The 54780-nt window shown below is 41.3% G+C and overlaps 1 protein-coding gene and 2 non-coding genes across 6 annotated transcripts; 1 reads left to right on the top strand and 2 right to left on the bottom strand.

The window, feature by feature from the left end:
• Window positions 1-233: 233 nt before the first annotated feature.
• LOC128300581 (protein GDAP2 homolog) lies at window positions 234-38934 on the bottom strand. 4 transcript variants are annotated; one of them, XM_053036695.1, is made up of 13 exons: window positions 38738-38934; window positions 20847-20925; window positions 20324-20565; window positions 19481-19623; window positions 19123-19255; window positions 18903-19012; window positions 18605-18844; window positions 16055-16179; window positions 15119-15216; window positions 2377-2530; window positions 2162-2301; window positions 1820-2018; window positions 234-1746 (listed from the first exon to the last, which is right to left on the bottom strand). In XM_053036695.1, the coding sequence occupies exons 2-13, from the start codon at window positions 20919-20921 to the stop codon at window positions 1690-1692; spliced, it is 1716 nt and encodes a 571-aa protein (XP_052892655.1). In that variant the 5' UTR covers window positions 20922-20925; window positions 38738-38934; the 3' UTR covers window positions 234-1689. The 4 variants fall into 4 exon arrangements, with proteins under 4 accessions (XP_052892655.1, XP_052892656.1, XP_052892659.1 ...); XM_053036696.1 differs by lacking the exon at window positions 38738-38934 and adding an exon at window positions 24149-24459; XM_053036697.1 differs by lacking the exons at window positions 234-1746; window positions 1820-2018; window positions 2162-2301; window positions 2377-2530 and adding an exon at window positions 5361-5499.
• A 4968-nt stretch (window positions 38935-43902) lies between these two features.
• Trnae-cuc (transfer RNA glutamic acid (anticodon CUC)) lies at window positions 43903-43974 on the bottom strand. Its single transcript has one exon. It is a non-coding gene; the product is annotated as a tRNA-Glu (tRNA).
• A 295-nt stretch (window positions 43975-44269) lies between these two features.
• Trnam-cau (transfer RNA methionine (anticodon CAU)) lies at window positions 44270-44342 on the top strand. Its single transcript has one exon. It is a non-coding gene; the product is annotated as a tRNA-Met (tRNA).
• The last annotated feature ends 10438 nt before the right edge of the window (window positions 44343-54780 follow it).

Here is a 54780-nt window from a genome sequence, read left to right on the forward strand (position 1 = left end):
AGAAACCATACGAGATTAAGCCAGAGAATATGCCGCAGCATTCAAGGAGACCAAAAGAAAGTGGTCACATTATTTACGTGATGAGAAGAATTAGGAAGGTTATCAAGAACTTTCTGGATGACTCCGAGACCAAGTAAGAAACATTAGAAGAATCTAACCATTGCCATCTTTAATTGCACGTATTACATGCTAACCAACACCCATGTAGATTAAGAAAAAAACAAGAACATGCAAGCCGAAACGTTGGCCACCCTGGTCAAACAGGGAGCTTAAAGCTTTGAAAAGGCGGAAGAATACCGCTGTTAGAAACCTGCGACGACATCTATCAGTGCGCAATAAGCAATCGGCCACTCAATAGCTACGTGCTTACAGCTCCTATAACAGGCTTTTATGTGAAGCATACAGTTCAAGGACGCAGCGCAACTTGCACATCAATCCATAAGTTTTCTTGAATTTTGGCAATTCACGACGGAAACACACCACTCCTTCGTCATGCATTGAACATAACAGTGAATCGGCTTTGACGGAACATGAAATCTGTGAAGTTTTCGCATCAAGATTTCAAGAAGCCTTTTCTGAAAGAGTAACACACCCATTAATGATCGACCAAGCAGTCAAGGACAGCCAACAAGACGTTGTCGATATGAATCTCACCGTCAACAGGGATACCGTAAAAAACCGCCTCAAATAAGCTGAACACGTCCTACAACTGCGGGGCCTGACGGACACTGACCCGCAGTGCGTTAAAAAAAATGGAGTGATGTGGTGTTCCCATTATTGGTTCATCTATTCCAACGACCGTTCAGTAAAGGCGTTGTTCCACAGATTTGGAAAACATCATGGATGACCCCGATATTCAGGAAAAGGAGACAAAAGCTTTGCAATCAACTACCGGGGCATAACCTCACTATTAATTAATTTCGTTTCGATTAGCGCGATGGGCGAAGGCTTCAGTTTCTATTTAGCTTTGTATATCTGAGAGTTTGTGTACGACTCTTACTAAACCTTTGCTGCCATTTTGCTTTGGATAGTAAAACACGTTCACCGTTCAATGGTCGAACAATTAAAAGGAACACTAAACAGCGCATCAAAATACTCCTTTTGCTTCAATGCAGGTTTGTGTTCCCGATAGTAGCAAACATCTCTGCCGTCGGTTTATGTAGAGTTTTGCAGTTGTTTCTTATAAATCGATAGGTTAGAAAGGTAACCGTTAATTGCCAATTTGATTTGTTTCAATGTTGTCTTACAGAGTAACCTTTTTTTTTTGCGCGAGCACAAACACACAAACACTCACAAAACACGTAACAATGGTTTTGGAAGGGAAGCAAAGATTTCGGTTTCCTGTTCCTCCTATCATGAGTAGTTAGTTGTGATAGAAACATTATAATAGTGTCGGTTTTTTTTGTGATGATTTTCTCCCATCGCTGTCTGTTGCCTGGAGGTCGCGAGGAAGTGGGCGTCCAAATTGTTTGGGCAAAAACATGTCGCTACCTTCTCTCGGGTGGGAAACGGTGGTACCGTCGTTAAATGCGCTCGGTGTTTTGTTCGGTTCGGTACGTGTGTGGTTTTGGTTTTGTTTGTTGGTAGTGCAAAAAGGTGCAAAATGTCGTACGCTAATCGATTCATTAACAATCACGATCGGAAGGTGCATTAAGAGGAGGGTTTATATTGACGAGTCGTCGCCGGTGCTTAGGATGCTGGTGAGGATGTGTTTGCGATCGGTTGGAAGTAGTGTATGCCGTTGGTCTGGAAATAAGATACGAATAACATCATCGGTTGATAATTTTCTGAGGTATTGCACAGAACGGATGCCACTTACCGCCATATCGTACTCGGTAATGTACGCAGGAATTTCGAGCTGATCCTTTGCGATGGCCGAGTACAGATGCTCAACGCCCGGAAGCGAATGCACCTTCGTCTTGATTGCCGGTGCCATGAACGTGGTAAACCACCAGGTCATCATCTTCGTCCAGAATGTGGGATGCACAATGTAAAAGGCTTTCAAATTCTTCTTGTACCTGCACAACCGTACCGCCGCACAGAAAATAGGACACATATTAGTAGATAGCACATGTTTTCGTTAGGGGCGAGATCCTATCGATTCTTTGCTGGAAATCTAACAATCCTTCAAATAACCGGTTGGCGACCAGCCTCTACTTACTTGTAGGGCAGTATACTGTAGACGTCCTTCAGCCACTGCAGAGATGGGTAGTTGTTCGAGCTCGTCAACGTGTGGAAATAAGCGATCACGTAGTCGCCTTTCACGATCGGATCGAGCAAATATATCAGGTAGAGCAGGGCCTGTTGTGATGGAAAGAAATCATTCCAGTTAGCCAAGTGCCCAAACACAGCAACAACAACACTTTTAACACAAACCTTCTCTAGGTCGATATTGTGAGCGGGGAACCATTTGCCGCAGAAAACTACAACCGGCCGGCCGAGCCTGTCTACACCGCTCTGGTACAGACATCCGATGCCCGAAACTTCCGACAGGTCTTCCGTTTTAGCACGTCTCAACAGTCGTTCGTATCTGTGGAACAAAAATGTGCAAAAGGGGAGATAAAAAGAGACACAATTGAATGATATTTGCGAGCAGTACAAAGTAACATTTCGATGAAGCTATAGAGAAATCGAACTATTCAAGATCTTTCCAATATTTGCTACCTGTTTTTTTCTAAATGAATGGAAATTTCCTCCATTTCAAACAGCTTTAGAATAGCAACTTGGCAATTAAATTGCATTGTTAGTTGTTACATGACTGTAATCATCATTGTTTATTTGTAATCATTGCTTACAAACAACGTATGTCTCCTCGGGCAATCAATTTCCGAGCTTTAGCACTTTTTTCCATGTGGCATATGGTGTTAGCCCCCAATAAACGGTAGACTGCGTTCTCCGTTCACTCCCCCACACGGGGTGCACTTACATAAACAATCGTCGTCAAGAACAGGCGCACGCCAGACTAGAATTGATCGCCGTGGAAAGCTGTGTGTTGACACGCTTGGAATGTTCCATCCTGCGCAAGGAATCGCTCTTTGCGGCGCGCATATAAATGGTGCATTTCATCAGAACAACAAGCCTGTTTCAAGCTCAACTGTGCTCGACGTAATTTAATCAATCACGTTGACCTATTTTGCAAACTGTACGCTTCATCATCACCCGGTTGCAGTCGGCGGAGGAGTTGCATTTGAGAAAGATGAATAATGCAAAAAAAAACAGGGGACACACAACTAGAAAATCCTCCGACGAATCAGAATCCAAAAAGGGTATATCAGCAACGCTTCTGGCCGTTGGGTAATTTAATAACCGTACGTATTCGTGCAATGATAATAGTGCGAATAGTATGAAATATAAGATTGGCACTAGCAGCGCCGTTTCATTTTCTCCCAAAGGGCAACACTTGAGCGCCAACGGGGCTGGTCTTTTCAAATTCCTCACGACAGCCATTTTCCTGTTTGCAAAACTAGGTTTGTTGTTTAGTATTTCACATTTCACTTTTTAATGATTGCACCGGTGGCATTGGTTAAGATCCGCCTAACCGAGTAATGGGAAGGGGTTATGTACGCTGGAAGGGTTTTCCGACAGTCAGAGTCACACCAACGCAACAATCGCTCCCCGGTGAAGCGCGGACGTGTAGTGAAATAATTAGGAGAAACGTGACCACCGTCGCGCTGTATTGTTGATACGCAAAAGGTGAAGGTTACGGTGTGAGATGACAGCAAGAAAAAAGAACCCTTTCTTATCTCCTCCGTTCTTCTTGCTGTACGGTCTCAATTTTCATTGCATAAGACCATTCGAATGTGCGCGTTCTATACCTCTGGGGTTGGGTATCTCCAAACCAACCCCCTAGGAGGTACCAACCAGGCTGGAAACTATGGAAATGAGCGCCAAAGCTGTTCCCAGCCCCAGCTTCAGGTCCCGCGTCAGGAGGGATTCCATCTGCCAAGGAGCAACAGCACCGAGCGGCTAACTGTGGCCATGAAATAGCGATCGATCGCAAAACTTGCCCCTACTCACTACCCAGTTGCCGAACGACCTTTTCGGGGCCCGTCGACGTCCAATTGCTCCACGGCTGGGTCATCATTTAGCCCGGGCATAAGCATCCGGTCGGCACCGGACGCAAAACGGTACACGCTGGCAGTAGTAGTGACCGGATGTGTGGTTTCATGCTAAAGCTCCAATCTACCTGCCACTTCCGTTCGAACCTTGGCCCGCGTAAGGGGTGTGATGGAAGAAGAATGGTTGTGAAAAACTAGTTTCCTCGCGTATGGCTACTTTACTACCGCGTGGTACGAGGCACCACGACCGTAGTGCACAGAATGTTTGCACAATTGAATCACAATTTAAAAGTGACTGTGTGTAAGGCCCGTGATATCATTGTAAATTCAAACAAAAGTCAGTCTAATTTAGACCCAAACTCAGAAAACCTCCCCTTTTTTAGTGTAAACTTTGGCTGTCTATTTATTTAGGACTGAGGATCTTTTTAAGCACCCCTATTCGAAAAGGGGTTTTTCGAGAGCATGCCGTCGGTAGAACTACACGTTTCGTTTCGATAAAAATATATCGAATCATTTCTACAAAGTGCTAGTTTTACTTTATTCGAAATGTTGAAACTAACGTTTTATTTTGTGCACAGAGTTTCTAATAGTTCTCTTATCTCCACCTGCTGTCTGTATGCTCTAACGTTGAGTAAGTGTTTGCATAAGGCTTACGTTTGCCTCCCAATAAACGTAAGGTTGCTAATTAATGGATAATTGTTCGCATTAGTCACCAGCCAGTTCGCTTCGTCATTCGGCTGACCAAGAGTAAACAAGACTACAACATCACACTACCGTTGCGCTAATGCGTGCAAACGAATCAATGTAAATGCTATTTCAAACATACGAATTTTTAACTCTAATATGCAAATAACAGATAATGGTTAACAAAAAAAAGCCCCTACGCTCAGGAAAGCCGAAAGCATATGCTAACCAACCTGCACAAAGCAACTGATAAAATCGAAAAGAGAAGAGCAAAACCAAACAACAAAATGGCAGAATAGAAAACACATTCCAAACAAAAGGAGAAACTAAATCAACAAAAACAAAAACAAAGCCGAAGCCAAGAAAGGGAACAGCGTTGCAATATTGAGATACAGTTTGTTTGGTAGTTGCATATGAAGTACTAACAGGTTCTCCTTTTGCCATTCGCTCTCATCGAGCGACGAGTGGTAGTGTTTCATCAGCTCGACGTACGTAAAGGAGCCGTCTAGAATACGGGTCCGTTTGCCGACGTGCGTGGCCAGGACATGGCCGATCATCTCCGGACAATAGTTCTCTGTGGTCGTACTAGAAGAGAGAAGAAATCATCTCAGTAGTGCGGTAGGGAATAGGGCGGATAAGACGACAGACGGCACATAAATGGCCGACGATGCTAAAGGAAGGTGCTATAGTTTGACCCCGTCCCATTCCGTCCCATTTATGCTATATAGAGATACGCGTACACCAAAACAAAGTAGGCCTGAAATGTGGAACAGGAGTAGAAACATTAAAGCAATAACAAAAAGACAAACAAACAAGAAACGTCAAAATCAATAAAAAGCAAACCAGATGACAACACGAACGCGCGGTCTCAATTTGCGCGAGTAACTAACAACGAGACCAATTGATAGCAAGAAGACAGGATGAGGCATGCACTAAATCACCTGTGTGTTCCCGATTCCCGGGGGGGCAAAGATGTAACGTGCAAATGAAAAACAACTTTTTTTTACATCGAAAAAGAGTTACATTTTCATCCACCAACCGGAACGCTTTTAAAGGCAAGAAGAAGTACAAAACAACACACTACTGAGGATGAGTTGGTTTCGGCACCATTCTCCCTAAGCTGACCTTGACATAGACGTGCAAGATGGTTAAGTGGTGGCAGCTGGTAAATGCAGCAAAGGGAAAAGATAGTTGACAAGAAGACAATTAATCGTACCAGCGTACGGCACGCAGCACGGTAATGACGAATTACCCTTGGCGAGTAAAATTGCTCGGGAATTGGTAATGTGTTGCAGAGCAGTTGCACAACAAGCATCTACGGGAGAGATGGCCGTGCAGGCGACTGCTGCACCTCAACTGAAACGCCAACCCCCAATCCTTCGTTGTCCGCCACTGGGAAAGGTTGGTGGCTACCGCTAACCAATTTCAGCCAGTCGGCCTTCGGTGGCACAAACCTGATCGCTCGCTAGAAGGACATTTTACGTGTTGCCGCTCTGGAATCCTCGCTGGTCCAAGAACTCCCGCCCAAGCGCGCATGATGCTGATTTATGTAGCTCACGTACACGATGGATAGACTTTTACGTACCATCCATCGTCAACCTTGTGCGCTCTTTCTCTTGCCCATCGTAGTAATCATCGAACGCAATCGATCGATTAATGTTTCAGAGTGGTCAGATAAGGGAATCTTGGGACAATACCACCAGATGTGATTGTAATTGCGCAGTACGGTGGATCATTGTTGAATGATCCACTTTAACTTCGCTGTCATGTTGCATGCCATAAACGAACTCTGTTTGCCTAGCGTCTATTAACAATTACGGGCACAGAAAAGGGGAATTCTTTTCTTATTGGTAAATTTCTTCCGGTTCAATCATTTAAAGGGTTACCCGTTGTCTCCATATCCTGATTATTGAAATTAATAATAGAAGATAATTATCATTCGTGTTTAAATTTTATTGCATAATTATCCAATCAACTGGATGTACATTTATATGAAGAGTTTTTAATTTACACAGTATCGACTCCGTTATCGATCGAGTATCGATTACGAAACATGAACGGTCGATCTCAAACGGAATTTGTCCCAATGGTTAGCAGATTGGTATCAGGTGATATTAATTAGAAGCTTTTTTTGTGTGTACTAAAAGCTTCTGTCAAAGGGAAACATGATGCCAACAAGGCAAACAATTGTCACTGCTTAACATCATTCGCAACGTTTTTTTTCAACCAGTTTTTAAAAATTCGTAAAAAAATTAAATGTTTCGTCTAAAACGTAAGCTCTCACGTCCAATTTTGAAAAAAACTATGTCAGATTACCAATACATTGGTGCCATTTTTTTTTGGTATCAACTTATCAAACTTTTGTCCAACGTGTCAATTCTGTTATCATCCAAAATAAAGCTCTCTTTTAACGATGAGTCTTTTATATCAGGAATCGACACTTGTTGCTTGGATCGAATGATTCATGAAACCAATCATAATGATTCAATCCTTAGATGACTCATGAATCTTTGAAATAGAGATTCAAAAACATTCAGATTCATCAAACCTCGTTTAAAACTCAATCAAAAGGAGCTTCTTTTCAGAACTTCCTCCACTAGGTGCTGCAACGTGCTAGTTGCTGCAAACGCAAGGAAGTAAAGTCACGGCTAGGTCATGGTGAGATTTCACCGGCACCTATACCTATCAAGTTTCCGGTGCACAATGCGTATGACGGTCGAAGCCTTCAAGTGGAACGCACCCAAAACAGTTGCCTGCATCCCCCGAACGAGCTCCACCACGGAGGAGAATGTCGTGTTTGACGTGAAAGGCGGTGGTGAAGCTAATGACTAGCAGTTGGTCGTACCATGGGACCTGGGACATACACACACACAATGTTCGCACAGTGCTTTTCATGCACCAGTTTTGGAAGATTATCTTCAGTTCATACTCTATCAAAAGCTGGAATTCACAAAATGGACTAAAAAGCAGAGAGTATCGTAGTGCAAATTAGGGTTTTTTTAACAGCAAATTTCAGCGAGCAATAGGAATGAAATGGGAATTTATGAAATTATTTCCACGTTTGCACATTTACAGTAATTTTGTTATTTTTTCCAACGCAACAAAAAGAAAAACAAGTTGCCTCGTGCTTTGTTGGTTGCTATCCATTCAGACACATATGGACGTTTTCAACAGGTTTTGCAGACGATCTTCAATACGGGGCATGTGCGGATGGTGGCACCACTCGATCATTACCATGTTTAGACTAAAATGTTACATTTGGGCACACTTTCGAGACTCGTGGCAAAAACACCCTTCCATTCGCAGCAGCGTTTACTGATTCGTCCGGCGTGCGTCTTTTGCCAGTACAGTTTGCGGTGCTAATGCCGTCAAGGTGTTTAACATCGGTTGCCTAATTAGGAAAGCGGGGTTATCACACCACAGCCACAAACGCCATTGCTAGGCGTGAGCAGCAGTAGCGAATGGTGCGCATTGGCAGTGTTTACATTTCAAAATTCGCTTTAAACCGTTTTGAAAAAAACTTGATAACAAAAAACCGGTATAAAAATTGGAAAATAATTACAAACATAGACGGGAAATATAGTTTTTCTATTACTTTTTGCATATTCATTCAGCATACTATAGTAACTTTCTCTTCTTTGACAGCATTATAACCTCAAGAACCTCAAGAGGGTCTAGGCCTGCCAATTATCGCTTTTTTGACTTTATTTACCCGTCTTGGCAGTCAATCCTTAGTACGGGAGAAGATCCTGGATGGGATTTTGGACCGGTTCTATCGTGTGAAACTGTCGCCGGTATCAAATGAACCACCTTAACTACTGCAACTATTGATTTCCAAATTCTTTCCTCCCAAAGATACCATATCCCATGGTCCAGAACCTCCGATGTCCTTCGCATATTTTAGAAGGGAATATTTCGTGGTCTTAATTTAAAAGCCTAGTAAGTCTTATAATAAAAGATGGGTAAAGATGCTTGTTAGAAAACCGATGGTTTGCTAACGATTTAGCGAATAACACTAAAGAATAAGACTTTTTTTGCCTGTCACGGTTCAATCGTGGGTGCCAAAAAATTGGTCTTTATTCCTTACCAGTTGTTTTAAAAAGAGATCGCAGGCGCATCCTGCGATCGGTTTTATCCCTTTTGATTTCTTCCTCCTCTACGTAGTTTTTAATTTTCCCTGGCGCTCTCTGACAGGTGGTTGGGAACGTTCCACCCGCTGTTGTAGTGTTCCCAACAATGCTGTAAGGTAGATAAGAAATCGTTCCATCAATTGTGTAGCGTCCATTAAAAATTAAATTTTATGACCTTATTCCTTGGTTCCGGTATCCCATTCCTATAGGAAGGATCTTTTAAACCCCCCCCATCGTTCTCTCTCTCTCTCTCTCTCTCTCTCTCTCTCTCTCTTTCTCATCAGGAAGTCCCACCATTTCAAAATGAACATAAAATGATATAAAATTTATTCATGTATCCCTGTTACGTCCTTTCGGAAGGCAATCGTTTCCACATGTTTGTTTGCCCGTTTGTGTACCCCTTTTGGCATGGGAAAGGGAAATGAGAAAACCACAACCACGGATCACTGTATTCATTTTCATTTGCCAAAGTAATTTCCCACCGTCATCATTTTCCACGGCCATTTTCCCGGTCCCGGGTGCCACCGCGGTGTGACCAGCGGAGGTTACCGCGTGCAATTTCGTTGTATTATTAATATGTGTTGTGCCGCGTTTTTGGTGACACAACCATTCGCAGATGATATTCAATATCCTAATGGATGTTTGTGGCGTTAACCCCGGCACATCCCATCGTCCACCCCTCGTTGTACCATGGAGTGGGAAAGAGAGACGGGGTGCAGTGCCAAACATGATTCATGAATATCAGCAAATAATAACACTGGAACGCGCTAGGACACGGTCGGATATTGCGTCTTGGGCGAGTGTAACGAAGCGTAAAAAAAAACGCATAACAAAACGCGACTACAATGCGTCCAAGGTGAGGTGGTGAGAAGGTGACGCTCGATTCTAATCGCACTCGAACGAATCCATTTTCTTATCACAATTGCATACGCTTGCCCAACGTCTTCGGTTACCGGTTTTAAGGGCAATCGATCGATCGGTTGCGTGAAGCTATTCGAACTCGGTCTGGCAGAATGTTGGCACAGGGCCAGCATGTTGCACCAGTACGCCAAGCAGAACCCGGGTTCATTCGATTCATTTCCAAGCCTCCAGAGAGTGAGATATATAGATTGGAACTGATGCATGGGTTATTTTTAGACGCCAGAAAATTGTGTCTGTAAGCGGGTTTCCGTCGTGTGTGCTGGTTCCTCGCGAACCACCAGACATCCTTCTCACCAACCTTCCCATTCGGGGGCAACGAGCTATTTGGCTATCTTTGGCTTTGGTTCTCACCTTTCCTCTGGTGTTTCGATGTGTATTTGGTCCACCTGGATTTCGGGCGGTATGCTGATGGTCGCATCGCTCAGATCGATCGATTCCATTGTCACCATTTGGGCCATGTTTACCACACCAGTACGATGATGATGAGTTGGTTAAATATAATGGGGGTGTTTCTTTGCTCTGTGCGCGCTTTAGCACCACAGATACACCTTGCAGTTAGAATGATTCACACAGCACTGTTTGTCGTTTATTCACTCGAATTTTCCGGCCGGCAATTTTGTAAAACCGATACACAGCGGTCGAGTTGCTCAGTAAGGGATAGAGCAGTTAACTGTTAACGGCCCAATAGAATGATGATGCAGCTTTCGTGGTGTTTAATAATACTCCCAAATAGGTCGCCCAATTGGGGAAAAGTTTTCAGCGGCAATATTGTTTCACTTTCGATTTTTCCAAACACACGTCCAAATACACCGACCGTTGGCGTCCGGCGTGAGGGAAAACAGTGAATGTGAGCGTTGTCGGTTGGTTGTCTGTTGGTGGCGCCGTTTGCGTGGTACCACCACAGCGATTCGTGCTCGAAATTATCAGTTCGCTCAAATGCCGGAAAAGCGTCGTCGACGGCAAAGGGAAACCCGATGCATACTCCTCTCTGTTTCACAACGCTTTTCGCTCACTTCGCTGGTTCAGGTGGAAAAACGCGAGCGTTATGAGAAAACACGCTCAGCGCTCACTTCACGCGGGATGGGAAGGAAACTATCATCGTTTTAAAAATAGAATTTTCCTCCCGATCAGCGGGAAAATCCGGCAGGTTGAACACGGTACGCGGTACGAGGCAAACAAAAAAAAAAAACGAAGAACACAAAAACAGGACGAACAGCACTGGTTTGGTTTGCAAGGGCGATGATGATGATGGTGAAAATCGATGAATTTTCCCCCACACACACACACCACACACACAACACACTTTCCACACTGGAACACTGTCGTTATGTGGATTTTAACGCGATTGTGGCTTTGTTGGGCAAGATGATGGAGAAATTCGTATTGCAATACGGTAAAAAGATCCACCAAAAGGCACAGCAACAAGCTAGCGCGTCAGGCTGCACAAATTGTAACCGCAACCGAAATCACGAGACCAACCGAAGTGTACGAACACACCGTAAATGGTATTGAATATGCCGAACGCAACCAAAGCTCGCCACTACTGCGCCAAACCCCGAGGAAAAACTTAATTTCAACTGTTGAAAAGTCGAGTGTCGTTCGTTGACTGACAGCACGTAACGTCATGCGATGCTAGTAAGCGGGGTTGCCCGTGATCGCTGTTACACCAGACACACACACACATACAAACACACGGTAAATGTTACCAGTTGGAGCTCTCTGGTGAGCGAAAACGCGCGTGACCCAATGTTCCCAAGCTCACTCGGTCTCGCACACCACCCAAATACCCAACATATGGCTTTGTGTACGGTTGGTTGCGTTTTCTCCCTCTCTCTCTCTCTCTCTCTTTTGTGCCTAAGCCGCCAATATTAAAATGCCAACAGAGAGTAATCGAAGTCCCCGAGCCGCTGTCTTGGAGGCGTGAGAACACTCCGCTTGTTCACTTCTCACCATATCACACTCACGCACTCATCACAGCGAGCAGTGAAGTGGTACTACTATTGTTTCTCACCATTAATTAGGACGAGCATTGATCAAATGCCCCTAACGATGACGTCAGAAAAAGAGTCAGAATTGTTTTCGGACACGTTTTTAAACATTAAAGAACAAAATGGGATTGCAATTTTGAGACGTTTTCTTAAGAGAATAAATCAGTGGAAGCGATTGCATAGTATGTGCAAAACTGTAAAGCCAATTTGAAAAGCAGATACGAGTTATGAGCTCTAGCTGGTGAGTTATAATAATTTTAACGAGATAGAAGAAGGCCAAACACAATTTCAATAAAAACCAAACCAACTTCAACAAGAACGCAATCAAGAAAAGAATTAAAGAGATTCAAATGTAACGAGGAAAAAAGCAACAACATAAAGCGAAAGTCGAAAGAAGATGTAAAAATTTTGCATTAGCATAGCATAATCAGCGATATATTTGGTAAATAAGGGTTGCGTAAAACTCGGGAACTCGGGTTGATGAGGCACAGGTCACACTTGCGTCATGCATCGCGAAAATGGGTTCGAAAATGATGAATACGCAGGTTAAACAAATAGAAATATAATAAATTCAATTAGTAACCGCATTCCTATGATGTAACTTTCGAAACAAACTGATCTCCGGTACTATAAACTAATGAATTTACTTCGGGACACAGAACGAAACGGAACAAACAGAACGGAAACAATACCATACGACTAACGCTACTGTAAAGATGGTGGCCAAACGTAAAGCTATCTTTCGTGGCTCGTGGTGCAAAACGAGCAAAACACGGGATTACTGCATGGTTAACTATACTGCTCTAGGAAGTTTAGAAAGTAATAATACACTCGTCAATAGGAGAGAAAATGGATGGAAAAATTTTGCAAATACTCACTCGCAATCCACCAACAAAGGTGAACTAAACATTGAAGAATGTTGGGTGAAAAGGTGTTGGAAAAAGAAATGAAAACATATTGAATTAGTGTGGCCGAAATGTTGCTTCGTTACTATCGCTGCCAGGCGTACACACATGTGGTTTTGGTTGCAGTTTTAGTGCACCGATGGAATAGTAAACAAGTTAGATCGGACTAAGTACAGCAGTTACTAGCAATACGAAGGATTTAGTGAGCAAACCGTACATCGAATCAAGGGATGGTACATTCAATTGCACTACATTCAACATGACACCTGGTTATCTCGACTGTTGTGTTAAGATCTCGTTTGCAAACAAATGCTGCAGCGGTTTTTACTTCAAATTTACGAAAGACCTGAGCAAAAGAAAAAAACGACACACTATATGAACCGAAAGTTTAGCTAGTGACCGCACGGGCACCAAATGACGCAGAGTTTATGATTATGAGCCCTAATCTGAAATACTACTGCAGAATGATAACCGTCATATTGCAGATGGATGGATGCGAGAGATGATACGGTGGCGACGCGATTAAGTACGTTCTCGGCCCACAGGTAGCGAGACGTTGCTGCATCATCGCTTTGAAAAATTCGGAATGTTTTATCTCCGTAGGATGGTAGCCATTGCCATACTTGTGCAATTTGGGAAGGAAATATCACCCACACGGGGGATTTATATGGTTGTTGGATTTTGCTTTATCTAAGTGTTATTTTGCGCAACGTGTAAATCACTTCCTTCATTTTATCTATTTAAATTACATTTTGCTACGTATCATATGGGTCTTTCTTCAGCCCGAAAAAGGGAACTTGATGCGCATTTCTGTGCAGGCTGTTGCAGAGCCTGTAATAAATTGGGCTACACATTCGCGTTACGGGTACTTTGTGTTCTATTGAACACTAAGCGTGGTAATGTAGAACATGACTCAACTAGAACTCCATAAATAGTCGTTACTGGCAACGGAACTATCCTTGAAGAAACAACCATTGACGTGAGTAACGATAATTAACAGCAACAAGCGAATGTTGTCGAACGATGACGCAAAGGAAGCAGGTTCATCGATTTCAATATCATGCCCTGCCCTCGTACGACGGGTGTTACTTATTTTTAACGGGGAAAATACTACTATTCTCACTAGTGTAATGCAGGCATTGAATGTATTCTAAAAATATCTATTCTACACTTCCAGTTTCTCGATAAGGACTTTTCCTCAAACTGGAGGTACTGTCTGAACTGGTTGATTTTATTTAAGTTTAAGGATAGCGTTAAGGAGCGAGTGGTTAAAGCGAAAAAAAAAACAAACAAACTGTTACTATTTATACCACACAAACGAATCCTAACAAACCGGAAGCAATTCTTATTCCATCTACGAACGTCAGAAAGTACGTGTTCCATACTTGCCACACAGACGACGCGTCAGGTGTCAGAGAACGGCGTCAAAAGGTTAGGACAACTTATCTTTCTGCTGCCTGTGTTCAAATCCGTCCCTTAAGCTACTAAAGATTTTATATTACACGAACTCGAACTTTCACGCCAACCGACGTAGAGGAATGGGTACTGACTGCAGCTTGACGAGACATGTACGGAATAAAATTCAATTATGGATCCACATTCACACACGCGCCTAACGGTGATACTGCAAGCGATCAATGAACATCGATTGAACCATTTCTTGATTGGTCATGGAAAGCGGGTCATCCGGAACAATATGTCCACAAGTTTAAACACTGCAGAGTGCACGACGGTATGGATTGCATTTTGTGGTCATTGTGGATGTATGGGTATGGTTGTGGTTTAATAATTTAATGCACTAACAGCGAAACAGTCGAATGCGATTCTACCGGCCCATCTCGTACGTTGTTCCATGAAGCAATCAACAAAGTACATTGCCAGCTTGACCTTGCAGAGCCAAAGTCCCCTTACAGGTGTCATTTCATTCGCGGCAGTTATGCAATGGCAAAACCCTATAGGCTCATTAAATACAAATCCTGAAAGCTCGTCAAAGGATAATGCAAAGCACGCACGCAGCTTCGAGCAATCGACACAGTTGGCGGTGCAGCACAGTTAGAAGCTTTCGCGCTAGAGCTTCAAACCAGTGGCGATAAGAAGCTTTGTAGATAAACGCGCGCCCTGCCATGATGGAAGCTCACGCCACATATCAAATAAGCTTACGGTGATAGTACTTATCAGTTCATATCGTAATTTAAAGCTATAAGCGACATGATTACGGTATCGGAGAAAGCGAAATCTAAATATTTCGTACTATATCTTCAACTATATCGACTCTTTGTGAGCAAAGGTACTAGTATACTTCACAGCAGAATACGGTAAATAAATCTTGGCATAAACGAACCGTTCTACAAAGCAACGAAACTGCTGGATAATATAAATCGCTCAATAATTTAAGCAAGAAACCAACGCTCAAGACAAACAAGCTCACTTACCTTTCCTGGTGCTCTATTCCTTCCAAGCCATCGTCAAGCACACTTTCATAGACCATGCGTGGTCGATCGCCTAGCAGACGTTGCCGATCCAAATCTCCCTGTTAACAAAATAGATTATATTAGTAGGCAATGTATAGGCAAACTCTAGAAATGGGAACATAATGAATATGCGATGAATCATTTCACTTCGAATGTGAAAAGACGTGCCGTCGTCTAACCAGCCTACTTATTAAAGGTTTTATGGTAGTGCAACATTAGGGTTTACTCATTGCCATTATCGAAAGATTTTAAAATTTATCATCTTACTTTTTTAACCTGAACAAAAAGTCTTATTCGTATCTCGACTTGTATATTGCCGTGTAGTGTGCTGTATATAGTCGTATGTAAGTTTCATACGTTGCGATTAATTGTTTTTATTTTATTAGTTTTATATATTGGTTCCTCTAATATCTCTTAGAAGGATTTTTAAACGGGAATTGGACGAAATAATGTTTCTTAAAATATATCTTCTGATATTACTCAAACTGTAGTGTAATTTAATTTCTAATGTACCATCAATGTGCCGTACATTCACATTGCATTACTTATTGCTGTGAAAGGTAAATCTCAACACATTCAAGTAGTACACTGTAATCCACGTACGTCACTCCTGTTTGAGGTTGGATTTAACAAGCTGACACTTGTGAAAGGATTCAAAAGGCAAACATCGTAATATAATGGGTAAAACAGAATCTTATCGCTACAGTACGAGCAAATACTGTCCCATGTTGCAAAAGATAGTATAACATCTTTCCATATGAAATCTTACTTGCAGCATTACTTAGAAACCTGGCTTTCTCTAACAATAGCACGTCTATTGCTTGTACAAGTATTCACTTTAATGGATATCGAATTTTAAACTATGCTTAGTACTAAGTGCCCTAAACCATACATTACCTGCATTTGCGTGAAGGAATGAGCTGCACCGGATAGTTGAGCTGCCAGGCTAAGGTTAATATTGCTATACTCCACGTCGGATCCCATTTCCAGATCGTGTGGGCTCGTGTCAGAATCGTCATCGGCTGAAATTGAATGTAAAACGAACATAAGTAATGAAAGTAAGGATATTTGTAAATACAACCAACAGCAATATTACAGGAAAATTCAAACGAATCGTTTATCATTCTGACGACGGGGGTAATGTGCAATTCTTTCAGCAAACTTTTGCCGTTTCAGCTCACTGGCGACGTTTGGACGATTATTGGGGACAGCAGCAGTTGGAACTTGATAAGAGTAATATTACGTTTGTCCACCATCGGAGAACAACACTGAAACGCGCACTCTGTAAACGGACTAAGCGGTACGGCTAGATACGATAACAACAACAACGGCCTCGATGCTGCCAACTACGTTCAAAACAAAACAGGAAAAAGTTTCCTTACACGCACCACCACCTACTCGGGACCAGTGTTGGCGACAAGTGACACTGCGATCGTTCATCTCACCAGCGAATTGATAGCAGACGCCAAAAGAAGAATGCGTTCGGTACCACAGAGAGCTACGATCGCTCAGCATCTCTAGATCTTGTTGCTCTCTCGTGTTCCCGCATATGATGAGCAATGGTGAGAAGGATCAGTGAGAAATCACACCACTTTTCACGTATGCTCATATCACAGCATACGCTGCAATTTACCATATAATAATAAATTATATGTTTTCAAAAATAATAACCACCAAAGTAAAACAAAACAAATGTTCGATTGAATAAAAACCACACCAAATTTGCATTAGTTACTCATACTACAAAATCAAACTAAAGACAAAGTGCATCTGTAATTTGTAACGTGTTTTGCGGATTGCCTAACTATAGGCGGGATATGTAACGCATTTTGTACGATCAACGACAATTACGCTACTATACTGTTTTCTTTTCAAACGATATATGTTTTTTTTTAAAACATAAAATATATATGCAACATTATTTTTACCCTGACATTAAAACAAAATGCGGGAGCAATTTTCTATACAAAATTAATATTTGCCGATTTCCAACCGTCCTGAATAAAATCGAATTGAAACACATACTGGCAATTAGGACATTAAAAATGTTTAGCTTCTATATAAGTTTAAATTAATTAGTCCTTATTTTAAGTATAAATTAGTAATGAGTCCTGGTATTGCAACGTTTTAAACTAACATGACTAACAGATGCCCGATTAAAGTACGAAATACATTGTATATTATCACCGAGTTATAGCTATAATAGAATATCTCGGGGACTGCCTATACTATATTAATTTCCATCTCTGTTAGTGTGGAGAAAAGGTTGTACAGGCAGAAAGATGTCGTTCGCAAAGATATCAACCATCAAATGTACGTAAGTGTGATATCAGCAAGATAACAGTGTAAGGCAAGTCAACACGTGCCTATCTTTATAATAGCTTATCATCAATTCTTGCAAAATAGTTGAACGTTTCATAAACGTTAATAATCCTACATAAAGTATAGATCATACAAACGGTGCTTATCATTGAAACCGGATCTTCTCGTTTATTTGCATGTGTGTCAGTAGTGGCTTGTAGTATACGGATCTAAATAATGTCTATTAGCGGAAATACGATTAAAATAATTTTAAAATCGTGTATTGCAACAAATGTTTCCCTGTTCAAATGTTAACTACCATAGTGCACACGAATAACGTGTACTCTCCGAAAGAAACATGCTACATAAAAGCGCACTGCGTAAATGATTAACCCTTGTCCTGAGCAACAATGTATTGCATCGATTGGTTCATGAAACATCGCCAGCAGAAAGCGGCATATGTCAACCGTTGTACCGTTCGGTCTTTAGCTATCAACGACGAGCATATGAGTTTTCACCCAGTGACATACAATTGATGATCGAACCAGAGATAAGAAACCCTTCTCGCTAATGGTTCTAATAGTGAAGCAGTTTCTCTACCCTTCCCTTCAAATCATGACACATGGACTCTGGGTAATGTTTCATGGAGTGCATAACATACAAAAAGCCTACACTACCCCTGGTGGCTTAGACAGAGGTTTAGAGACAATGGCTGGTTCACGAACCGACAGCTATACTGAAGTTAATCGGCCTCAATGTTTACCTTTACCATAATGTGTAATTATTCGTACAAGCAAAGCCCAGGTTCTTTGACACGTGGCATTTTGTTTTGTAATTTTCTATCCAAAGAAAAACTGTCACTTAACGATCATTATCCTTAGGGAAGCTTCAATGTTCCGGACTATGAATCGATTTACTTTGTGACATTCATGTTAAACAAATGTTTGGCTTGGTTACACAAAAGAACAAGCGTTTTTTCGTCGTTCTTGAACTATAGAGCAGTATCAATAAAAAAATCGAAAATGCACTGTTCCAACATGCTGGCAATATACCCGTGCACATCATCGACCCGATGGAACGGTTCGTTTAATCAATTCGATTGTTGCAGAGCAACAACGAAACACGATGCGGCACTATCGTACGTACCTTCTATCATGACGGAATGCTGTGGGTTGTGAATGATGCGAATCTGTCGATCAGCTAGCTGCGGTTCACCATACAGTCCCCCGATGTCCTTCGGCAGCTGCCACAAAGCACTTCGTTCCTCGAGCGGATCGCGCGGAAAGTACAACGGTGCTAGTACCTCGTAGATACTGCGTGCATTAGATTCAAGGCAAACTATCACAATCTCGGCACGGTATTGCTCCAGAAAGCGGCGTACAGTCCCTAGAAGGATTTCGAGTTTAAACATGATGCACGGAACTACGGCGCCTTTTATACTTACTCAATGCTATGTGAGCAGCAGTGTCTGGTGGGAAGTCGCGCTGCACCGAGCTAATATCACATAGGGCTACGGTTCTTAATCCTAGTTCCCTTGCTTTGTACAACACGTTACTGAAAGGAGAAGCAAACAAATTCCCGTCAGATTGGAAATTCAAGTCAACCGATACACCGGTCGCCCACGACCATATTGCCGTTGCATTGTAAATGCTTTTCTTTCCTACCGATAACAAGCATGCAGCGTCGCTTCCGATGCTGTCCTGTACTTCTCACTGTATATGGGACCGACGGTGTGAATAATGTACTTCGACGGTAAGAAAAATCCTGGTGTAACGCGAACTTCGCCAGTTTTACATCCTACGCGAGTGCGGTGAGAAATGAGAAGAGAAGCGGTACGTTAGACACGGAAGCGAAAATACTTTGTCCGCGTCGTTAGCGGGTACGATAGTACGAGTACGGGTAGTACGATGTTACTGGGAAATGTATACACTTCAATTAAACCCAGTCCCAGTAGAGTGGGGACAGCCCATGGTTTGGTTAAGCCGATCTCGGGTACAACAACCGATAGGAAGCCATACTTACTTCTCACGTCGTGCACGATGGCCGAGGTAAGTGCAGCACCGGCACGGCCGAAAATTTTCTTCGATACACGATTCTTTTCCGTTAACGTTTCATCGGTGCTGTTGGTGATGGCATCGACTTTGAGCTGCGAGATATCACCCTCCCTGCGAAATAGGTTAAAGCTCGCGATTAATCCACCAGGCGAAAAGGTCAATAGGGAATGGTTCGTTAACAATTGCACTGCTTTTTGGGCTTTGGACACGAACAACAAATTCTCTGTTGCACCTACGTGACCCTAGCCCGAACGTATCCTGACGTGCCGTTGCAGCAATGTCAAGCTAGGTACCGAAAACGATAATGTTACGCGCGCTCTACGGCTCATCATAAGCCTGTGAGCACTCAATGGCCTTAACCGTTCGTACGTACTCCTGTCCTTAAACCCGCGCCACTCGAGGAGGTGGGAGCAAAAAATAACAAAACCAAAAAAATGAGGAAAAATCAATAAATGCCAATCTCTTTTGAATATGTTCTGTTCCAAGTCCACCAAACCGGAAATGGGATGAGCGGGAAAAATGAATAGCGCACACACACAGAGGCCCACTTTTCCGAATGTGGCCGGGCACTATGTTTTGTTCCTAACCCAAATGGAGGTTATTTTTAAATCAAGGACACGCGCAAACTATTTTCAAGAAGTTCTATATAACATTAAATTCGACACAAAATGTCGCACGAATTCAAACAGTACTTCCACAATTGGCCGGTAACAGTGCAACTTGCATATATTGTTGCAATGGAAAATGCAGCCACACGAGTAGCCGGACAGTGACGATCGATTCCGGTGGTCAGATTTGCTAGACAACGTACCAGATTACGAAACGGTTGTTGATCTGCGCATCGCATGGAAACGGACAGACGGGGTGTTTCGGGCCGGCTTCACAGTTCTCCGCAAATTGGCTGTAATCGGTCGGACGTGGACGGGGCTGACCACGGTCGTCTTCCGACTGTTCGCCCCAACGCTTCAGACTGCCTAAGGTGACAAAGTGTTGCTGCTGCTGTTGTTGCTGCTTCTGGCGCGGTTGGTTCGGCAGTCCTCGCGATTCTTCCGTCTATCCAGGCGCGTCATTCCGATGGAAGGATTATTTGAAAATACAAGAATGGAATAGAGCACGTTAGCGATGAAGCCTTATAAAGCACGGGTGTCCGTTAAGCTTGTAGTGCAACGCTCAACAGTAGGTCACGTTGGACCGTTGATGTTGACGACGAAATGTTCGTCTTTTCGTGCCTGCTCGTCCCCTGCCCAATCAGGTAACGTAAAAACAAAATTAAGTGACCCGTCGTTCGAACTGAACTGTAACGTAAGTTTATGACAAACCAGTGTAATATTTACTTGCGTTAGATGCTTCGCGATTCCTCCTAGTGATGTTTCAATGCTTTCATTGTAGATGTCGGACACTAGTCTCATCGCTCTGCGCGGATACAGCCCCCAGGTATGCGATCCCCACGAAATGAGTGTGTGTGATGGTGGCGATGTCGACGATTTGGCGATATATGGACCACCGAGCCGATGGTCATCCGCAAGGAAGAAAATGAGGCGAAAGTTGTATGGAATGAAACGTACGCGAAGAACAAAGAGAAAACGACACAACATAATGTAGCGAACGGTTTTAGCATCAATAGTGTAGCTGTACTATCGAAAGGATGAAGGTAAAAGGAAGGTGATTCCATCTAATTACTGGTGGTTACATTGGTGGGTCCTTTTTTATTTGAGACAACCCTCCTAAAAAGCTCTTTAATGGAAGTGGTACTCGCTTGTTAGAAACGCTACCAATAAGGTGCTACCATTTTCCTGTCAGTATACGCTGCTGTAGCTACCATTCCTGTAGGTGGTTATGGGTATTTCCTGTACTACCCACACCCGCACGGATGTGGCAACTGGAAGTTGTGTGATTAAATATTCATCGAAAATATATTACAGATGCGTTCGTGCTTGTGGTGACGCACCGTGTGCCGTGTGTCTAAAGCATTGTGCAGTGCAGTAGACAATATCTTAAGAACCCTAGAAATCTTGTGCCAAACAGCGGATGTCCAATACATAACCGACAGTATCAAACATCACCAATGTCGATGATCTGGAGAGGTTCTTAGTTTCTTTTTCCCGCGTTTCGACACGACGGTATGAAGCGAATAAGGGCCTCTCGGTTCTACCACGCTAACCACACTGTTGCGGTTTGACCCGGTTTATCTTCGATGGAATTTCTAAGATGAATTATTACTCGTTTCGATATTGTTCTGTTGCGTTCTTACTGCTACTGCTAAACAAGCAAGCATTTTGTAAGGTGCGTTCGGTATGTTCGCCATACCGGGGTGCGTAAATATGTGCATGTGTCAAATGGTGATGCTGTTTCGACCCTCGTCTATTAGTGGAGTTCCGATGACGCAAATTGGTCGAGCGATGCTGTTGACCGACATCACGAGCTGCTAATTTGCAAATTTACAGTAGCGGACAAAACGACGAACCAGAAGCAGATTTAAATGAAGATTAAAAGTAAAGTTCTAGCATATTACGTATGTACAAAGGTTGATAAACACTTTTGAATTACAATTCCCTAGAATCCCTAGAATAATTTTAATATATTTTCTAAACGATCTCAACAATCGAATGTACTGTTACAATTGTTTTTATAATATCAATGATTACTCATTTTGCCGATAATGAAATCTATCTTCCGAAAGTATAAATTGTGTTCCACAACAACAAAAAAGCGGAATATCTTGCATGGCTGAAGAATACGGAACTGATCTACTATCATTTTAATTACCATTTGTTATTGGACGGCTAAACCAATAAGATAATTTTAGAATATTATGACCTACGCTGGATGTTCACTTCTAAAACTTGATAGGATTCAAATCCGAGGAGCTTTGAGTCAAAAAGTCGTTTAAATCGTTCAGAGAGCAGGTTTGGACCAAATGCCCGTTAATTGTGGTGCACCGTCCAGCTGGATTATGTAGTGTTCATCTCCGTAAAGGTAATTTGTAACAACTAATAAAATTAAAAACTCAGTATAAAAGTACGCCGCGTTGAATTTCAAATTCATTCATTTTTTTGTTTGCTTTCAAAGAACACCAAGGGACGTGTTCACGTTTTGGAAATCTCGCCAAATCATCACGAACGATGCATTTGGGAAACGTGGGATGCTCATATTGGATTCCGGAATGCTATCCCATGTTGGAGGTCACACCTGGCAATATTACAATTCATGTAGCTGCTGCAACACGAACAATTTGTCCTAAAAAATTCTTGATTCCCGTACCAAAAGATGGAAATCTGGGCCCGACTCAACCTCTTTGTGTCAACATCTTGCACAATCTAAAGCACATGTATGTAGTTAAAACTGGCAAAAACATTAGAACAGAACATGAACATGACCCAAAAATAATAACACACTTGACGCTGGAAATGTGTATTCCAACTTATTGTTCACGGTGTAGTTTTGAAGAACAGAGATTTTTTTTCGTTACAATGGCCTGACTTGTAGAAGAGAGATGAAGTTTGTCAAATGTGGTGGTCCAATACAAAAGGTACTTCGTTGATACAGCTGCTGCGTTTTAACAGCCTTGACATGCTATGCTTGTTTGTCGTTTTGCATTAATCAATGCAAGAAATATTTCATTATTAGAAATTTGCAACTTATTATCGTAGAGCTACGATTGACGAACAATCTTCAATCGATAATAGGAGCGAATTGAATGAAGGACGTTAATTATTAATTCAATTTAGATTTGCAACCAGCTTAGTTTAGCTTAATACTCTGTTGTAGCCTTACTACGGGGGATCTGCTTAAATAACTTGTTTCTCCACGTCTTTCCTGTTTTTGCTTTGGGCAGTAGAATCAAAAACCGGCTGAGAACTGGCTGAACACAGTGAATGTTTTTGCATGTGTGCTCGATCAGCGCTCGATCGACTGAAGCAGAATGATCTTCCTCAATGAGTTGATCACACTACAAAACGTTTAATTTAAGCTCGTTTTAATGCGACTCACTCACTTTCCATTTATAGTTCCGTTTTATCTATCTAGCTGTCGCTAATCAACCAGCAAACAAATGAATCTCCTCACGAACGAGAAGCCTTTGCGGTTTCGCTTCGACCGGTAATGTTCCATCCCTTTATGCATTTGTAGGCGCGAACGCATCGTTTCGTTCGCTAGCTGCCTCGCAATATGTACGTCATATCAATTTGTTTGATCGAACTTACGGCGACATCCGACCGCCATCATGCATCGCCGAGATTACATGTCGGTCGGTTGGGTGCACATTGAACTGTTGTTGTCGCGTCCGATCGTTTGCGTCGTTAGCACAGTGTGCGTAGAGCGCGTGTTTCGACTGCACACCGTCCAAACGGTGATGAGAACAAAGCATACGACGGACACAACGTTAAGCCGTCTGCACACAACCAGTCCCACACCGGATTGCGACCGGATCCACGGGCAGGCTAGGCTGTGCAGAACCCCACCAAACAAAACCCACTCAGGCAGCGAAAAGGTATGACTAATCCAATACACAAACAACCATCCATACCGACGTGTGGGGGTGCGTAATGAGCAATAACGTCATGTTAGGAAGGTGTAAGTCCCACAGCTTAAACTACACATTGATCACACATTTTAGGCAAGCATGCGCCCATCGTACCGTTTATTACGCCGATAGTTGATTTCGATCGCTGGGTCACACGCGGCGCGAAGGGAAGGGCCTTTTTTATCGATAACTAATATATTGAATCCACCACAGTGAGAGTCTTTTTCACAAAACCTAACACAATTCTCCGCGCAACACCGATAGCACACAGTTTGGTAATGTTTTTAGCGTGTAGTGCCGATTTCACATCACAAAACAATCGATCTTATCGTGTTATAACGTTAAACTACGGGCATGGCGAAACACATTGAACGCAGCTGTTAACAAAAACAGTGCCAAAGGGATACGGCCCGTTACGCGAACTGCACGGCTGATAGGTTGTAGGGAAACTGGTGGAAAACAAAAAAAGCGACTCGTACGGTGAACAGGCCAACCTGTGCTAGACGTTGTCATCGGCTTTCTGGTCCTATCACTACTACCAGCAATGCTTGTTGATTGCTGCGTTGCGACCGGTTGTCAAAGTGTGCCACACACTACGCCACACACTGCATCGCGATCGCAAACCGTGAATTCTGCCCGCGCGACAGGGATGTCAAAGCGAAATTAATTTCAGCTCAAAGCAAAGGAAAGCGAAAGCTTCACATTCATTTCATTCACTTGCTGCGAGGAAGGCTTCAACCTACTCTGCTCTTTCTCTGCTACTCTGACCTTACCTATTCGCTCTTTGAGCTCAGCTAAACTAAATATATTTTAGACTACCATACAGGACTTTTGTGGAGTGCTTTAGCCATATGAATGAGAAATGTGTGTACAATTTATTATCATTTGGCACAAAAAAAGCTCATCAATAATTTAAAACTATTTTAAAACAAATAATTGTTTTAAAATAACTTTACAAGAGTTTGACGCCCCTAATCACATTACAAAAGGCGAAGCAGCATGGCGACACAACTACGCATCGAAAGCGTTCGAGCTTTGACCCACCACGCGCAAACGATGTCGCTATACCCACGTCTCATTTTATATCGCACACTATCGCACGAGCCTACTTCGTTAGACAGAGAGCCGTGGCGGAACGTTCCGCGTACGCTGGGCTCTTTTTTTTTGTATACATTGCGATTCTCTCTTGCTTAACTGCGCTCTCCATCGTTGGCTCGTGCATTTGGTGTAGTTATTTTCAGGCCGCGTGGACAGTGTAAAATGATAATGAAAACAACGCCCAAACACATGCAGCAGCGAGCATGCTGGGACGCACTGATCTTGGCCAACGAAATACCGGTCGAACGCATCAGGGAACTTGCAGCGAAGGGAACTTCCACGTTAAGCACTGCTGGAATAATTTGAAGTGACGAAGAACTAGTTTTCATTTTTGAAGTCTGTTTCAAAATTGTTTAATGTCCTTAATTTGTTAAAAAATGAGCATGAAATTAGAGAATTGTATTAAAAAAACCCTACTGAACAAAGCGTTTTTATAAGTTTTCAACACGTTTTTGTAATTGATATTACAAATAATGTAAAGTTTTTATCTGAACTGATAACATAAATAAAAAAGCCAAAACTGTTTTATTTGATAAATAACGGTCTGATCCTATTGCTTACAACTGAAGATGATTCATTCTGCGAAACGGGAAAAGATACCTAAAAACCGGGTATACTCGGCCTTAAAAACGAAAGAATTTCATTTTTAACAACATGTTTGATTGTGTTAGATTTTGGTTTTGTTTTTATTTTAATGCCTTGCTGTTTATTTTTCTTGTCTTGAATTTTCACTACTCTTCTTTATTCTGAAGGGCTCTCTACAAATTATGTCTTTGAATGGATTTCTGAAATCTATTTGTAATTCTCTTTGAATGTTTACATAAGGTTAAAAATTGGTTAAATAAACTTTGAGTAAAAATAAATATGATTTTAAGTCTGTGTACTAAGTTGTCTTTATACAAAATACATATTTATACTATTGTCCATATATAATAACTAATTGATTATAATAATTTTAAGATCAAATAACACACAGAGTATAAAGATTTTGTAACTTATATAATCCTTGCAATTGAGGAGAATTTACCAATTTAATTATTATTCTTTAACAATTATAAGCAACTTAAGAAATATTGTTTAATTCATAAACGAACATAACGTAAATAAGAACCCAGTTATATTTTATAATTATAGAGTTTTTAATTATTATAAATGTTATGTTGATAAGTAATTACGATAATTCGCTTCTTCTTTTAATATATTCTACTAATTGTTATTAACATATTTAGGATAATTATACAACATAGGAAAACAAATGCATATTTCCGCAAACTAAGGGTGAAATAATACATAAACTGCCTATAAATTTGTACAAACAGGGCTGGGTAGTTTACAGCTGTTACGGTATGTTATAAAAGTTCTCTTTTACTATCTGGCTCAGAACCAGCAGCACAAGTGTGGTGACATACCGGGTTCATTGAAGCGATGTTTCGATTTAGATGAAATATGTGTGACCGTGTAGGTGTGTTGATGCGGGTGTTTTAGGGTGTACGTGTGTCGGGTTCGAGGATTGGGGCGGGGATGGTGCCTAAGCCATTAAAATTAGCCTGTGCCATTTATAAACGTTCGTGTGGCGCTGCGAGTTGGGATGCCCGCCGGCAGGAAGATGGCTACAAACAGCCTACGAGATGCTACTCACTGATATCCAACGTCACGGTGGACCATATTGCGCTGGCCAGCAGGTACGTGATACTTCAGTCTCATGCTCTGTGTCTCTGACGGACTGAAACCGAACGCGGTCCACGCCTCTCCGGGAAGGAAATTTAGCTATAAAACGGACCACGAGGCGTTTTAACAGCTGTATTGAACTCCGTTAGCTAAAATTAAATATCAGTTAATTAGCGAGCAGCAACTGATTGCGTATCACCCGGAGATGAAAAACGTTTCTGTTGTATATCCGTGTACATATCTGGTGCGATTGGACATGTCCAGCTAGCAAGGGTATTTTTTCATTCACTTTAGGAGTTGCGATTGAAGTTTGAGTTAATGATACGAGGTTGTATAATTTTAAGGCTAACACACCTAAATGTTCAGATGAAACAGTTCTGAAAGGACACTTGTACGCAACTTAGATTAACATTAAAACTTCAACAAAGAACTCCCCTTATTCTTGTGAAGTTTTAAGCTACATTCTATTCTTCCTATTTAACTTCATGTCGTTGGATAAGAAATCGATCAAGCTGTCGCTGCTCTGGCGGCTTACAATAATTTACCAAGTTTCCACAAAGTATATCAGAACCGTACCAGTACACATCTTCCTCTGTAGAATTTATGGCCAACTTAGTTTCGCTGCCCATTGTCGTTGCTTTGCCCACACCTGATCCAACTCTGCTGGTGCAGATAGAGTGTGTAACCTTCTTGACCTCAGCACACAGCACACGGACAACACGGCAAGCGGTTTGGTCGATAATAACAATATTAAAATTCTTCATTGCCATCCAGCGGGACCACCATGGAGCGAACTGGGTGGACCACCATCGACCACCACCACCAGCTCAGCAGTGGCAGAAATGGGTGGTGCAAAATCTTATTTTTCTCGCGTGCCCGACTCTAACCACTAATCGGGCTTGGGGATTTGGGTTTAATGCAAAACAAAAACCCCTTCTGGTGAGGCTATATAGTCTTGCGATTTAGAAAGACCGCAATTCACATTCACTCTCGCCGTACGTGTGCGGTGGACACACATACACACAGGTCGGGGAATGGGTTGCTCTTAACATCTAATTACATGTCGGGCCACATTAAAGTGCGTTATTGCGTGTAAATTTGTGTGGAAAACACTGAAGGTAGCGAAGAAAGTCGAGATACCTGAATTGCTCTGCAATGAATTTGAATTATTTCTTGCATGTCTTTGATGGTCTCAACAAAAGAATGATGAAGATTTTTATGAGCATTTATGTTCAGATGGCCCTTAATCGGCAACATTTTTCCCATAGCCATGTATACAAAACTCATCATTCAGAGTGTTTTATTGAAATTTGGCTTGAATAATTAGACATTTTGACAAAGTGGATGTTTAAATTGCCTCAAATAGTTGATAATGTACGGTTCTACAATGCGTTCCCAGTTTGGCTTCAACCATGTCTAACATTAGACTGTTCCTCCTTATGCTCCACTGACTTTTCTCTGCTTTAGAAGTGTATCAAGATTACTCAAATTGCAAGAAAGTGAGAATAACATTTAATGAATGAATATAAAGCTATGAATATATGATTTGTATAGCTAGTTAACAGATTTATATTAACGATGAAATGAAATGAAATGAAATGAAATAGAATTCTATAAATTTCAATTAACATTATGAAATATATGTTTTAATTAGAATAGGGAGGAGGTAGTTATAGAAACTCTCCAAACATCATAATACCATTAAGAGGTGATAGTCTGATTCAGCTCCTTTTTTTTAAACAACCAGCAAGAGAAACTCTTCTAATGGGGTATTCTGGGGCCTCCTTGAAGGTTGTTTAAGCTCAATTAAACGTCAACCCTATACCACCATGTCATCATTGTACAGAGTGGCAATGGGGATTCCAGAAATCAGAGTTGTGTGATTGGCCAGCAGTTAAACTTAATTGCCACAAGGCTCTGCAGCGTTTCTTGGGGGTAACCTCCAAATTTGCTGATTGTATAACTAAAGCCGGATTCAAGCTGGAGCACTGGGTCAATAGTTTTCATTCAGCCTTGACATGATAATTTTTATAACTATGAATTTCTATATTATTATATGTATATTTATATGTTAATTACTATAATATAGCAGCCCAATTGTTTTTTTTTGTTTCGTTAGAACGGCCTGGCCGTATCGACTTATTTTACCACGTAGCAGGATAGTCAGTCCTTGCTACGGGGGATTGGTCCGGATGGGATTTTGGTCCGGTCCGTTCGTGTGAAGACCGGCTCCGCTACCATCATGCCACCGGGCCGCCCCTGCAGCCCAATTATTTATTGATTATCAAATCTTCTGCCATAACTTTTAAACATTTTATGAATTTTAATACAATTTTTCAGTGAATTAGAATTAGAACATCTAAATCATGTTTATTGAAGGACAATGGATGACAAAAAGTCCGTTTCTTAAGGAAGATCGCTTTGCCTGTTTTAGCAGTTGTTGGTTCGTTTCGTGTACATGCAATCATAACATTACCTGCCGGCTTTAATTATAAGCCTTACTACCAGCAATTAAATCCGTACTCCACTAATGCATAAGATGGGAAATTGCCTCCACGGCCAGTTTAAAGAGCTGTTGTGCTTTTCCCGTCTCGTCAGGTGATTTATGTGAAGTAATTGAACGGCACCCGAAACACCATAACGAGCGTTGGTACGCTGGAAAACTCCACGAAACGAAGTGACATTGCAACCAGTGGAGATTGACTTGACAGTGGAAGGATTTGAGTACAGCGGAGTGACATAAAATGAGTGGGAAAAATTGCCCACGGAGGAAAACTGGAGCTCAGAATGTCAAAGGATTACTGTAACACGTTCAAGCAGTCACAGGAAACGTGCCGCTGGGTTAAACACCAACACCAAGTTCTTGAGTAGTGTTTAAGATGATTGTAATCATTCTCCGTTTCTTCACCCTTTTTCTGCTTTTGCTCTGGTGCTCTTGGGTCTTAAGGAGATTGCAAACGAATAACCAAACACGATATGAGTCGGTGTAAAATTCGATCGATAAATAGTAACATACCACTACCAGGGAATCACATGTCACACAGTGCGTTGTTTTCGTCTCGAGATGTTTGTCTTATGGCACGCCCAACGAGAGGAAATTTTATCACAACCATTAGCTTAACACGTTTCTGCACATAATACGAACAGTAATGCAAAACCTCCAGCACTAGCGCCGTAGATTGTTGTGTGCCGTGAGACATGTGTTACAACGCTTACAATGGCGCGTGGATGAGTTTCCGATAGGAAAGACATCTTTGTCCTTGTAGACAACATTCTTTACACCGTTCCTGCTGTAAGGTGGACCCGATGGGAGGGACAAACTTCTCCAGCTGGGCACCTCAATCCAACACAAATGGCACGCTTATCGATTGGTGCTACTCGTCTCACTTTCGTCGACTTACCGTTTGCGCTGCAGCGTACATGACGCGTTAATGTCAACGTTTTGCGGAAAGCTATCACTCTTGGTGCAGCAGTTGCTGGCAATGTGCAGTATTGTGGACCGGTGGCAGCAAGAAGCCGGATGTAACAAATCACCGGAACTGTGTCACAAGGACGCAGAACACACACACACGTATATATATGTGCAAGAAGTGCTGAAGAAAGCAAATTATTATGCTAATAGGTTTTAAACGCATAAAGTTCCACAAACACACACACACACATACTCTATGCCTCTTCGAGTGACAAACGCTTATTAAATGGAAAGTTAATTGTGTGTGATTTTTTTTTGTTCTCGTTCTTTACGACGAAACGTTTAAAACGGCCGGGGAACTCGGTGCGAGAAATTTGCTCACGATCAGACTTTTTACCACCGAACGGGGTGAGTTGTGACTGATGATGCACCTGCAGCGCGATGCACCCAGCAGGCAAGTGTGTACCAAGCAGTGATAATGCATGCAAAAATATGATAAGCAGTTTAAACAAGGGCTTGTGCTCGAAAAGCCTTGAGGCTGCTGGTAGTAGCGAAAACTGTACTAACAAACCGTTTTGCTTATTTGCGAGCGGCCTGTTTGTCAAGGTTTGTTCGCCTTGAACGACAGCGGGTAGCGACAGTAGGGATTTATAATTTATATGTGAAATTGAGAATATTTTTTTTCTAATTTAATTATATATATAATATGTTTGTTACCTATTAATTATTCGTTATACACAGTAACAATAAAACAATTTGCATCAATCAAACTGATCATGCAGAAGAAACTCACAATGCCAATGACAATGTGTCAAACAACTGTGTCGTGACTATCTTTTAGTATCAAATTAGCCCATTACTATCGGTGTATCCGATTAGATTAAATTCCAGCTCATGACATGTGATTAGCTAGGCCGAACGCTGAACACAACGTGATACGACCTTCGTGTTTAGAGCACTTCGACCACAGGAGAACTTTGTCTGCCATTCCCGGCATTCCTTAGCTTTATATAACTGGACATGGGAACATAGTCATGTACAATCTGATCAGCGTACGATGGAATAATCCAATTGTAGTAAAGATGTTTCTTGGTTTTGTGCATATTTTTCCATTTTTACATTATGTATAAATTATGGTCACATGGTCTACCGTTATCAGTTTTAGGATGGAGAAATTGAATTGTTCTTGTTTTGTTGTTTGTTTGTTTTTTTTTTAATTTTTCTTATAAACGTAAAGTTCAATTTTACTGCGTTCATACTTGAAAGGATAAGTAGCAACAAAACAATATATCTTCTTGTTTTAGAGACCTACTATTAGGTCATGCCTGTCATTTCTTATTTGAACTTAAATGTTGAAATATATATATATTTTGAACTTAAATGTTGAAAACCGAATATTAACATAAAAAATATCTTTTTTAAAATTGTTCTGTTTGACGATTGTTTTACAACGTTCAAACTACTTTTTTTATTATTAGCTTTAAAATCTAACAGTTATATTATTTCTTAAAATCTGGGTGTTTGTTCATACTACGCTTTTCATATAGCCATAGGAATAGGCACAGCAGATAAAGTAAAATAGTTACTAACAAAAAATATTAAGCTCGAGGAACTCTTTGCAACTTATTTCATAGATTTAAGTGTTCATTACGAATAAAATATGTTTAAAATCCGGCTTTCGGATTATATAAGGTTTCATTAATCTTTGAGAATTCATGAATGTTTTAGAACATGGAGTCTTTGAGGATGCGATCTTTGAGAATTAGCAAATGTCGAAGGATTTATGACTTTGTAAGGATTCGTGATTCTCTGAGAATTCAAATTCATTTATTTAGTTCAAAGATTCAATTAGATTTATGAATCTGAATCTGATTCACTCTACACGACTCACTTCTATTTGCACTAAAATATTAAACACATCTCTATGTGGCCTTTTTATTTCTTCTAGAACCTCCGTGCTACGTTTCCATTTGTGGTATTATTACAAACTTTGAACTGAAGAGTTTGTACTCTTACCTACATTTCGAAGCGTTAATGTTTAAAATTAATTCAATATAACACTTCTGACCATTTAGTTTATTTTTCTTACCTAAAACGTAGCTTCTTTCCAAACTTTACTTTAGTCATTATCAAATCAGTCCTTAAACCTCGGGATATTAATTGTAAACGTCCTGAACTTTCTATTGCAATAAGTTATAGTACCATTGCAGTAAGTTGTACAAACTGCAATTGTTTGACGTAGCCATGTAACGTTATTGCAACTGCAGAGCTAGAATTGAGTTATTGCAAATGCCAATGTTTATCCATGCCATCGCGCCGGGGGGAAAAGAAATACTAAAACTTCCACTAGCAACCAACTTCTACCAGTCGTGCGAAACAAAAATGTTTATCGAATAGAAATGTCAAGCACACAAACGGTACCATTTCTCATGCACTGCACTGGTCTGGTCCTGCATTCCAGAAATAAACCCCTGTAAAGTGGGCAAAACTCTGCCGAACTTACGGTACGCTGGCATGGGATGGTCGGGGCTGCAATCATATTTTCCTATCTCAAATTCGATCAACATCCTATTCCATTTATTTTAAACAAAGCCACCTTCTTTACAGTGCTTCACTCCGTCTGTGCAGACAAATACGTGCGGGATAAGGTAGAGAGTACGGTTGGCCTAATTTATCATTCGCTGGTCGTCATTTCGTACAAATCGGTTGTGTAACGAACCAAGCGAAGGAGCTTTTGCTCCGTTGAGTAGGCTCCATTTTTTTGTTTTGCTTCATCGTAGGGCTGTAAACTCTTTCGCTGGTTGGATGGAAAAGATCTACAAATACGAATATGGGCCTCACATTGATGGCTGATCGGTGGAAGAAGCGAACAAACACGGTCAAAAACCCGACAAGGAAGCAAAGAAAAGCAACGTCCTGATGGCGACGTTCTGCTTCATCAAACACATGTACACAAGCATGCGTGCGCGAATGTAAAAAGGACACTCGCTAAAAGCCGCACCGTCCGGTTCCAGCATGTCTGAGAAGACATCCAGCATCCATTTGCCGCGGAAGGAAACGAGCGGATCCGAGCCGAACCGAGCAGTGCAAACTCGCTCCGCTCCTCCAACTCAAACTCACCCGCAGATTCCATTATCGTCCTGTGTATGCATTTTAAATGATTGCCCACAGGAAGATAATCTGTGCCAAACGATGGATGGTGGGCCAAAATCAGAACACTGAATGTATTCCCACTCCCTCCATGCCATCCATTTATCTGGCAATCTGGTGAGGGAGCAATTGGGGAGCTTTTTTTGTTCGTGTGTAATGGAGTAGTCTGGCTGGTGAGGGCTGAACGAAGCTGGCGACGATGACTTGTAAACGATTATGTGACCATTATTGAAATTGTATAAAAGTGACGCAAGATATAGCGACGACAGCGAAAGTTTTTGTTATAAGGCTTTTGGGTTGTGAACAATGGACTATGTATTGCCGGTTTTTCAGATTCTTCTTCGAGATTGAATTTGTTTATTTTTGTATTTATTATCTATACTTCTTTTTTGTTTTCTGTTTTGTTATCCTTTCATTAACATGTTATCCTTTCATAACTGTTATCCTTTCATTTACTGGAGATTCTATTTCAACATGTGATATTGTTGTTAAATTATCTTTTCAATTGTCAAGTTTATATAATGTTTCTATGTTTTGTATTACATTGTTATTTTTTAAACAGCATAACCTGGATGTTCAATTATTTACACTTTTTGCTCATTAATATTTTCGTTAATTGTGAAAATAATTCTGTACAATTAAGTTAGTAAATATAATTAAATCAATAAGTGAATAAAAAACGTTGCATAAAAATTTTCAAGTTACAACATTTTTGCTAGATATATGGCAATGGCAAAACCGATTTTGCAGCCTAGCCATGCCACAAATACCACCATAATGCCACGCGATAAACAGATGCCCAGAATAGTGATCAAAGCGAACGTGACCTTTTCCCTTTCGAGCCACACCGTACAGCTCCTCACAGCATTCTGGTTTCTCTATCTGCTACCCAATTTTTGCGGTATGCAGCATTTGGTGAGGGAAAGGAACGAAGAGAGGGAGAAGGGGGGAGAGAGAGAGAGGGGAGAAGGGTTCTTTTGGAGTGCCATTTTCTTTTGCTGGTTTTTTCTTTCTTTAACATGTAATTTCTCGCATTCTTCTTCCGCCACACAAACGATGAACCTGTTTCCATTCAGCAGAAATATCGCTACAAACAAGAAACGAACGAAACAAGCACAAATAGCACAAAAGATAGCGCACGGCCACCAAGGGCTCACTTCTACCAATGCAAGAAATGGTGGGCTGGTGTCGTTCCATGTGCTCCCACACACAGACAAATCGTTCCCTGCACCCTCTTTTCACATTTTCACATGGGAAAAAGCTCCCGGTTGTTGTATTGCGGGGGTTGAAATGGGGGAGTAAGGGAGGAAAAAAAATCATTGACATACAGCAAAGCATAACAAAAGCCTCGCGGGATGATGGACTAAGGGCGGCAGAGGGGTAGGGGGGGGGGGGGGGGGTGTGTGTGTGTGGAGAAAGAGAGGAGCAGATAACTGCTAGCAGGGAGCTGAAATTGTTTCTGTTTGCTGTCAGAATGAACGGCCCACACAAACACACACTCATAGCAAAGGCACAGTATTGCTGCACACGTACACCCACGTTCGGGCATGAGGCGTCTCCATCGATGGAGGCGCCCAGTACGTGATGGATTATTTCAAGGACTGTACCGAGCGAAGGTAGAAACCACATGTTCGCTTTGCGTTGCGCTGTGTTTGTGGGCACACGGTACATTCATCATACAAATACATATTTTTTCCCCCCTTCGCTTCAAAGCGCTTCTATTGACAGTCTGTTTCGTGCGTGGGCAACCACTAGGGAAGGATGAGCAATGGTAGAGAGCGGATGAATGAGAGTTTCCAATCGGTAGCTCTATGACTATTCAGCACGAGAGAATCGCCCAACTTGGACTGAGGAGCAAATGCTCGAAAGTTATGAGTTGGGTTTGGGTGAAGTTTACAATTATAGCAGCTCATTGAAGGGGACAATGCAGCTGCGTGATCAAATCGTCATTCAGTGACGATAACAGGACCTTTTGTTTACACTCGACATTGCCATACGTAACCGACAGTCAAAACATTAATTTACGTAGAGCCAAAAATAGCAATAGGGTGTACCCTGGTGAACATTATTTTTCGTGCTCTTGACATAAAATTAATACACTCGGACCTTCTAATAAGCTAGCTCTTTTCAACGGTTTGCCCACAGATTGGGATTTCATGGGGACTGGAGCAGATCGAATCATTTCAGGGACGTGAGAATCAAAATGTGGACCATTTTCATTCGGTTTTGGTTTTTATGTGAAGCTATATAAATAACTTGAATTCACAGTCGTTCACCGTTGCATTCAATAAAATAAACAAATTTATGTTCCTCTTTTTACTACGGTTCCACCTGCTACTTCAAATCCACTCACGAAGGACATTTGGTTTGCCCTTCACGGATCGGTCACAGTTGTACATAGAATAAAGGAACGTAGAAAATATAGTTCAAACATTGTATCAATAGTACGCAATGTTCAGATTCGTTATGAAATATCCATATTTTATATTTGAATATATGTTAACCTGTTATATGTGCACTCATATGGAATTTCTTTTACTATTACTGCTCTACTTTACTTTACTTTACTTTTACTATTATTATTTCATTTACTTGCCTTTAGAAAAAAATGTTGTTCCTTAAAATAAATTACCTGGTAGGGTGTTAATATCTATTGGTGGACTTTCCTTTTATTTGTTTATGCTAGATTTCTGATTACTGACTGTGATGCATACCAATTGAATAATTGCAAACAAAGTTTTGTAAATAAACGAATTGTTTTCCTTGGTTTTCAACGTTTACGATTAACACTATACAAAAGAATAGTGATGGTAAGGTGTTTGGTGGTAAGAAATTTTTATAAGAATAATTTCTTAACTAAGCCTAACTCTGATAAAAAATGTTTTTCTTCAAGTAACATTTTGAAGTAGTTTTTTTTATCCTATTATCAGGTCTCGTATACACGTATACAATAATACCCATATGGACGGTTTTTTAACATTATTGAAACAAATAATGCGATGATTTTCCATACAAAATATAACACATTTAAATAGTCTGAAGTACACATTTTAAATATAACCAAAAATATGGTTTAGTTCAATCTCCTCCTACCTTCTTTTCATTTGTTTTTCTTTTTTAGAAAAAAAGCATCTTGTGGTTTGTTGAGAATTTAAAATTCATTACTTACGGCTCAAAAACAAATAAACACGCAAAAAAACACGCTTGGACTGCGTCCGTCGGGTCGTCAAAACCCGTTGCAATAATACAATAATAGTTTCCAAAATGTGAACCAGTTAGGAAAAGCTGAGTGAATTTGGATTTCAAACAATCATTCCAACACTGTTTTATCTTTCTCTTCGGGGTTTTACGTAAGAAGTAAAAAATAAAAACAAGGAGTTCTTATTATTTTGTCCGTCACTGTACTTCATCGAACGAGATGCACGAGAAAAAAGAACTAAGCTGAATAAGCCATTATGTCGGCAAAATTACCTGGCATGTTAATAACCAAACTAACCCATTTTCATCCTTAATAAACAATATCTTTCCACTTGGTGGCCAGCAAACCTTGGGTAACAACCGGTTAGAACTTTGCTTCTCAGCAACCGATCGCCAAGTGCGACCCCGCGATATGGTCAGGATGAATAATTATCCGAATTCAATGCTAAACATCGCACCCTTTTCACTCGCTGGATCAAACCCGATGTTCACCTGATGTTTTGATGTGGTATCGATTTTTCCCCGTCATTGGGGGACCTTGCGTAACGAGCCCATCGGTGCGAGCAATTACAGGCGTTTTGTTTGGCGCAGCCATGCCAGCGACAGTCGTCTGAAGGTGGAAAGACATGCCATTACCCTTAAGACCCTACCAGCCAGCTGTCCGGGGGGTGTGTTCACGGCATTCGCAAACGTCACACACGAAACCATCCATCATCTGTTGCATGGAACTGGCCTCCAATTTCGGGCGTTTGTGTGCTTCGAATATGTTGCGGAAAATACTACATCATCGTAGCGCTTCCATACGTGTGTCAAGTGCAGAACAGCTTCAAAGTGTGGAAAGTTTTGTTCGCTTAAAGAAAACGTTCCAATTCGATTTCGATACCACCGAGGGTTGGAGGTTCTCTCTGGTATGGCTTTTGCTTTAATGTAACCTAGTCCTAACGCGTCCTACATAACCTCTTGCTCTCTGTCACTCTCTTTCGTTCTCTCTCGCTTCAGTCCAACGAGCAAGTCGAGTAGTAAGAGTAGACAATACTAGGCAAGCACTAGGACTCCTGGCGTCCATAGTCGCGAGCGGCAACTCTCCGACACGTTTGTGTCCTTTTGGGCAGAATTGCTCCGTCCAGAATGGCACTCGGGGAAGCACTAGCAAAACCCGATGGTAATGATGGTAATGATGGCTATGATGATGATGATGATGATGTTGGCAAGAGCATAAACGGTACACAAAGAACAACATCAACCAAAACCAGCACGAAGAGATCAAAGCCAAAGTGGCCACCAATTCCAACGGTAAAGCACGGCAAAGAAAAAGAAGGTGGAAGCAATATCGCCACGAAAACGTTCGGTAAAAACATCGGCTGATTATCGCCACGTAACGATCGTTGATAATGCTTTTCTCACGATTTGACACATGCACAACACACCAAAGAAACGCACGCACTGTAAAGGAAGGTTATTCAATTGCCATCCAGCCAATCCCATCCCTGCCGTCGCCTGCCAGTCGTACAACGTGCGCGAGGTTCATGCTTTATTGGTTCTTCCCGTTCTTATTTAGCAACAGCATCAAACACGGCACGTTGCTTACAGTGGCCTAATTTTAAATTCAATCGGTTTCTCTTCTCACGTTTAATAGTTTTGCTGTTACTGCCTCGTCAAGCGGACGTGCTGCTCAATTTGATTACCACCGGACCGAAAATGGGAAACTTTGCGTGGAAAATCAATTGATGTTTGCAGCCCCGACTTGAAAAGGGCGGAAGGGTCGCGTTTACCCTCGTTCGTACTGGACGTAGGAGTAGACGAAGCTTTTTCTCGTTATAGAGCATCAATATAGCAGAAAACATACTCTAGTCGAAAGAAAGAAAAAACCAATAAAAGCACCCCAACGCGAGAAGACATCCTCCATTTTTCGTAAGCCCGCTCTAACACCACACTGCACTTGGCCATACGCGCACGGCAACGGAAGGAATTTTTACTAATTACAAACTCTTTCCGTCAGTCGCAACTGACAGCTGATGGATTAGTTTTGCAACCATACCGACCCTAAAAAGACTGGCCTTATAAACCCCAAAAATGATGGCTTTTTTTTTTTCGTTGTTTGCACTCTTCTTTTGTTTGTTTGCTTGGATGGGAAAATCGAACAGGAAAGCTTTTCGGGAAAGCTGTCACTCACTCACACTCGGAACGCACAAGCTCGCACGCACAGCACACTCGAACACAAACACAGACACACACACTTTCGGTCCTGCTGCGTTTGTGGGGGTGATGATGGAGGGTGCGGTTTCGATTTCGCCTTGTTTTTTTTCTACTTTTCTTTTCTTTCTCGTGATGCCTTACAACGGGCACGCTAGCACTGGCTTCCGTTTCGCACGACGGCCACTGAACGACTCACGCGAGTGAGAGTGCGTCGTGCCGAAGATCCCTATCGCCAGGACATTCAGGGCTGCTGCGAAGCATGTGCGCCGGGAGCGCCGAGGATGGAAAACTCTCTCACCCACGTTGCTCTCAGGCGCATATGGTGGGCGATGGTAAATGAAGGATGCCCTTTGCTGTAGAAATTTAGACCAAGATTGGTTAGAACTGTGGTTTGCTATGCGGCCATTCGATTGCCCAAGGGTTTTGAAAAGTTTTTCAAAATATTGGTACCGCATTAAATAAAATGTACAACTCATTATTCGCAGATGTGCCGTATTCTCACATGTATAACAACCATGCCTGTATTACTACCATCAAATGAATTAGGCAAAGTTAACTATTTTTAGGTTTATAAAAAACCTAAAAAGGTTTTTAAAAAATTGGTCACTATACTCGCGTAACATACCACAGATTTGAATGTGGTAATAAAAATAAAAAAAATACTGTAATGAAAGGCGAAAATTGAATTGTCCAACGCCTTCTACGATTTTTCGCCATAGGTACAGTGTTCAATCTGTTTACTTTTTCGGTAACAATCAGCGAAATTTCTTAGAAACCTGTTTCGCTCATGTGATGTTTCGGGCACAATTGTGCGAAACCAGGAAAGCATGTTTTGCAAGAGGTGACACCTGCAGTGTGGAATAAGTTTGCCCATCACTATTGCATTGCATGCTATCAAACCCGTGAGAGCGATCGCTAGTGTAAGGAAGATGGATGAAACGGAAAGCATCCTTTATCTCGCTCAAACTTTCCGTCGGCTGGTACGAAATTCCATACAAACCAACTATTTTCAGATTGCCAATACCAGGAAAGCATCCTCGGAAGAGGTAGCACCTTGTAAAGCAATTTTGCTCGAAAACCGCCGAAAAGTATGCAATGTTTAAACGCTAACTTTCCCGTTGGTCGTGAAAAATTTCTTCGAAAACTACCAATTTCCGAATGTATAGTACCAGGAGAGCATCCACGGAAGAGGTAGCTCCTGGTACTGCGCCGTAAGGTATGCAATGTTTAAACACTAACTTTCCATACAAACCAGCTATATTCAGATTTCCGATACCAGGAGAGCATGTTTTTCAAGAGGTAACACCTGATACCAGCCGAGCAAGCACAAATCACGCGCATCCTGGTAGTTGCAATCCCAAGTTGTTGCATGTAACATGTTGCATGCCAGATGTTGCGCAACATGTGTTGCGCAACATATGTTGCGCGACATATGTTGCATGTCAGATGCTGTGCAACATATGTTGCGCAACATGTGTTGTGCAACATCCTGGTACTCGGCTGGTACCTCTTGAAAAACATGCTCTCCTGGTATCGGAAATCTGAAAACAATCAGAATTTTGTCAACTTTCGTGGCCCTGCACATATTAATGTGATTTTGGTTCGTTCGCTTGATTTTCGCGTATTAAGTTTGATGCTCCAATTTTAGGTCGGTTGTCCGTGCGTCAAGAAATCCAAGAATTTCTGGGCCGATCTCTTCGGTCATTGTGAAGACACTTGCGATCATTTCGTCACATTTACACTTGCACATTTACATCAGTATGACACACTACGTGCTCCTCAGGCACAATTTGATAGTCAGTAGCAATACTCCACCACAATACTGTTCCGAAACACGCAGGCAGGTCATTTTCACGGTTCAATCGGCGAGAGAAAACAATACCACACCACGAGTATCGCAATGGCAATAACTGGCGAATATTACGCAAGTGAAAACAAGCATGGTTTCTATTCTAGCATCTAACGGTAGGATCATTTACGAACAGATGAAAAAATGTGAAAATCTTGAAGTCGAAAATCCCGTTCAAGAAATACAATACATGAATAGGTTGAAGTAAAAGGGATATAAGGGTTCACGTGGCAGTTTGATGGTATATTTTTTGGGGCGCCCAACACGGCGAGGACCTACGCGACCGCCTACCGTTTGATCCGCCGCAGCTATGACCGTGTAACAGTAGGGTTGTGTTTCAACAAACTAAGATGTTTAACTACAAAACTAAAACTTCGTTTTGAAAGAATGCAAAATTCGTTAAAAAATTTCCTTATATTAAATTGCACGAATTATTATAATTGTTTTTAAAAAAATATATTATATGGTATCGACGATACGTGGTTTGTGGAATTTTGGCAGATGAACTAGTGTATAGCACAAAATATAAGCAAAAAGATGAAAACTTGGTCGAAAATACCGTTTTTGTAGTATAAATCATTTCTTACTCACTTATTTTAATGTAATCTTGTATGTAATGTAATGTAAATTAAGTGCAGAGAAGGAAGTGGATTCTGTAACTGTGAAGTTCGAGTTACGCGGATTTATCCCAGGTTTTAGCGGTCCGCTATAATAGCTTATCTCGAGGGCTGCCTGTATATTTATTTAACTGTCATTTCGATGACCGCATGACATACCGTAGTCCGGTTTTAAATAGCGCACTGTGGTATGTCCATATCAATTTTATTTTCAAGATTGATTATTTTTATTTAGTTGAGTAATTTAGTTCGTCTAATAAAACGATTTAAAAACATGCTTCCAGCGATTTTAAATCAGTTTATACAAACATTGTCTTATCAATTTGCATTAAAGTAGTTTGTGTAAAATAATTACACAAAAGTATAAAATTATACACTACGAAATTATTCATTTTATTTATGGTATTTAAATGTTTATTCAATTAAAGAATTTTAAAATATTTAATAAATAACATACTTTTTATTTGCATTATATTTTTCTATCAGAACAGATAACAACATTTACAATTTTCGAAGGTAATTTTTAACTGCTGCATAATTGTTTTGAAAATCAATAACTTGTTGCCAGTTATGTTTAAAAGGAATACAATGTGAAATTGGTTATATAACCGTTTGTGGGTAACAATCACGGTACAGATTATAAATATTGGCTAAGAACAAACAAACCAGCATCTTTAACGTTACCAAAGCATGGAATAGCATAGATACTTCTTATTTATTGGAGAGTTTATTTGATTTCGAAAAAGCTTTTATTCCTCATCATAACAAAGTGATTTTAATTTAGTTTACTTAGAATACAGGTATATAACAATGGAATATGATTAAACGACAAGGAAATTCGCTTTGTTACATTTTTATGTATTATAAACATAATTATTTCTGTCCGAATACTGTGATTTTGAAAAAAGGGTTTAAAACCCAAAGAAAGCACCAAATTTGTGGTTACCAACCGCCACTAGCAAATTTAGGTTATTGACCGATCACTGCAGATCGACAAAGGAACGATCGTCTGGTAAATAGCGCGTTGTTGTGATTTTTTGTTGAACGACCGGGTGCATAATGTTTCCTCAAACTTATAACGCATCAAAATCCGTCAGTTCTTCTGGTCGGTGGTAACAGTTGCTTTATTATTCAAATGAACATCAGTGCATTGTTCCACGCGGTCCACCGTTGAGCAGACATTGAACTTGAACTTGTTGACAGAATGTCCAAAACTGCAAAAGGTACTCCAGGTTGAAAAACGCTACACTCCCACCGGCCCATGTGTTCCATTCGGCCAATTTCGGCCTTCGACCCTTTCATTTTCATGTTTGGGAAGCTTTTAGTGTGTTTATTGTTTTTGAGGCGTCTCATTTCCGAAGTGACGTTCGCGTTTTTCGTTGCCCGAACCGTGCACAACAGCTTTGGTACACCCATTTGTTCGAGCCGAGGGTGGAAAATGTGTCCGTCGTAAGGCTAACACCAAAAAACAATGATCATAATTAGTGTTGCCATGTTGCGGAAGGTTGGCGTGGGGCAGGCGCGGAGCCGGCTGCCCGTGTAAGCGTACAATTATGCGGAGAATCATTGGGCTGGCGACAACCGTACCGAACAAAAGGAAAAGGTTCAAACGCAAAACACAATGAATGAGTGTGATTGTTGCGCGAAAAAACATTGACCCCGTATGTCATAAGGTGATGTCAGGTTTTTCCTTTTTTTATGGAAATGCTTTTTCAAATGCTGTAAGGGGGGAAATGTTTTGTTCATGCTTCCACCCGGAATGCTTATCAATGGGTCACAATCTTGAGGTACAATGATAGAAATGTTACGAAATTATTACTGAAGGGGTAGTTTTTGAACTTATAGCTCATATCGGGGCTGTCTGTCGGAGCAGAGTCTGTAGAACTTTTTGGTTTATGGTTCAAATCAATAAGCGACGGGTAGCTCTCACAGGTTATTATTATAAAAGGGTATTATTATATAATGTTTTAATCGGTGAATGGTATTATAACAAGATGAAATTAAATATAAAACAACTTCATTTGAAACAAGAAATGTTTAGAATTCAAGAAATGTAAAGTTGCACATAAAATTACCGTTTTTCCAAAACAAAACCAAATATGTTATTCTACTTACTTAAACACACATTTTACACATTTTTCCCTTAATTATTTTGCTTTTCTTCTATATTTTTTATTTTTATTTTTAGAAAGCATTTTATAGTTATATAACAAAAGCAATTTCTAATGCTATATAATTTTTTTTTCATACGGACCGTCTAGACTGTATTGCCAATTTAACTTTATAAAGTTTTTTAATTGCACGAACATTATTTCAATTTTTAATCAATCTGTTATCAATTTTTTATCAATCCATTTTATATAGTTTGAAGTTTATACACGAACTTTCAAAATTTTGTAATACAGTTATCTCGAATTTGCGGGTCTCGAGTGTCGTGTAACTCGCGTAAATGACTGTATATAAATTTATTGAACTCACTTATTCAACTATCACTATCAATATCAAGATGTTTGGTATTCTTTTCGATAGATAAATCTGTTTTTGTTTGGAATTTATTTCATTTCATCAACAAATGCTATTCAATTGCTGGGTATTTGTATCTGTGGTTCGATGTACTAAGAATATTGTTTATTATACAATCCTGTTTAAACACTCTAAACACTTATAAAAAAGCTATTTGTTCCCGTACCGGGAATCGAACCCGGGCCTTCCGGGTGAGAGCCGGATATCCTAACCACTAGACAATACGGGATGTTGTTTGCTAAACTTTCTATTCACTTCGGGACGTTTCAATAACGCTTAATGCCTGTTATCATCCATCCTTACCACGGAGTCCGAGCAGCAGTTTGAACGATCTAGCGATCCGCGCATATCACCGATCGAGCAGCGGCAATTCTAATTATAAACCTGGTGTCGGAACATTTGTTTACGAAACGCCGTAAATAACTCGACCGGGGAGTTTTAAATTTAATTAGTGCAAAGGGAAAACGGTTGCGTGTTGGACGGTGCGCTGCGCTGATTGCATTGCAGGACGGGATTTATGCATCGCCTCGATAGCGCAGTAGGTAGCGCGTAAGTCTCATAATCTTAAGGTCGTGAGTTCGATCCTCACTCGGGGCAGTTGTGTAAAAGCTTAATATTTTACACCATCACCATATATTGTAGTACATTCTAGGAATGCTTCTGATACAGTTAAGATAAGATCTCGATGATCTTCTAGCCATTTTAACGTATGGAGAGTTATGAGGAGTCATGAGATCGTATTTAGCTGTTAATTTAAATTATTATTTTTTTTTCACGGAAGAAGTTAGTAAAAATTATGTTTGGTGAACGATTAAACGTAGTTTCTTTGATTGAACATTTAAATTGATTTAATGAAACAATATTGTTCCATAAAAATTTATGTATAATGAAGGAAGTTAGGGCATTAACGGAAGTATTAAAAAGGAAAAAATCGAATAATAAAACCTAATTTTAGCACAAAGAATCGACTCTGTATTGCATGTTCCATCTGTAAAGCATCGTAGCCTTTCGAGAACGGAACCGCAAGCACGGCGACTCTGCGCTAAACGCTTCACGTTCCATCACCATCCGTACCATCCAGTGCCCCTTTGTTTGCCCATCCAAAATGCCGTCCCACCCTTAACGACTAGTGCAAGACACGGATTAAACTGCATTCCCTGCCTGTCCCCGAAAGGTTGCCGGCTCGGATAACAGTTGCCGTCAAGGTCTTCCCGTCCAGAACGGCGCACTGCATTTGGACTACATTTCACCACCTCGTGGAAGGCTCGCGTTGGATCGGATGGGTTGGGAAGCGAAAAGGAACCGAACAACCACTGCAGCTACAGTAAATACAACGCCGTGACACAAAGAGGGCCTCCAGAGCGAATTTGCACTGACCAATCGGATGCACTGGGTACACTTGCACGCCATACGTCCAGGGGAGGGAGGCAGCAATAGGGGTTGGTTTCGTCCGTGCGAAGGAAGTCTTGCGATATCCGTTCTCTTTTGTCCGCCCTCTGGGCGCAACCGGTGTGGGGCTCGGGCTGGGCGTGGGGTCGGTGTTGACTAGGCCCTCGTGAACTTGCAGTCTGAACGATGCCTTTCACTTCTCGACATCGATGGATGTTCCCCCCGCGCGCAGCCATTCCCCGGTTGCGCCCAAGTGCCGGTGTGAGAGAAGGGCAGATCTGCCCACCCTCTGGGACCGCGCCCATCATACCCACCGATGCTGATGGTGACGGGGGGTACACACACGCACAACGAATGGCCACCCTAAGAACACCACCAATGCTGACCCGTACCACCCGTCAGACACTGTTGATCGTGAAGCCGAAGAGATTGTTAATTAGACGCACGCAGCCATTCGTAAGATCACGCATGCAGCCAACACCGGGAGATTTTCAAGAAGCGTAAGTTGAGATGTTTATTTCTGCAATTAGTTTGTGGCACAATGTAAATCATTTGAGAAACACCTCTCATGTTTAGTGACTGCAGAGGTAATTCTTGAAAAAAAAGGGTAAAAACGCGTAGCATACTTTTCGGCAACGGCACACTACTCAAAACAAAACAGGAAAAACAACATCACTAGCTCAAGGTGATTAAAAAAGGACAGAAGCATGAGCCCGGCCCATAAAAGACAAACAAAAACCACACAAAGAAACGAGGTTCACAAAAAAAAAACGCACAACAAACGAACCAAACGAAACAACGCACCAACGCATAACATGACGGGAACCGGTAACACGAAGGAAACGCGCACAAATGCGTAGCCGAACCGAATTCCCATTGCCATTTTGTATTTGCGATTCTTTGCGCTTCACCTTCTGTGCCACCATCGACGCCACCGGTTGCTGTACGCCGGCCCATTTTCCTGTCCGTTTCCCTGCGAGCCGAGCGGTCGCTCCGGGATCTCGACCGGGCGATCACGCCGTCACTAGCTGACCTTTCGACGGCAAGACGGCAACGATCGTGTTGCTTTTCATACCACGGGGTGGTTCTTCCCTTGTTCGCGCGGGCAACACAGTTTTGTTTTTCCTTTCTGGCCACCTCCCGGCATTTGGTTGGTGCTGTAATGGCTTTTCGATGCTGGTCGATCCGGTAGCGAACGGGGCGCGGTGTGTTTCAATCGGACAGTCTTTGCGACTGTTTCGCTGTACTTTTTCCGATGCAGCGTCTCGCTCTTGGTTCCTTTTATGATTCGCAGACTGTCAAACTAATAAGTGTTGGGTAGCATCGAAATTATCGGCGAGATGCTCAACCGAGTGAAGTAGTAAACCCTTGAAGGTAAATCGAATGCTAGAATTGGTTAGTGGCTTTGAGTTGTAAGAGTGGTAGCTCTGAAGCGCTCACGATCGACTACCGTCAAGTGCAGAACGTTTATCCTAGCCTATCTGGTGGACTAATCATTGCCATATCTTCATCTCAATTTATATTATTCATGTCTACATTGACATTTATTGGCCAAAAAGGCTTTGTAGATTGGGTGACTGGCTGGTGGCTGTTCAGAAGTACGATTTCTTATAAGAGGTTTATTTGACTTTAACAAGTATAGGAAATTCTTCCAGGACTCTTGATGACTTGTAGCCTTATGGTTGGATGATGCGGATGATGTGCTTTGCAAACTAATGAAGAATTAGAATCTTCTCACTTTTAGTGTCATGCGGTAGTACGACTGTGAGTGTTTAGTATCATGCGGACGATAACGACTGACATTTTGTTCGACGTTTTGGACAGGTTCCAACAGAATACCACGATTCATTTTGAGGGATAAATATTTGTCTGCAAAATCAAACTCTGCTTTGGTGATAGCTTTCGGCAGCTGAACACTCGGGCAGTGACATTCGAAGCTTTGCCCGTGAAGTATACTAATAGTTTATGATTTTTTGAGAGACATGAGTACGTCGTTTAATTAAAGCTAAGAACTCTATCATACTAAACACCCAGCGGCGGATCAAACGGTAGGCGGAGTAGGCAGTCGCCTAGGGCCTCGCCGTGTTGGGGGCCCCAATAAATTTGTGCCTATTGTGCAATTTTTGGAAATTTTAAAACAAAGTTAAATTATAGCAAAAAAAAATTAATTTTCAAGGTAGAAAATTGATCAAAAATATCTTCCTTGGTTATATAAAACATTTTTTTCTATGTGATAAATTAAATGCAGAGAAGAATATCGACTTTGTGACTTTAACGTATAAACGAAATTGCACCAGGATCAGAACACTAATTTTCCCGTTGGTCGTGAAAAAATTCTTCGAAAACTACCAGTTTCCGAATGTATAGTACCAGGAGAGCATGCACGGAAGAGGTAGCTCCTGGTACTGCGCCGTAAGGTATGCAATGTTTATACACTAACTTTGCAACCAACTTGCAACGCAATGCGCCGTAAGGTATGCAATGTTTATACACTAACCTTGCAACCAACTTGCAATGCAAGTTTGGTGCATGCAAGAAACTTGCAGCAAGATGGCGCCCAACTTCGTACTTGCATGCAAGCTTGCATGCAAACTTGCATGCAAGTTCTTGCAAGCAAATTCTTGCATGCAAACTTGCATGCAAACTTGCATGCAAACTTGCATGCAAACTTGCATGCAAACTTGCATACAAACTTGCATGCAAGTTCGTATGCAAGAATTTGCTTGCAAGAACTTGCATGCAAGTTTGCATGCAAGTTTGTTGCATGCAAGTACGAACTTGGGCGCCATCTTGCGCGCCATCTTGCTGCAAGTTTCTTGCTTGCACCAAACTTGCATTGCAAGTTGGTTGCAAGGTTAGTGTATAAACATTGCATACCTTACGGCGCATTGCGTTGCAAGTTGGCTGCAAAGTTAGTGTATAAACATTGCATACCTTACGGCGCAGTACCAGGAGCTACCTCTTCCGTGCATGCTCTCCTGGTACTTTAAATTCGGAAACTGGTAGTTTTCGAAGAAATTTTTCACGACCAACGGGAAAGTTAGTGTTTAAACATTGCATACCTTTCGGCGGTTTTCGACCAAAATTGCTGTACTAGGTGCTACCTCTTCCGTGGATGCTTTCCTGGTATCGGCAATCTGAAAACAGCTGGTTTTGTATGGAATTTCGTACCAGCTAATGGCGATCCAAGTAGTGGATTGATCCTCCACTGATGGCGAATATCCCGGAAGAACAGCGAGCGAACCAATTCGATGGCAAAGTGCTCCTTGGATGCTGTAGTTGTAAATTCCACCACGTGCAGCTTCTCGAAGTTGGCGCACGTATGGTTGTAGCTCCATTTAGAAGAGTGCAGGTACAGTGGTAACTGTTGTTGGTGGTGATATAGCCGGTTCCGTTATTGTATTCGAAAATGGTGATTTGGGGTGGCCCAGCGGCGGATCAAACGGTAGGCGGAGTAGGCCCCTTCTTACTGCGCTTTTCGACTTGTCTCATTTCAAGTCCCCTCAATGTTCCCCTTCCCTCCCTCCATCGTTTTTGAAATTAGAGGCCCCAACTATAATTCCGCCCTGGGCCTCCAAGGGGATTGATCCTCCACTGTAAACACCAGAGTGGATTGTTTATGATGTCCCAAATGTGTCCCACCGCTTCACGACCATTGTTGTTTCAAAGTATACCGACAAATCCTAACATTGTTCCAGTTTTCAACGAAGGAAAAGTAATGGTGTTGTCTTACTTGCAATGTCCAACTTTATGTGGTTAGGTTTTTCTAATGTTGATCGTGGTACCGGAACACAAACTGAAAGCGACTAAGGCAGCACTTGTAATGAAGAGTAATGGAGTTTAACTGACAAAGTTCTATTCATTTTTGGCAATCTTTTGCAAATAAATTAGTAAGTGTTGAGATGTATGTGAAATATTTTCACCTTTCTATTTCTATTTCTCGTTTTGCACGGTAAAATCGATTCATTTCTTGTCTACTTACCTACCTACTTACCTTACCATCTAATTTTATTTTCTTACCTTTCTCAATTCACTTATTTGTAAAGTTTTCAGTGGCCACGACCTGTTCTCCACCTGATTCCACGACCTGATGGACCCTTCACTAAGGTTGATAAAAAATATGATAAATTTAGTTTACGTCGAAAAAGCATTTTCGAACAGAATTTGCGTTTGTGTACGATACATGTATAAGAATTATATACTACATATATCTCGGCATATTTTAGTTCCAATTGAACAGACACCGGATACGTTTTTGCTTCTATCAGTTAAATCCGACAACTTTCAAGACTGTCGACGCCGACTTTAAGACAGTATTCCTCACAAACTTATTTTGGCTAAAATAAACAATATGATTTGGTGATCGTTTACAGGGTCACAAATTTCAGTTGAATTTGTGACCTATCTTTAAATTCTTAACTTCCTTCCTCCTTGGACGGAAACTGTGCCTGTCCGCATTGCGAGAATGGAGTCAGCTCTTTTTTCAGCTGGTTCCTAATAGTGCAAATTAGTCAGGGTATATCCGGGCCGACTCAGGAAACAACTTAAGAAAAAATCGTCAATCCTGTATGTCCCATGTTATGTTGCTCATGTATGTATGCTCATGTATGTATAATGTATGTTGCTGCATTCATTTTTTCCGTTTTTCAATTTTTCTATCCCTAGTGGCCTGCGGTAGTCTTCTTATGCTGAACTTGGGCTAAGTTTAAGGTTAGGTTTTAAGCAGATTTTAAGCAAGCTTTTTGTTACAATGGATAAATGTATGGAGTTGAAGATAAACATACAGACGACGAACCCCTCACACAGTATTTTGCTTTGAATTTGAAATTTTTGAATCTGAATCTTTAACACTTCCGATCACTTCCGATCCGATGTTCGATGATATTTCACTATTTGCTGCTGCGAAAACTTGGAAAAGAATCAATTTCAGCTAACAAGAGATCCAAAAAATACAAAAGCTTCTTAATCTATCGCTACACATTCCAGTTAAACATGAACCAAAGCCCGAAATGAATTCATTTCTGATAATTGAAGTCGAAACCTCTGTAGGCAATTACTTTTATTCAAGAGCCTAAACTTACCTTATTTTTACCTTTACCTTAATAAATGTTTAAACCATCTTCCGCACCTAAGGGTTCACTGCCCATACTATTTGCTCCAGTGATCGAGTGTCGGTGTACCATTGTAGGTCAGTTGGACCCTGCAGTAACATTCACCCTACCGTCTCAGCAACCGATCTCTGCTCGTTCCATTCTCTGCTTTCGTTTTAAGCCTTTCCTTCAGCTCATCATCGACGAGGAAACGATCGTTGCAGCTGCAGTAACATTCACCCTACCGTCTCAGCAACCGATCTCTGCTCGTTCCATTCTCTGCTTTCGTTTTAAGCCTTTCCTTCAGCTCATCATCGACGAGGAAACGATCGTTGCAAGCAAGGAAAACCAAAACAAAAAACAAAACCTTGGGCTTAGTTGCATAATGGAGCGTACTTTTACCACTGCGGCACTTGTAACGTGCGATCACGCTGCCATCCATAGGAATACTTCTCGCTTCCCTTTAACCTTCATTCTTTGGGTCACGTTTGTTTGCAGCGTACGTGTGAAGCCACAGGTGTATTACATGAAATCAAATGTTAAATAACAATTTGATTTACTGGAAAAATAATATTCAGCCAAAGCTAGTTAATTGTTGCTGTTCATCACTATCAAAAATACATTGCACCAGAAAAAGTTCTACCAGAAGTTAAGCGATGGACCAAGAATTGCTCAATTCATATTCTTTATGCAGCATCAAGTGAAAATACGACGAACTAATGGAGTGTGAAATGAAAATTCTAAACCAATTTCCACCTTGTCATCACATCTGCAAAACATATACGACAATAATAATAACGCATAATCCATAATCAATTTTTTGTTTTGTTTATCGTTTTTATTGGTATTTTTCAGAAAAAAAAACTAATCTTTATTTCTCTATTTCAAATAGTAATAATAGTAAATTAAATTATGTTTAATATAATGACACATGCTTCATGTTCTTCCTTCTCTACGCCCTTCGCACGATCGCACTTTTCGCTCGTTTCACGTTCCCATCCAAACCCATAATGCTTTGTTTTATGTTTTGCTAGCTCGTCAGGATTGTGTTTTTTTCCCGATTTTACATTCTGTCCTGCACTTACGCTTTTTTCCCCTATAGCGGGCGTGATCGGCATCGGCGGGAGTGCATCAGTGCCGCGTTGGTATTGTATGGTAGGTATGGATGGCGGAAGGAGCGGAGGGGAGAATAATGGGGAGGGAGCGCTGCTTAAATGGGATGTCTTTTGCGTTCGATTGTTCAGCGATTTATGAAAGTCAAAATCAAAAGACTCAAAGCGATAAACCTTCCTATCTGCAGGCGTAATATGCGTGGATTGCGTAACCGGGATGCACTTCCGCTTCCGCTCGCTCTTCTCGAAGAACATTCTCTCTCTTTCTCTCTCTCGCTCTCTCTCTCTGTCACCCTAAATCTCAATCTCTAACAGTAGAGAAATGAAACACGCACACATACGATACAATATTGCATCAATAATTACGTTTACAGCACGCGCGTTCACAATTTACAAGCTTCGCGAGCGAATATCATCCCGTCTGGTCTGTCCTCCCTAAAGCTTTCCACCCAGCGTTCCACCGCTCCTGACGTGTTTCGTATGCTGTGATTGCTGTGATTGTGTGTTTGTCTGCTCTGTGGCATGTGTGTGTGTTCAGGGTGATGCACATGTGTGCCATTGTTTTGTTGACTTGCTGTTGAGTGTTGTTGACCAATCGGTCACTTAACGCTTTAATGCATCAGACGCTGTACGAGTGGCTCCTCACTTCTTTGCTCAACTCGCTGCCATGGGTATTTTTTTGTTGTTGTTATGTTTTCTCCTTCTCCGCCTGCTTTGTTTTTCTCCCATTTCCCGCTCTCGTTTAACATGTACACACTGTCGTAACAATCGTCCTCGAACCAACTGCAAAACAAGAAGGAACGTCTGTAACTCCACCCAAACCGGACAAACTCCCCACCCAAGGACGGGTAGGTGCCCCAGGGGAGGGGTAGGGGGGGAGAGAGAAAAAAAAGGAAAACGCGTGCCCTTAAATCGCAATACGGATGCTTTACTCTTATGGTATCTACTGCTTAGCTATATATTTATATATGTATATATTATAGTTCTAGTTTGTAATAACTTCACAAGTTCATGTATTTTTTCACATTTTCACACAGTTTTGAATGTACTTTTTTTGCTTGCATTTTTCCTGCAATATAGTTTTGTTTTGTTTGTTTGTTTGTTTGTTTTTTTTTTCTTCTTAAATGTGTGTAAGGTTTTTATCTTCACATCAGTTTACGAACGCTTTGACAGAAATCCCAACACGATCCTGTGTCCTTGCTTTTGTTGTTTTTGTTAATTATTTGTTTTTTTTCTCTCTTTGTATGTTTGTGTTTTTTTTTGTTGCTTCATACGTATTTCACTTTCGTATAGTTTATCGACATTCAGTTAATGTAGTAGAAGGTATTATTATGTGTGTGTGTGTTTTTTTTTGTTTTATTTCAGTTTCTTTTTTAAAAGCTCCTAACCGGATACTTGACTCGGAGGCTTTTTTTACACTTTTGTTTGATCTTCCGTTCATAGATATCTTTTATAATGTACCGTCTCGGTAGCATACATCCGCGTATTCTATTTGCCAGTGATTTGCCTTTGTCGATGGTTTGTTGTTTTGTTTTCTTCTTCTGTTTTCTTCGTGTGTTGGTTCCATTTGTATTCGTGTTCAACGCGCACTGCACCAGATTTGTTTTCGCTCAGACGTCACTGCGTCACTGCTTCTGTTGGCGGTTTGAAGGTGTGTCTGCGTTTTACAGCAAACAAAAACCTCAAAACCCTCCGCCGATTAGTGCCGTTTCGTGGACAGTAGTAGAAGTATTAGTAGTAATGGAAGTTACAAACTAAAGAACCAAAGGAATGCTAAAATGTTGTGTTCGTCTCATCGCTGTCTCGTCTTGTGGTGTGTGGTGTGGGTTTGCCGCGGTTCTAGATCTACATTCCGTGTTAGCAGTCATCCCACCCAAGCTAACCGTATTCTGTCGGAGGTAAGGAAAAACAAGGACGCGAACCACATCAAGGTTGGTAAAATCAGTCATCGTTCCATTAACCACGGCCCCGTATCGGGTGAAGAAATGGGTTGTTGAATAAAAAATGAACCCGTTCCCACTGGCCATCGTGAGCCCATCTCACCTCTCATGGAGATGAGATGGTTGACACGTTGGTTACCGCCAACCGGTTGGAAAGCATGGATTGTGTTGAGTCAGTAATTTAGATTGAAGTTCGTAGCCTTTTTGCTGTGGTTGCTGGCGGTGTGACACCGTGTTTCGGGTTTACCATTCAGTTGCAACGATTCCGACTGTGGGAAGTGGGAAAAGCACAGGAAATCTTCGAGTCACACCAAAAAACACACAAAGTGTGCACCGAGATGTGGTGTGGCTCAATAAAACATCGCATCGAATCGTCCATGTTTGCCATTAACGCTAGCAATTTGAAGCAAATGTCCAATCCATCTTTTGTGCCCTTTTCCAGACGGAAGCAGGAAACGTAAACCCCAACAAGGACAACGATAGGTGAGCGACTGTGTTGGTGGATCCTGTGTGGAGATTAACATTTAAACCTAACAATTAATCAACATCGTATCATAACCTAACGAAACAACATGGGGAAAGGGGTTGTCACAATCAGTTTGAACCTTCTGAACGCGGTGTGACAAGAATACGGTACGGCTCCATTCCCTCCTAATATAGCAGTCGCTAGGATCGCATGGATGTGAGTTGAAGGTGAAGGGCCAGTGGCTCATCCTCACGCCTCAGTGTATCGCTCTCGTCCCGAACAGAAGCGGAACGGAGAGAGTGTTGCAGTTCCCTACTAAATTTGGCAAGACATCGATTTATTCTAACGCATTCGTCGCGCGATAGGGCTTTTGGATAAATCGTATAATGTATAGTAGTAGTTCATTGTATGCTTTCTTTTTTTTTGTTTTGTTTTCTAACCACTATTTTACGATGATTACATCGTTTCTTTTCCCCTTTGTTTTGTTTTGTTTTACCACTGTTGTGATTTTATCTGTTATGTTGTCCGTTTCCACATTTGCGTGTTTTGTGTTTGTGTCTTGTTTTGAATTGTTTTGTATTGTTATTGATTTGTTTGTTTGTTTGTTTGTTGGTTTGTTATTTTTCATTGCTATATTTTCTCGTTTTCTTAATGTTTTTTTCTGCATTTTGCTATGCTGCTGTTATTACCGTAGAGGTTTCTTTTTTCCCCCTCTTATGTGTTTGTTATGGTTGCTTCATATCGGCATGGCTATTTGGAAAGTTGGATTTTATTTTGGCTGCTTAACTTCCTGCTGACTGACATGCAGCATGTCCGCCATTTTTACGCGTTCATTCAACGTTCTTCACACGAACAATCCAACTTCAGATACACTAGTATACAGTTTGCCAACTCTGCACCTTATGCAGAGAGCAAAACCTTTCCATCTCGTTGTACGGCTTCTACCAGTCAGATTTACCATCATTTCAACATTGTGGTTAAGTAAAATACGTAGCATCATCCCCTTTTTTTTTGTTTTCTTTTGCAACAGTTCTGAAA

The sequence above is a fragment of the Anopheles moucheti genome, chromosome 3, assembly GCF_943734755.1.
Source record: "Anopheles moucheti chromosome 3, idAnoMoucSN_F20_07, whole genome shotgun sequence".
Classification (NCBI taxonomy): domain Eukaryota; kingdom Metazoa; phylum Arthropoda; class Insecta; order Diptera; family Culicidae; genus Anopheles; species Anopheles moucheti.

Coding starts and splice junctions, on each gene's coding strand:
- LOC128300581 (XM_053036695.1), bottom strand. CDS start 20,921: ATGAGACTAGTGTCCGACATCTACAATGAAAGCATTGAAACATCACTA. Junction 19,013..19,122: donor ACGCTGCATGCTTGTTATCG/GTAGGAAAGAAA, acceptor TTCTCCTTTCAG/TAACGTGTTGTACAAAGCAA. Junction 16,180..18,604: donor GCATTCCGTCATGATAGAAG/GTACGTACGATA, acceptor ATTCAATTTCAG/CCGATGACGATTCTGACACG.